This window comes from Trematomus bernacchii, unplaced genomic scaffold (genome assembly GCF_902827165.1).
Source record: "Trematomus bernacchii unplaced genomic scaffold, fTreBer1.1, whole genome shotgun sequence".
NCBI lineage: Eukaryota > Metazoa > Chordata > Actinopteri > Perciformes > Nototheniidae > Trematomus > Trematomus bernacchii.
Window position 1 is genome coordinate 10,197,723 of NW_022988043.1, and position 54,704 is coordinate 10,252,426.

Genomic DNA, 54,704 nt, shown 5'->3' on the forward strand with positions numbered 1-54,704 from the left:
ATGTTCATTCTTTTATTGAGAATCGTGGGAAACATGTTTTTCCTCTGCACTGTATATAAAGGGATGATAACATAAAAGTATCTCTCATCTATTATCTTTTAGTGGTTCAAAAGAGAAGGTTATCCATTATTTGAGTGTTACAGGAGTTGACATTTTTTAAGAACATGGCATTTGGTATTAAAAATGTGCCATGAGGAATAAACACACGTGAGGGGTTAAAGGGATTACTGAACTCAGAACCAAGAAGGCTCTTGCTCGAGTACATTTCCATTTACAATGTAGGAAAATCTACCTTACAGCACAAATAACTATAGTGTATAGGCATGGTAATGGAAGGTTATAGTGTTTTAATGAAATGCAAATTTGGATTATCAAAAACATATCAACAACCTTAAAGGGCACAGATTTATTATAGAAGCTGTAATACTAAATGTATTGGCCACTTGGTTTATCAGGAGTAAAGGACAAGCCCACATGAGTTGTTGTTGGCATGGGGCATTGTCAAACAAGGGGCTGGTGACTAACCAGTACACACAAAGGAGCAACATTAGAATGAATCTGATCTCTGGACTCATCATCAGACAAGATTAATCTGCAAGGGGGCCCAGCAGGGCGAAGGAAAAAACACGTAATGAACATTAGGTTTGAGAGCAGTGAGACTGAAGCAAATGGGAATTTCTAACAACATCCGAAAAATTATTAATATAACTTATTCACAAAAGTCTTTTTTCAAAGGGTTTGTGGCCTGGATTCACACTTTAGTCCTGTCAAATACGTCGGTGAAACCCATAGTATATGAACGCATTCTTTTAACTTTGATTATTTTAATTATTTGACACGTTTTTATTCTTGTCCATTTTTGTCTGCCATGTTTAAAGTGGACCTATCATGTTATATTATAATAATATCAGGGATGCAAACTCATCAGGTATGAAAAAGGTGACAAGGATCCGAGCCCCCCGACCCCACGGAATATCGGCTTTAAAATGAGGAATAACAGAGGATTTTAGCAGTCAGAACAACTAAAGCAGCAGTTAATAATAACAGAGTCACATCTAATAGAAATATATTTAAGCATTTATTTTAATTGTGTAGCAGTCAGTTTATAATTTTGGCAGGACTGTTGAGCATTTTGAAAATGTATTTTCATGCCGTGCAAGGCTGTCTTTCTATCTTTATAGCCAGTGGTGTAAAGTAACTAAGTTCATAAACTCAACAAGTACTATACTTGGGTACAATTTTGAGATACTTGTACTTTATTTAAGTATTTCAATGTTTTGCTACTTTGTTCTTCTTCTCCTCTACAGTTCAGAGGTAAATGGTGTACTTTTCCTCCACTACATATTTAATACCTTTAGTTACTTTACAGATGTGGATGAATGATGTGAAATATAATCAAGTGTTAAATCAGACTTTAGTTCCACCTGGAGTAAATTCACAAGCTACCCTGCAGTATACAAAGTCATTCAAACTAGCTGCACCTTTACCAGCTTTGAGAACACTTTCATGACCAATCATTATAAAACATATCATATATATTATTCTGAAATGGACCAATCTGCACAATGACTACTTTTGCTGTCGCTACTTTAACTATATTTTGATGAACATTTTGAATGCAGGACTTTTACTGTAACAGAGTATTCCTACACTCTGGTACTTCTACTTTTACTCAAGTACATGATCTGAGTACTTCTACTTTTACTCAAGAACAAGATCTGAGTACTTCTACTTGTACTCAAGTACAAGACCTGAGTACTTCAACTTTTACTCAAGTACAAGATCTGAGTGCTTCTACTTTTACTCAAGTACAAGATACTTATACCACCTCCGTTTATAGGCTATGAAAGAAACTATTTGAAGCTAACGTTAGCAGATAGTGACAATGTATGCTAGTTAGCTATCTCAACGATTCATTAAATAATATTGCGACAGAAACACTTTTCAGTGCACATCACGCTCTACCGCTCCGACAGGGGTGCTCTGCTCTGAACACCCCGTTCTAACCAGCGGTCCAGTCTGTGCCACAGTGACTCTGGACCGCACAGGCAGTACTCGAGTTGAGGGGGGATGAGGGGGGATGGCATCCCCCCTGAAATAAAAATGGTCAAAATCATCCCCCTTCTAAAACTGCCATCCCCCCTTTCCATCCCTTATGTTATTTTATCAATGAACGTGGCACTGGTATTACTGCTATTTCAACATTAATTTTGCGCATATTGAGTAAAATACTGTGGGCGAGGGAGCACGCACACATGCAATGACATTTTTACCAAGTCACTGACGCTATGCTATGCGAGTGCCGTGATGTGCCCGTTTGATTGATGCCAGAAGCTGCATAGCAGCACTAGCGCAGGTAACGGTCATCACAATGGCCAAGCGACCAGGAGGACAACGCAATCTGAGGGACTTCATATTTAAAAAGACTAAAAATAACATTTCAGGTAAGTCAAGAGTCAGTAATCTTAGTCATTACTCATTACTTTAGTCACCAAAGGTGGAATAACAACTTAGTTTGGAGTTTAGCTACGTTTTTCTCTCGTGTTAGCTAGCTGGTAAGACTCAAAACTGTTGATGAAATGATACCACCAGTACCAGAAGAGCTGAAACCCCTCCTTCAAGCAGTGAACACTCTGGTCATCTCCACAGCTGAGTGTGAACGTGGGTTTAGTCAGATGAACATGTTAACCACAACTAGAAGCTCCCTAGAGGTAAAAAGCATGTCAGCCTTGCTTTTCATCAAGTGTGTTGACCCTCCACTGAACAAGTTCAGACCAGATGTATATGTCAAGACTTGGCTTCAAAGCCATTGCTTATGGCGCATTTCCATTGCAGCGCGTAGCTCGCTTTAAGCGTGCCGTGTCGTGCCGTCCCCTTTTTTGGTTGTGCTTCCACTAGGCCTCGTTCCGGCGCGGCACGGCGCGGGGCCACTTTTTCCCCTCTTTTCTGGCCCTAGAAAATTGTGGTTCTATCGGGGCCAACAAACAGGACTGAGTCGGGCTGAGTATGCTAAACTAGAGAGAGGAGCGCTGGCAAGAGGGCTAGAACTACAACAAGATGGACATATTTGACCGTGATTTAATTGTAATACACGTTTCAAAATGATGCCGAAGTAACAACATACTGATACCGGTTAGTAAAAACCATGAATTAATGCTTTGTCAAGTCTGCAGACAGACGGCAGGCGAAAAACCTTTTAAAATTCGTGTTTTTCTAGATGGAGATTGGCTAAGCTAACGCAGTATATGCCCCGACCGTCCACACTCACAACAACGGCCTATACAGACATAAATAAGGCAGCGACTGTATTCACCATGACACAGGCAGTCTGTGGTGTGTACTTGTTTAACTTTTGTCGAGTTTCTGAACATATTTAAGGAGCTGTGAGCTCTGAGTGCTCACAGCTAACGGCTGTGTTGTGTTTCTGCATTTCTCATTGAAGATGACGTCACGGCTCCGCCTACACTGCGTTACTATAGTAACTACCCCAGTTCCTAAACTGTAATGGAAGCGCAGCATGAAGTGAGTCGGCCCTGTTAAGGCCCAACGCGGCCAAGCCGTACCGAGCCGTACCGAGTGTGGCCGAGGCCGACCGTGTAGTGGAAATGCGCCATTAGCTAACAATCCGAAAGCAAGAGCCAGAAAAATTGAGACCAAAAAGCATGATTATGAAAATCTTTGGAAACTTCTGAGATGGGGGAGAGTGGAGTAGGCAGCCATTGACACAATTGGTCCTATTTTGTATTATCTGTATAATCTTTTAATATATTTTCATATTTTGTAAACAATTTCAATTTGCACTTAATGCCCTGTTACCTGTTGTAACATTGGGAATGTTAACATAAAAGATTTGTATTTGAACTGCAAGAAAATGATGACGGATCAATTTTGTTCTAATTTCTTTCCTCAATTTTTTCATGAAGTGTTACATTTACATAATGATTTAATAAATCACGATACAAAATTAACCCTTTAGATACCAGTTTTGATCGTATACCAGTATCTGCTTTTTAAAAAAAATACACTATAATTCAATATTCTAAAAACAAATTTGACTTTATTATTAGTATCATCAGCTGATCCATCTGAATAATAAATGAGGGACTGTTAACCTACAAGATTTGTACCATAGACTTCCATTATAACCACATTTTTGTATCCCCTCCCCCCCTTTAAATTAAAGTGAAAAAAAGATTTTGCACTAATTGTCCTCTGCATTTGACCCTAAATGTTAGTGGTGCCATGGCAGCCCGGGGACCGACTCTAATTCTGAGGTGCCTTGGTCAAGAGCAATGTCAGGAGTATCTGAACATCCATAACATGCATGTTGTTTTAGGAGTATAATAATTATCTTTATGCTGGTTGGTCTCCCACCCTCTGCGGGTTATCAGCTAAAGTTATGTCCCCATATAAAATTCACCATCCCCCCTGATTTCTTTTTACAACTTGAGTACTGACCGTAGGTAATGTAGCTGCTGAAGCTAGACCCTCATCCCGGAGCAGCAGAGCCTTATTATACATCCATGAGCAGAGCTGACAGGCAGGAAGACTTGTGCTCGCACTTCATTATAATATATAAAAAAAGAACACCATGCGTGTCATGATGGCACATAACAGCTCGCGGCCGCAGATTACTCCGGGTCCCAGACCCCCCCCATACCCCAAAAATATTTTTATTGCAGATCTACATGAATCACACAAACGACCTATTTTGGAATCAAAACGGCGAATTTCGCCGAAAGGTGACAAGTTTGCATCCCTGAATATAGTGTAGGACCATACCTATATAAGGCATTTATACTTTTTTTTTTTCAAAATACCAAACAGATCATGCATTTTAGCCATGCCTCATTTAGCTCAATTTGGACTTTTTTTACCCGTTTTTGCAAGGGCTGATTCTGTGAGAACAGCACCACCTACAGGCCTGGCATATGTACTACAGCGTCTCCAGCGCTTTCGAACGGCAATGGCCGTGGCTGTCTCCTCCTGATTGGTGGAGTTGGCCCAATAGCCGTAGCGCCACTGTCCTGACGTCAGGACAGTGTTCAAATCTGGATCAGTTTTTATCAGATCCGTTGCAGCCCCTTTTTTCGAGATTTGGGTATGGAGGAAAATAGAGAGGGTTGTGTTTTCTGACACTTGGTGAGTTCCCTGGAACACCGGGGACACATATTCATGTATAAAAGACGTACAAAAGTGCATTTTGCATGATAGGTCCCCTAAAGGTGGGGTATGTAATTTTGGAGAAACCAGCTCGAGTGCCCTAGAATTTGAAAATACACAACCGGAAAAGATCTGCCACTTCCTTACAGAGCCCCTCCTACAACACACACCACACAAACGCGCACATGACCAATGAGGGCACGAGATAAGTTTGTGCACAGACGGAAGGCAGACAGGCAGGTAGGCCATCCAGTTATTTTAGCCGGGCCGGCTAAAATGATTGGTCGTGCTTTTTACAGTACTACGGCTTCCACAGATGACATTTTTTATGGATTTTTTGTCAAAGCACTTAATATATTCATTGCTATCGGGATGTTAAGAGCATTCCATGGAATATAACAAAAAGTGTATCTCGAGCCGCAGGGACGTGCACAGACATTTTGGGGGGCGGGTGCTCAAGTGAGAAAAAGGGCACTTCCCATAATCATTTATAAAAAAATGTTTTAAAACAAAAAGTTAAATATAGTTGCACATCTCTGACTTACTGACCAATTTATTTTTATTTTATTTTTACCCTCACACTTACGCAATTGTTTAATACTCAACAGAATTCTACAAAAATAATCAGCTAACACAGAGACAATGGTCTTCTTTAGTATTCACAATGCACAAGAGCAGACAACAAACTAGTCAAATTAATAGTTCAGCCAACAATCAAAATTATGAAGTTACTGTTTAAGGACATTACAGGCAAAAATATAGTTTTTTCATGTAGGCTACTTGTTATTTTGGTCTATGTCTGAATTAATCTATAGATTTAAAGCTAATCTGCATTTAAACATAACATTTCAGGGGAAAATACTGACTTGACATAAGTATGGGGAAGTTGTGAGGTGATATGTTTTTTAGTTTTATCCTAGCTTTTCACCTGCAATGCCTTGGTAACTGCATGCAAATTAGCGCATTTTAATTAGGCCTAGTTAACGCCCAATTTGCATATCAATGTGGCGATTGTGATGACGTTATTAGATACACATTTTACTGTATTCACTTTAAGTGTCTCCCCTTAAGTACAGTACATTAGCCTGTATGCCCATGATAAATTGTCTTAGCTAAACCTTGAGCTAACTTATCCATTAGCTAGTAGCCTACCTTAGTTAACTATATTTGTTATTGTCTTTTAGCTAATTAGCTGTAAACTCGAGGCACTGGCAGTTTAGTAATTTGTTCATCACCACTCACCTTCAAAATAAACCAAGAAAAGCCGGCATAACATGGGAGAGTAAAGTGGGAGGTGCTGCTACCTGTCTGTCTGAAGGGACTGCCGATGACTGTCCGCACCGCTGTACAGGAGACGTGGAGGGAGGGAGGGTAGAGAGAGCATCGGAGCTTCACAGTCTTATCTCCCGACCTGATATTTTAATCTTGTATTCAATCAATATATTTTTTGAAAGGGAAACTGCGCAAACAGCAGTAGATAAATATTCATTTATAAAAATTTTAAAAAAAGTGGGAAAAAAGGGCACTTTCTCTGGAGGAAGAAAAAGGGCAGGGACTCAAGCCCAATTTGATGTATATGTGTGCACGTGCCTGTCGAGGCGGTTTCTCAATCTAATCTACCCCACCTTTACAGTAAGTCAACAATACAAAGACATTCAACACAAAAGGAGCTGCAGCAGTACATTATGTTTTCACACGGGTATCACTTGAACTGTACACGTGCATGAATACTCACATTGTCTCACTTGCTCGCAAGCTTTTAAAAATCTTTCACAATCTCCTTCACAATGAAGACCTTACCAAGACAGGCAGCAGCATGCCAAGGGTTCAAAATACACAAATGCCCTTTTTAAAATGTCCATATGGGCATTTGAGATAGAAAACATTATAATGGTTAAGTGAATTTTTCATATTTTAGGTGTTGATCCTCCATGAAGATAAGGGACGTGGTGTAATTATAGTGAAAGTGACTCTGATATAATCTTTGATATTTAAATAGTGTTCTATTTTATACATTGGTTATGAAGCACCTCGTTGCTAGGAGTTTCAACAAAAACCTCACATAATAAACTGGTTAGTTTTTTTAGCATTCTGTAATGAGCTGTCATATCTCAACTTCTAGTCTTCAAGTCTATACAAATGCATTTACTTACATCAATCATCCATAGTTAGTCTGAAAAAGAAAATGTTTTAGATTTTGTTGGGCTGACAAATGAAAACAGCTTTTGGCCGGGGACTATAAGGGTTAATGTCAGTTTATTCATCACAATGTTTTACGCCTCGTCATCTGAATGCAGAAGAGAAATGTAGTAAAGAGAAGTCGCAGCTGTTGACAGTGTCTTTAATAAACCGACATCACAAAGGTCCTACTGTACTGAACATAATACTGTGGCACTTAAGAGTCAGCATGCTTGTAGATACTGAAAAAACAAGAGAGAGAAAGCCTTAATTCAGAGTAAGGAGAAACGTTTAACAGTCATTTTGTTTCTTCACTGTTTCATACAAACTCACATTTCCAATTTGACCAGCTAAACATAAACTTCCACAATAGAAAAAAGGAAAAATGTGTATAATCAGCGAAGAACTGCTTCTAAACAGAAATTCCTCAAATAAATATAACGTTCAGGTCCTGTTTTATCACCCGGTGCAGCACAGATGAGAACAATACAAGGTAGGATATATATCTATCTATAACTATTAACTATACATATATACATACACACCAGTGGTGTTTCAGGTGCAGGTATCTACAGTGTCTTTACTTCAGGCGCATATGATACATAGTCATAAAACTGTAGTGCAAGCTAATTCCACATCACATATTTGATGACAAACATGCTTTACATTATTTCTCTCTTTTTTTCTTGATTTATTTTTAACTTACTAGTTCACTTCATCTGGTGCTTAAAAACCTTTGAGGAAACAGCAGGTTTGTGTGTGTTTATGTGTGTTGGTGTGCGTGCGTGCGTGTGTGTGTGTGTGTGTGTGTGTGTGTGTGTGTGTGTGTGTGTGTGTGTGTGTGTGTGTGTGTGTGTGTGTGTGTGTGTGTGTGTGTGTGTGTGTGTGTGTGTGTGTGTGTGTGTGTGTGTGTGTGTGTGTGAGAGAGAGAGAGAGAGACAGATTAGTGCTTTTAGCTGCTAAATCTCGGGAAGATTTTCAGTTTTCTTCATTTAGGACACAAAGACACACTAGACAGATGGGGAATTTTTACCCAGGAAGCTCTTCTCTTCTTCTGTCCGTATCAGTCTTTTTAATCCAGAAGCAGTTTGCAGGATACAGCGAAAGGAGCGTAGCGAGACATAGAAAGAAAAAAAAGTCTAGTTCCTATGCCTTTAGAGTACCTACATTATGTGCCAGGGTGAGTTTGAGGTGGGCGTGCTTTGTTTTAGTGTTTTGTGCAGGGGGGTTCCCTTATATCACATTCTCAAACAGCTGCATGGAGTTCATGATGTTCTCGTCCTGGAAAATCAAGAAGAAAAACATCTGTCACCAAAAGTCTGAAGTAGAGAAGTTTCAGATTTACAATCTTAGACATTACACTTTTAATTGATGTGTAACTTTGATAAAGTTTAAGTCATCACCTTCTGACAGGTCTCAATGAACTCCTCAATGGTCACTACTCCATCTCGGTTTTTATCCATTTTCTGTTGGAGAAATACACAGACAGAGGACACATTGGAGAAAATCATTTAAAGGATATTTTTTTATTTTCAAAAAGAAGTGTTGTAGCAAAGTGTGTGTTTTGAATTGGTGTGCATTCAGGACCTGGAAGAACTTGTCCACGTGTTCAGAGGGCGCTTCATCTCGCACACAGGGGTAAGTGTACCTCCCCATCATGTCGTAGATAGACTGCATAATTGCCAGCATCTCCTGATGAGGAGAAGACAAAAGCAGAGAGAAGTCAGGAATAAACATCGGATCTCTCATGATAGATGCAGCTCAGTCAGAAAGCATTAAGTAATTAGGAGAAGCATGGATGTTATTGTAACATGCACAATTTCCTGGATTTTGTTAAAATTCTGGAGATGTCCCAAACAAACCTCTTTGGTGATGTAGCCGTCTTTATTAATGTCGTAAAGGTTGAAGGCCCAGTTGAGCTTCTCGGTGACTGATCCTCTGAGCAGCACCGACAGGCCGATGACAAAGTCCTCGAAGCGGATTGAACCGTTTCTGTCGATGTCAAATGCGTTGAAGAGGAAGTGAGCGTAGGTTGTGGCATCTGTGCGCAAAAAAAGTTGGATTTATGTCAGAGGGAAATATCTTATTTTCACTCGAGCACAGCTATTTGACAGCTCAAATTACTTATTGTAATCTTGATGCCTTACCAAATTATTTTAGTCCCCTTATTTTATAAAACTACACTACTTTTACGTCTGCCATTTCTTAAAATGTAGAAGTTTTACTTGTACAAAATGGATTAACTCTACTTTATCCACACACTAATGCTGTCAGTTAAACAGGAGATATCAGTGTCTTTTATACTATGTCAAATGACTTCCACTTCTGTTCCTGTCATAATTACTAGTTTGTATTTGTGTAGCAGGCCCCTTCTGAACTACATCTACATATAAGGCTGATAACCAATGAGCATATTGCCGTATCAAATAACTGTATTTTTACAGTAAATCTTATGAAGAGTTTGAGAGAAAATATTCTTTCCTAAATATTTCAGACCAAGACATAACACATAAACCTTCTCTTCCCCACATCCTCCGAAGTCATTTTCAAACAGTCCCTAAGAAGAAATGACAGAAAGGAGAGAGATTGTTTTAATGTCTAACCTCCTTGGGGAAAGAACTGAGAATAGATGGTCTTGAATGTCTCCTCATCAACCACCCCACTGGGACACTCCTGCTCAAAAGAGGAAGAAAAATAAGATATATGCAGAATAACCCAAGTCTATATCAAGCCTAGTAATGGTGGTAAAGCCATGAAGAGGACGTACGTTCTTGAAGCCTCGGTAGAGGGACTGCAGCTCCTTCCTGGTGAACTTGGTCTGAGCCTGCAGCTGGTCGAGACCCTCCGGCTGGTGACGCACCGTCGACAGCTCCAGGTCACTGTCGCTGCTGTCTGTGGGAGGAAGAGACAGACAAACAGGAAGAGATGGAGAGGGAGAAAGATGGAGAGAGAAAGAGGGGAGGATGGGGCAGACATTCAGCGTGTGGATGCAGGTCAACATTCGGGGAGGGGTGGGATCACACATTCAACAGAGAGGCATTTGTTAAAGAGCAGGTGGGGAAAACGTGCCAGTGTAAGAGAGAGTAAAAAGAGAAGAGGAGGTACTTTCTTTGTGGTGGAAATGTCACAAAACATTTTGATCTGTCTGCTTTAAAAAACGAGCCACTCAAATCAAATTGTTTACCGGTTTCCACACACTTAGAGAAAGTACTGCACGAGTGGGAAAAAGGGAACCATTCAAAAAAGGGGGGAGAGAAGTGTTCTCAAAGTTGGTGTTGTTACTATACTCACCATCTTTAGACCGAGAGAACAGAGGAGGAGGAGGAGGAGGAGGAGGAGGAGGGGTGTTGAAACCAAGATGGAGTGAAAGAGAGTAAATGGAGAACAGTGAGAGAGCGATAGTAAGAGGAAGAAAAAAGAAAAAAAGAAAACACGTCAGATCACGCTGAGCGGTCCAATGTAAAATACTGATCAAGTTATATTCTGATAAAACCTCCAGCAGAGCAGTGAGATACAATACTTGTGTGAAAAATGAAAACCACAGCAGAGGAAGTTTAAACATTTCTTTGATATTGGATCGTGTGGAGATCAGCGGGAAGCAGACAGCAGGAGACGACCTTCTGACCTCCACCTTCTGACCTCCTTCAAAAATCCAATGTACACACATGTACAATGTATACATTCAATGTTGGCCTTAAAATATCATCTTCAAACATGTAAAACTCTGTGAACCTTAAGTTAAGATTTGCGTAAAATGGGCCCTTGGTGTTGTCAATACTCACTAGACTAGAGCCCTAAAGATGTGTTCAATCCTATCTGGAAATAGTTCCCAATAAATGCACAATTTTGTTTGGGACGCTCCTGTTTGTTTAACATTTTAAACAACATACCTCTTAAAATAAGTATAGGGCTCAGATGAAGAAGTGGAAGGAGGATCTGATCATGGGATTTGCTGACAATAACAAATAGTCTATTATTATTATTATCATCCCTTTTAAGTCATATCGGTTTTTCCACAGTAGCCTTTTACATGATCCTAGATGATCAGAAAGCTTTATATGAACTCTTGTTGAATTTCACCAACTACTACGCTACGGTCATAGTTTACTCAGATTTGCATCAAAAACATTCACAAACATCTACTTCTAAGTGGATAAGAGTAAAACCAATGTAAGTCCAGCCTCCTCCTCCTCGCTCCCTTCTCCTCCTGTCCCGTCTCACCGGTCTCCGTGATGTCGATGAGGCCCAGCAGGTGCATCAGTTTGAGGAACATGATCACCAGGCAGACGATGCCCACAGTCTGGAGTCCCTCTGTCTCCCACCTCACAATCACCTTCCCCTCTCCTTCTGTCGGACCCTCCATGGTTATTCTCTTTCTATCCCTTTTTACTACATACTTGGACTTTCTAAAAGTCCATCCGTCTCTCGGCTCTCCTCCTCCTGTCTCTGAAACAATGTCACTCACTCATCACTCCTTTTCTGTCTCATTTTTTTCCCTGCAGTTTCTGTTGCTCCATTTAACTCTGCCTATTTTTAATTGACTGCCGTTTTCTTGCCCCTCGTGTTCTCTCCTACTCTTGTGGATCGTTCAGGATATTCTCCGCAGCTGAGAGCATGGTCTGAGCGCCCAACTCCTTTATAAGGCCAACAGATTACTGCTGTAAAAATATCTCTAAGAAAAGAGAGGGATAAAAAAATCCCTTCCAAAAATCTGGACTACATCGTTAATCCATGGGAAATCCAACGGGAAAGAGGAAGCTCAGACACACACATGCAGGTTGCTATGAACAAGTTGATTTGGGATCCCTCTGAAGAAGATACCTCCTCTAGTTGGTGACAAAGCTCTTAAATAAAAACAAAGCATCCAACATCCTCCACTGAGTGATTGAATGATGCTCTGCAGCTTCCTCCTCTTATCCCTCCCTCCATCTCACATCTTATTTTCTGCTAATTAACCTGTGAACACCCGGGGAATCAGCTGCATTTCTACATTTTCCATTCAACTAACTAATACATTACAGAAAGGCATAAACACCGACGCTTTAAATGGGCAAAACTAACAGAGATGATTGTTTTTTTTCTAAATGTGACACACGCAAAACAATTTGTTTTAAGAAACCGGAGAGTGCAGAGAGAAAAGATAACAGGTGTCCTGAATCCAATTTTCCCAGCCAGGCTGTGATCCACTTTCTAATTGTTCCCGTCTCTCCTGGGGTCCCTAACACAGATTCAATAGTGTCACACATTCACACTCATGTAATAAATACTCCCTCTAGTGGAGAGACCAATGAAACAACAGACACAGACACCTTGTAGTTTGAACAGGGAACCTCATTATAGAAAAACATGTATCACTTTCTCTATTCACCATTAAGGTCCTTTGCTCTGTGGATGTGATGTCCTAACGGTGACAGAATCACCCTTCACGCGAAAAACGTACCCAATTATAAACTGTACCAATAGAAAGACAGATACATTATAGACAGACAGATGGATTTAACTAAATGACTAGTTACATTTTTTAGAGAGCTGATGTGTTTTGATGAGGTGACATAGAGCATTACTTTGAGCATCTTTTAGGAGAATATCAACATAGATGCTCATCCTGTTTTTTTGCACTTTCAGAGGAGTAAACAGTATTTTTTTCAGCCCTAAGATTTACCTGCAGAATTCCTCTCAGGATGTATACAGCCCTAACACAATCCACTAATATGGGCTGGGGGACTCTGTGTGGTACAAAAAACGTGTATAAATCAGTTACTGCTGCTCCTTCAGCAGGCTGCTGTGATTGAAGATTGTAATAATCAATGCATCTACTGTATGTGTACATCACTTGTATGTTGTTGCTTGGGGCATATTTTATTTACTTTATATACCGCTAGGTTAGCCTATAACAATACTTTAATAGTTTATTAGTTGACTTACATTTTATGTTATTTATTTATTTATAGTAATAATTTCAAATCCTCAAGTCGAAGTCAACTCAAAAATAACAAAAGTAATGACCTGAAAAGTCCTGCATTCAAAATCAAATTCTGAAAAGAAATTCATCAAAATACACTTAAATGCACTTGTAGCTCACCAGTAAGAGTGGATTCGATATTTTGCTCACTTTGTTTACTGCAGGGCAGCTTGTGAATTTAAAAAAACGTTTTATTTTACCTGATGATTATACTTGGTTATTATATTATCAATCTTAATTTCAATCTTTGAGGTAATAAAGCTGTCAAATAAAAACTGTGAAATAAAATACTAGCCAGTGACGTGTATAGAAGCATAAAGTAGAACGAAATGGAATGGGATGGAATATTCCATGTACCGATCATGGAAAGAGCCACAAATAAATAATGAAACTACTCATTCCCTCCACGTCTCTTTATAGTATATCAATGTTACTCACTACTAAAATATCCTGCACGAGAGTCAAATGCGGGGTCAAAATACCAGATGTTGTTATCAGAGCACCTCAGGATACATCTCTACAGACGAGGCTACCGCTGGCATCACATTTCTTCCCAAAATAGGAGCGAGCTGGACTGATCCCAAAATCGACATCTGAGCAGACCTGACTGAGACAACAGCAACAGACCATTTAACTGGACATCAAACACGTGCACACACACCAAACACACACGTTTTTATCATCAACAATTTTTGTCTTGAGTGCTGACGATAAATAATGCACCATATCAGCTACCAGGCCTGATTGGGCTGTTGATGAATAAAAGACATCTAATGTGCCGATGTTTATGCTAAAAGTGGAAAATCTGAGAGCACAGAATCAAAGATTTCTTTCGGACATGCGTTATTACAAATAAAACTACTCTGCTAGAACAATTGTTGTTATTTTGAGAGGTGGGGCTATAACTGAGTTTGCCTCAATGGACAGTAAAGTACTTTTACTATCTTCCATTGTCTGCTTTTCTTTTTAGAAAGCTACACAAGCCGGCAATCATGTTGATCATCAGTTTATTCTTTGTGTATTTTTTCCCAGCAACTTTTGATTTCAGCTTGGTTGATGTGACACTTTGACCACTTTTCTTAGTTTGACATTATAAAATCAAAATATTTGGGTTTTATACCGTTCATTGATCTTCTACCCTTTTGCAAATGTAACAGTTTTTTTAAAGACTCAACAAGAAAGATTTGAAATGTACAGCAGACCCGAATCTGCACCACAGTGTGAGTCTCGATAACATTTCTATATTTATAGCAGGGCTGTGTTTAGAATCTAATTCTAACTAATTCCGGTAAACAAAGAGCTCAACATCTGGACTTGTGAATCCTGAACATCGTGAGGGTCCTACGAGTGACTTTTCCCTAATTTGAATGCAGGCAGCTGAACATTTGAGGGACAAAATATATCAAATATCTGCCGCCAAACAGTTAAAATGTTGATGAGAAGATGCTGAAGAGATAATGAAGATAGTAGATAACTCTCACTGGGAAAGGATGAAGTAATTAAAGGATTGAAGATGCATGTTGAGTATTTTGGAGGCTACTGCGTGATGGCCAGTGTCCTTCAGGATCCTGGAGGAGTACTCCAGGCTCCATATTTAGGCGGCCTCAGAGAGAGGCTGTTCGATACTGCATGTATAATTGATGTGAAGTAATGCTAAACCGGGGTGTGGGCCGTGCCACAGTGGGAGAAGGAGGAGGAGGAATGTAAAGTTGGAAGGATTGAGAAGAGTGATCAATTATGAAAGGACATTACTTGTGTTTTTGTTGAATTTATTACTTATGATGCAGAACTATACGAGAATCACTAATGTGCCGGCTGGAGCCTTCCTGCTGTAATTGTCTTGGCACAGCAGCTGCAGGGCACTCTGACTGGCTGGCCTTCAGCCCAAACCTCTAATCAAAGAGCGTAGCTTTCAAAAAGCATCTGATGTCTCTGGTACTGTCCCAAACGTACACTGTCAAGTGGCCCATCAAGGGTTTTTGGTATTTTTCTTTGTAGGAAAAATAAAACACTTAGCCATTAACCTTTTTCCACTCTGGTGCTTTTTCTGATAAAAACATAACTTTCATGCTTGAACATACTAAAAAAGTACGTACATGTTTCTGTAGTTATAATACTATATACATTTTTGTTTCTTTATGTTGACTTATTACATAGTAGAGAGCTGACAGATTAATGAGGGGACAGAGCACAGAGAGCTGTAAAAACATTGAGGTTACATCGTCAGCTTACTAGACACCTTGGAAACGATTCATTTATTTTTGTATTCATTTATTCTTGAAGATCGACTTTGAAACACACATTTTCAAATGTTGTCCCTGTTGGCCAGATGTTAAATTAGCCATTCAAACCGGCACGCCCAATCTTTGTTTAATGTATAACTCTCATATTGTACTTTATGACTCACTTTAGTGTGAAGCATCTTGTGATGTATGATCTAGACAGTGAAATATAAATAAACTTTATTTTTGCTACTACTGTAGTATGGAAGGCAAAGTGGAAAAATAGTGACTTGGTAGAAGCACTAGCTCTTTCCCAAAGATCTCTCCTAGGGTATATTTAAACAAGAATAAGTGCGTGTATGGGCTTTAAAAAGAAGGAATAATAAATGATAACATAAAACATATGCTACTTTCAGATAATCAAATGTTTTTTAGGAAGTGTATTATCTTAAGAAGTAATAGTAGGTCAACTTCATCTTGCAACAACATTATGTTATTTGTTTTACCAAAACTGTAGTATAAAAAAACAAAGCTGCAGGTTTAATAGATAAAACGAAAATGTTATAACTTTAATCTCACTCTAGCCCTGTATTTACCAATGGAAGGCAGTATATGAACTTGTAAATAAATAAATTGATTATAAAGACACTATATTGTAGTTATTAGCAGGTATATAAATACTGAATGACCACATACTTAAACCTTAAATTAAATCAGTTTTTATTAAGGATTGATATTATACATTTTATTTGATTTCAATACTGCACATCTTCCTCTTTGCATAAAAAATAAATTATAGTGTCTTATAAGCCTTCTATTAACTCCTATATAGTGTTTCTACAGTGAGTCATCATAGTGGGCTCAGGTGGGTCCTTACCTTCAAATGAGGACATGGGCTCCAAGATGCCAAACTGCTTGAGAACTGCCATGAAAAGGATGATGACCACGCCGATGGCAAACAGCTCCATGCCCTGGATCCCCATGACTTCCCGGGTGGGGGGGCCCACTCAGGGCCAAGCCTGCCTCAGAAGGCCTGGCCCCCGGAGAGAGAGGAGAGGGAGCCTGGGCCGGCACGAGCACTGCTAGACCAGGCCAGTCAACAACAAGTGTTTTCAACAGAGGGGGCCCACCAAGTGACAGGAATCAAGTCTGGTTGGGGAGTGACGGCATGGGTTTGTTTCCAGGCCCAGGAGAGCACATGAGAACGAGGCCAAGCAGGCTGGACGAAGGCTGCTCTAATGTCAACACTGATGCTGAAGTGGAAAATATGTGGAAGCCGACATATATGGAAAACTTCCCTCTCTAGACCCATGAGGGAAAACGGGGGTTGTGTCACAAGCCATTTATTACAGTGCATTAAAGGAGACGTTTAGACTCACTTTCCAGACTTTGCTCCTGCACGCAGTCTCAGGAGCAAAGTCAAAAACACAAGTTACTGCTCACCTCTTAATCCAAACAGCTATTATCAGTCCTCACGTCATAGTTTACTCTCCTGAATCACATATTGGTTTCAGTTTAAAACGTCTTTTGAGAAAAAGCTAAGAATTTGGTGCATACAACTGACTTGATGAAATACAGGACATGCAATACCAGAGTCTTCTCATCTTCCATGCCATAAACGCAATAACAACATAAGTCATTAATAATAATTCACCTCATTATTTGCACCAACCACGAGCAACAAACTAAACAAAACATACTGTAAATTCTCTCTATCTGCAGGGAACACTCTGACTCTGTGGTTTTAGCGACATCCGCTCAACAATATTCAGGATGAGATAATGTTTTAAAACTGACCTGTCAGGCAAGATACAAAAATCAGTTTTTCATGCAAAGTGAACAGTGCATAGAACAGCCTCTGTTGTCTAAAAAAAACAAAGTCATTGATTCAAATATTTACCAAAGCAGCCTAATAATGCTGATTCTGTCACTAATTATTTGGTCTACTTAAAACCTCAAAGGACAGACATGAATTGACCCCAAATACTTCAACGTTCAACGCAGCGGTCCCGTCTGATTGTGTCCACTTCACTGTTTGTCCAAATCCAGGTCCCGATATGGAAGAGTATGGCCCTGTAGAGAAGGCACTTAGAGCAGCAGCGTCCAGGGAGGGAAATCCTGATAAACTGAGAGGAGCTGTGGGGAATGAAACCTCCCACGGCGTCTACCTCCTCCACACATATGTTTCCATTTCTTCCCTCTCTCTGCTGCTTCCTGAATGTATCTGTTGCTGCTTCTTGTTGCAACTTTTCCTCCCTCGACTCACTATACGCTCACTCCGGCTGAGGTTTGAAACTGGAGTGCACTGTCCACCAAGAACCCATCCCGTCCTTCTTGTGGTCTCTCCTTACTCCACCGCACTCCTCCTTTTTCTCCGTCTTTCCATCTGATTCGCCTTTGCGCCTCCTCCTCCTCCTCCCTCCATCCCCCCTGTCATTCCATAACTTTGGCCAACCGCTGACTTTCTCCCCCCCTCTGCTTGACTCTCTGTTTCCTGCTCCACAGTGTCCCTCCTTCCTCCACCACATCCAGCTCTTCAGGGGCGGGTTGACAAATGTTTGGACGTAGGGCCGGACTACAGCACATTCATGAAACAAAAGCGAAACCGTGCTCAAATTTGATGCCTTGGTTCTGAGCAAAGAGGTACTGTGAGGAAATGGATGCCTAACAAACAATACATATGAAATAATATCAATTAAAAGCTATATGTAACTCCACATATTGACATAAGACAACATGGAAATAGACATATAAAAGGCCCGCCAGCCCTCATAGCAAGGCCCAAAGACTGAATTAGGCAGTTTTGCAAGACTTTGAAGTGCTTTGGCATCTCTTGGTTGTCATTTTGCAAGTATGTTTGATCTTTTAATTTCTGTGTAACCGTTTCATTTCTTTGTCGTTGTTTGGAATGCTTCCTGGGAGATTTTTGCCTCTTGATTTGTTAGTTTGCTTTTCATTTTGCATGTTGTGTTGCTTGTGATTTACATCTTTTGATAAGGCAATTCTGGTCCTATGCCTGATGTGTACACAGTAACCCTCTATGATACTAACAATACAACGTCCTACCCCCTTCTTTGATTTATGGTGTGGTGTGGCCAGACCTACAGACTGGCACACAGAGGTAAACTAGCAGGGACCTCCCACCTCCCCACACTTTAACTCCTCCATCTTTGCATAGAAGAACTCTGAGTATTATAAATGTATTATTAAGATTCCTGGAGCAACAGTTTGTCATAGATAACATGCAGAAGTATGATGAGTGTTTGTGAGCATTAGTGTGTATACATGTGGTGACTGTGTGTTTAGCGGGTCAGTAGAGGATAACTGATTACTCTGCACTCGCTAATGCATCAGGATAACATGGGGAATGGAGGGGTGTGTGTGTGTGTGTGTGTGTGTGTGTGTGTGTGTGTGTGTGTGTGTGTGTGTGTGTGTGTGTGTGTGTGTGTTTTCATGCATTGACTTGGTTGGAGCTGGAAGACGCAGACGGGAGGCCAGAGTGTGAGAGATCAATATATCTTTGTGGTGCGGTGCTGGTGGTGGAGCTTCCCCCTTTCTCTTCATCTGCTTCTTACACTTTACCAGAAAAATCAAAGCAAGCATCAATAATAAAATCACAAATCTATTTTCAGTCTCTACGGAAACCATTCTTTAATAAGTGAGCCTCTGCGGGGGTTAATTTGATAAAGGTCAAGTTTATATTTTAGTTACCACTTTGTTGAGGAGTGTGGATCAGGTGACATCCACACACAACACAACGCACCATGCATGTACAGCAGCTATTATGGGATGCATTAGGGGTTGTGCTTAAGTCTATTTATGTACAATTACGTTTGTTCTTTTGTATTTTGATGCTGGTGTAGTGAGTTTAGGGTCTAGTATATGTGTGAGCATGATGGTTCTTCTAAGCAGGCCATTAGGACACTAACAGGTTTTTAAAAGGTAGGCTTGCCGCTGCCTGCTGACACAATAGACTGCTTCCTCTCAGTCAGACACCTCAGCAAGATCAAGCTAAACAATACCATGCTATCATATATGCAGCTCAATGTTGTTTACACATGACATTTATCTTTCAGATCGTCCCAGTGGGCTGATAAGAATTGCATAGCAAAGCAAGGCTTTATCAAAATTCAATTAATAATGATAAATGAAAGATAAATTCTTGACTATTGCCATTTTAAGTAAAAGCAATTCCACCATATGACGTACTCAATTACAAGTAAAATGCCATTGCATTCGAGATCTACCTATACATAAGTACTTAGGGAGGAGACAAAATATGTAATTAAAGTGTCAAACGTTGAAGTACTCGATTACTGCCTCTGGCATTTTAAAAATTGATAGAGATAGTCGATAATCAGTAGATAAAAGTAAAACATTTGACATTTTGTTGTGTAAAGCCATATTAAACCTAAACAAATCTAATGTACTTACCTCCACTTTGCAGTAAATGTACTTTGTTAGTGTACTATTCAGGGAACTATAATGTAGAAATGGGTTTAATGTTCAGTTAGTGGGAATAGTCATGACTGAACCAAAACTAATTTAGACTACAGCGGAAACGATTTCACAGACCTGTTCAACTAAAGTATTTTCTTGGAAGTTTAGAGCGTAAACACCACAAAACTGTTTACTTATCAGCAGAGACCAATTCCAAAAGAATCAAGACAGCCTCTGGATTACTGCTTTTAGAAAGAGAAGTAAGAGTGAAAAAAAGAGACAATGTGAGAGAGTGAAGAAGTGAATGAAAGGTTGAATGAAGACAGATAATAGTTGGGGAAGTGAAACCATACGAGCGCCTACCTGAGCGATGGTACCTGGCTGCATTGTGGCCGCAGTGAGAGAGACGCCTCCTGGCCTCCACAGAGAGAGCGGCCATCATGGCTCCCATAATGCAACTGGAATAACACCACTAACAGGCTGCTCTGAAATACTGCTGTAGATCCTGGGATTAGAGCAAAGTCTAAAAAGACACGATCCAGACTAAAAAAGACTTTATCAGGCGTGAATCCGTTGATCAATGCTAACAAAGTGCTCACCTCTCTCATCTCAGGGCAAAGCTTGAAAGTCTGACTCTTATGTGCCTACACAGACAACTGCCTGGCACTGTGACAGGGGAGAGAATGTTTCACAGCGTGTGTCTGTGCACGTGGCCACATTTGTTAATCTGTTTGAGTTTGTGACACCACATCCCAGTGAGAAGAGAGAGATGAAAAAGAGGAAGGATCAAAGCTTATGACCTTTCACATCGCACACCTCCACGTTTCCTTTAGAAGAAGTCTGTCTGTCTCACTCCCTTCCTCTCGTCTGATCGTACTCCATAGAGAAGCCTGACAATAAAACTCCTACACACTGTTTCACCCTATCTGTTATACAAATATCTACAATCCAGCCTCTATCCTCTATCTCCCAATACGATGCTTTCACAATACTACGCTGCCGATTCAATTAATTTGAGATTTATGTAAAAGAAAAATCAGTAGACCATGGGGATAATACTAAATGGTACTGTTCTACTATGAGAGTATAGATGGAAAAAATGCTTTGAGATTTTACAATTTAGATACGCATAACCCACAAAGTATTGGTGAGGTTGATAATCTTCTTCATTTCTATTCTTTTGTCAAGATAAACTCACACTACTGAAAACAATGTATTTATGTGTCACTATACGCATGCCAGTTTCAAGTTATTTGAGTGTCTACACACACTTGATATGAACAGACTTTACAACCCTCAATCAGAACAGAACATAATAAATAAATATCTAAAAAAGAAGAATGGTTTGGTGCCATGTTGATACCCTATTGTATAAAGAAGAGGAACTGTTTGGTTAAAGTATTGAAACATCACAGCAAATACATTTTGTATGGAAGAATTTAAAGTCAAGGACTGCTGTTTCTAATATTAATGCTAAGCTAAGCTAACCAACTGCTAGCTGCAGCCTTGTTTTCAACAGACACATGTGAGAGTGGTATTGATCTTATCATCTAACTCTCAGGAAAAACGTTTCAATTAAGAAATCTGAGAGTGTATTGTACAGTACATTACTATTAATTATATTTTCTTTGATTGTGGTCACTGGGCGATTCATGCTCTGTAGAAACACTGCCATATGTTATGAAAGATTGAAGCTAATTGAGTCTGTCTTTATTTTCCACACATCCTGTTTGTAATTCAAATCAAATCAAATCAAATCAAGTTTTATTTATATAGCACATTTATAAACGATTTTTGGTCGAGCCAAAGTGCTGTACAAATAATAAAAATACCCTACAGTAAAGACATTTTACAGCAAATACAACAGCACAGTTTGTTCAGAATATCAGTATGAGAAAAAAAACGACACCCTCTATTACTACTGGTGGGTGGATTATATGTTTTCAACTATCCACAACTTGAATATACAGTAAATCTTTATGATGTATGGATTATTTATTTCTGGATTACACACTTTAAAAACCCTTATGTTACTGGTAGTGTAGTTTAGTACATGTTTTTCCATTTTGTAGCTGCATGACACACTGCAGAAAAGTATTATTCCTTGTATGTAAAATGTCAAATATAGCCTCATATAGACAAAACTTAATATAATTCTTCAGATTCGAAAGTAACACTTTTAAATTATTTGATCAAACAGTTTTGTCTAATTACATAAAATATTCAGTTTACCATCATAAAATACAAATAAAAACAGAAATCTACTCTTGAAAAGCTTGGACAAGCAAAGCTTTGCTATCTTTGCTTGAAGAATGAATTTATGCGAATGTGATTGCAGCTTTAGAACGTTGTCACATTGATGTTTTAGAACATGAATAGGCAACAGAAATATACAGTAGTACAGAAAAATTCAAGGAGAAATAAGTGGGTTTCAGTTCTCGAAAATTAATATTCTCTAGTTTTTTTAAATCTTTTATTATTTGAATTTGAATGTCCAAATCCAATTTTCAAAGAGATCACATTAGACCCTGGGCATGTGTAACTAGCAGTATTACCAATTTACTGAGGTTTTACAGATAATCATCAGTTTCTGCCGTCTGATGTACAATAACATAGATCCCCATCAGTCATTGAATATTTCCTCTGCCCACTAGAGGACGCTGGACACCATACCACACACAGCAGAGAAGAGAGAAAAGAGAAGGAAATGAAACATGAGCGAATGGATCAAATTATTCAGACTATTCCAAGATCGTGTAAGAGCTTACTCAGCTTCTGCTGGGACTTGTCACATCAACAGTTTCTACATTTTAAATGGTAATTATTAATTAGGACCAACCAATACATGGTTTCAACAAGCAGCCACAAAGAAATATAATATGAAAAGACTTCAGCATGAGCTCGCCTATTATTATTCTCTGAAAATCCATGCTACAGCATGTAGTCATGCATGTAACAGAATATCAGAGTGTATGTATTTTTTAATGTAATGCATGTACAGAGCCTGCAAGAGTCAAAAACTAATTATAAATAGCTGTTTACCCTCTATGCATTCTTAAGGCTTACGTCTTCCCTTAACAACCTACTCCAGGGACACATCATGAAAGAAATGTTCTTCACTCTCTCAAAACTCAGTAAACAACAGCAATTTCCCATCGGGGCCTCTCCACTTAAAACTTTCTACAAGAGCCGCAGAAATACAACATTGGTCATCAGAGGGAACAAAGGCATCTCTGCCCCTCAACTGTGTGATATGTTCCAATTAAAACCAAACCCAGTCTCACTTCCCTATGAGATTGTCCCCTTCTCATAAAACCACCTCAGCCCGGCAGGTTCAAAGCCAACCGTAGCTGTGTAATTAAAACCGGGGCTTCTTAATCAAAGCTTATTTTTCTCCTCTTCCTTCTTTTTTGTTGCTGCCTCATCCTCTCATTTCTTTTCAACCAACACCGTTATATCTCTCCTTCTCTCCCTCTTTGCGACCCAGAAGGTAGAATAAGGTTTAGGTAATGGATCGTTGGAGACCTGAACCCCGACCTCAGCAGGACTACGTCATGGAGATCAAGCTGTCTGGACGAGAGTATGATGAAGTGAAGCAAAAATGACTAGGGCTGAGCATTCATCATCAGGTCCTGTCTCTACAGAGGACGTGTAAACTTTCTGCACACATTTGAGGAGAATCAGGGACAGAGAAAACAGCAGGGGACAAAAGACAGAAAAGGAATGATGTTCCACATAAAAAAAAAGCTGTGATTGTGGATAAGGAGAAAACGGCGTGGATGAATGAGTGCAGATTCAGCCATCAGTGGCTTGATGAGCCGATGTGTTCGTTGGACAGAGGATAGACTTACATAGAATCGATGATGAACAGAAGGACATGCAGACTAACTCAAGAAGGATAGACTGGGGAAAAGATGACCAGGACAGTTATTAGGGTAAAAACCTTATCTTGAAAAAAGTTCCAAAAGTTTACTATTTTCAAACTGAAATAAAAAATAATATTTGATAAAAGGAGAAATGAGACTCAATATGAATCAGGAGGCGTAAACCTTTCTCTGACTTGGAATGAATTAAAGTAAAACAAAGGAAAAGTCAAAACTATCATAATTTTGCAGTAAACAGCCATTGAGTACAATTGAGGTGCATTATGTTTTTGGTGCTTTTATTTTGGGGTAATATTAGTTAGAATAGAAACATTAATAAACACTTCTCATATCGTAGATCATAATAAATGTAGCTGTTTGTTGGCCCTTATAGTTGGGGGTCCCAGGCAGTGCCTACCTGCCTAATGGTTACGTCTGCCATTTACGTTTTTACACAAACTTTGTCACAGATATTATGCAAACATAAACAAATTGATAACAAACAATACCGGCAATTGGAAACATCTTTCTGTATTTCATTAAAGGTTATATCAATAACAGCTTTTTCGATTTTGTTTCAAGAAGAAGAGAACAACCAGCTGTAGAATAAACGTTCAGAAGTACCTTGTACTAGCGTCCCAGAGATGAAGCCAAAGAAGCAGCGCAGCAGCTTAATGATCTCCTTTTCACACTCTGCTCTGCATGCATTCATCCTCTAAACTCGGACCACCCGGACCACCGGCACCAAAAAGTATAAAAAACTAACAAAAAACTGGTAAAATATGGGCGTCTTGCCAGATACAACCAGGCAAACTTCTATGTATTTAGATAACACTCTAAAGCGCCTTTTTCAACCACAGTTCCAGTTAGCTTACAGGTGATGTCCACACCCTCCTCCTCCTCTTCCTCCTCTTCTTCTTCTCTCCTCTTTCACTTGTTTGTCTCCTCTGCCCTCTTGTATCCTTGGGACGAGGTGAACTGAATCTCATGATTTGTCCTGAAGCTCCGGTCACTGTCGTTTCATATGACAGACTCTAAAGAACCACAACACGCAACACTGACACCCGTTGATGCTCCTCCTGTTTCAGCCTTCATTAGCGCTGCATGGTCACTACGACAAGTTCATGTCACTTTCTCCAATAAACTAAAGTCATACAGAGAGAAGCAGAAGCTGCTGTGGAAATATTTGACAGTTCAGTGATGAAACCTAATCTCACTTTACTCCCCCTTCTCCTTTGTCTCTCATCTAATCTGACTCATTTTACACTTTTCATATTACAGTCATTCATAATGCTCCTCTTCCGTCTCTGATTTCCCCCCCCCCATATTGTCTCATTATCCGACTCTTCTTCTATGGTGTGGGAGCTTTTCAGAGATTAAAGTTTGTGCCGAGTGAAATTTCTTACAATCAAATAAAAAACTACTCTATCTAGAACAGATAACACACGAGTGTGTTTGAAGGTTTCTGGGTTAGAAACAAATCATTAATTAATTAGTGCTGAACAATCAGTCGATTAAGGAAATCTTTTTTTTTTATTTGTTTGAACTCTCTTTACTCTAGGCAAGGCAAGGCAAGGCAAGGCAAGGCAAGGCAAGGCAAGGCAAGGCAAGGCAAGGCAAGGCAAGGCAAGGCAAGGCAAGGCAAGGCAAGGCAAGTTTATTTATATAGCGCCTTTCAACACAAGGCAATTCAAAGTGCTTTACAAAAATGGAAGACATTAAGAAAATGGCATTTAAAATCAGTCATTAAAAAGAAAAGATAATAAAATAAACATTAAAAGAAAAAATACATGGATAAAAGTTACAGTGCAGTTTAAGATATGAATAGTTCAATTAAAAGCAGCGGCAAAAAGAAAAGTCTTCAGCCTGGATTTAAAAGTAATAAGAGTTGCAGCGGACCTGCAGGTTTCTGGGAGTTTGTTCCAGATATTTGGAGCATAATAACTGAATGCTGCTTCTCCATGTTTAGTTCTGACTCTGGGGACAGAAAGCTGACCAGACCCTGAAGACCTGAGAGTTCTGGATGGTTCATAATTTAGCAGTAGGTCAGACATGTATTTTGGGCCTAAACCATTCAAAGCTTTATAAACCAGCAACAATATTTTGAAATCTATTCTTTGACACACAGGAAGCCAGTGTAAGGACTTCAGAACAGGGGTGATGTGATCCACTTTCTTAGTGTTAGTGAGGACTCGAGCAGCGGCGTTCTGAATTAGCTGCAGCTTTCTAATAGATATTTTAGTGAGACCTGTAAAGACACCATTACAGTAGTCGAGCCTACTGAAGATAAAAGCATGGACACGTTTTTCTAAATCCTGCTGTGACATTAGTCTTTTAATCCTGGATATATTCTTTAGGTGATAGTAGGCTGATTTAGTAACTGTTTTAATGTGACTGTTGAAACTCAGGTCAGAGTCCATGACTACACCTAGATTTCTGGCTTCATCTGTTGTTTTGAACATTGCAGACTGAAGCTCAGCGCTAACTTTTATACGTTCTGCCTTGGCTCCAAAAACCATTACCTCAGTTTTATCTTTGTTTAATTGGAGAAGGTTCTGACACATCCAGTCATTGATTTGTTCAATGCACTTACTCAGTGTTTGAATTGGAGCATAGTCTCCTGGTGAAATTGTTATGTACATTTGTGTGTCATCCGCATAGCTATGGTAACTTATTTTGTTGTTTTTCATTATCTGAGCCAGTGGTAGCATGTAGATGTTAAAGAGAAGAGGCCCCAAGATGGAGCCTTGAGGTACCCCACATGTCATATTTGTCAACTCAGATGTGTATTTACCTATAGAAACAACGTTTTTTCTGTCCTTTAAGTAGGACTCAAACCAATTTAGAACTGTTGCCGAAAGTCCCACCCAGTTTTCTAGTCGGTCCAGTAATATGTTGTGGTCAACAGTGTCAAACGCAGCACTGAGATCTAATAATACTAACACTGAAGTTCTGCCACTGTCTGTGTTTAAGTGGATGTAAACTCTAATGTGTTTACTGTTTATTTTTTCATGGATTGTGGTTCAGCCAATACAAATCTTCAAATCAAAAATGTTTGTTTATTGTTTAACAACTTCTAAAATGCAAAAGACTGACTTTCTTCTGTAAATGGAATATTTTGGGCTTTAAGATGTCACCTTGGGATATAAAATAATATAGAAAAATAATGACTATAAGATTTGCTGTATTTTGTAACATTTTATAGAACGAACATGTTATTTTCAATCTCTTCAGTTGCCAGAGGGTACGTGGAAAGATTGCGGAGGAGCAGAGTTAACTTTTTTTAATTAAGTTAAGATTTGCAGTGAGGTTCATCTTTGTAAATATATTTCATGTCATGGTAATTAAGTACCTACACTCAAAAAACTGACTTTTTGGTGTAGTAAAATATATTTAATTAACTGTCGTACTTTTTACATGGTAATATCAAGATTCACAAAGAACTAGAATTTCTTAAGTAACATTTTAAATGTATACACCTTTTATTCATGTAATACATTTACAGTGTGGGAGGAGTACGTTTTATTATATATTTACTCATACTATTTAAATGATTTATAGTCACTGCTCATAAACCTTAAAATACTAAGTAAATGTTAATCTAAAACCATAGTAGCTGTTTGAATCCGCGCATGCGTCTTGACAAGACAAGATACCCGCGTTTTTGGACGACGGTGCAGTTGGGTTTGCAGTTGCACATTTGAAGGCTGTTGGAGGAGCTGCATGGCTGGAAAAAGAAGTGTTGGTAAGTTATTGTCTCTCTGTTTAAGACTTATGATAATATATGTGTCTTTGTGCATAATAGCCTGATTCTTGTTTGCTTGAACCATGTTAACGTTTCTGTGCATTAGTTCACAAAGTTGAGAGATTATGTTTTAGATATGTTACGTGCTGTTAGCTAGCTAACCGTAACTGTAATTTACCAGATAATTTAAAAAAACACTCACATGCATCTAAAGAAGGTTCCACGTTTTATTTCACGTCTATAAAACTAAGGGCATAACAGTTGGAATAGCATTGTCAAAAGCAGACGAGAGGAAAAGTAATGTTAGCTGAGTTAGCGTTAGCCGCAGTTTTCCAAAATTTACAGTAAACACACACACGGCTTAAAATGTCTTATAATTATATTGTTGTTGTTTTTTTTACAGTAAGTTAAAGTATTTTTTCTGCAGTTTGAGACCTGTGAGTTAGTGCATCACTAATTATAATCCAGTGATATAATACATATTATTGTCAAATGAGCCATTCTGCATAATGAGTACTTTTTACTTTAAGTTTATTTTGATACTAATACTTTTGAATTTTTACTTAAGTAAGGTTGTGAATGCATGACTTTTACTTGTAACAGAGTAAATACTCTGTTATAAATATACACTGTGGTATTGCTACTTTTACTTTAGTAAAATATCCACATACTGTTTCCACCAATTGTTTAATTTTTTTTCTTCAAATATTCAATCAAGTCTAATTAAGTGGAAATGTTATATTCACGAAGTTCATCTGTCTTATTTACATATCTGTCTATCAACAGGAAGCATAGCAGTACAGCAGTGAGCCAGTGGAGTCTAATTGGAGTGATTGCTCAGGCAAGTAGAGGGATATATTATTACTGTTATTCTTCACTGCGAAATGTAATATAAAATTGTGGATAAATGTTTAAACCATTGTTTTAATATTACAAATTATGTCTGTTCATTTACAGAGTGGCCTTACTTTTAAGTGGAGCGGCTGGAGCCAGTTGAGGTCTAGGGAGGAAGACAGTTGACAGATTTCCAAGCTGGTCTCACCAGGGAGAACATGTAGGACTCTTTATATTATGAGATGGTCATGCAAACATTGCAACTTCACGACATCAAAACGTTTACAGCTCATAAAGCATTATAGATTGAATCATCTACACAGCGGTCAAGGCCGGTCAATACCATGCTTGTACTCAGATTGTCCTTGTTCATTTAAAAGTTGGAGTGCTCTTCACACACATTTGTCTAGATACCGTACACAAACTGAGCAATTAGGGCAAATTCTTTCATTTTCATGTCTTGTATGTAACTTTTTCTCGGACTGGATGGGATTAAGCTGACCCCAAAAGTACTGTCACGGCCCAAACTGTGTCCCTGTGTGTCCCTGTTTGTTCCCCTGTGTGTGTGGAGGGGGTGTGGTTTCCCTTGCAGGCAGCAGCCTGATTGCACTCACCTGGCCGACCGGCTCAGCTGTCCCTCATCAATCCAATCAAGACACAGCATATCTACTCCAGTCTCCCAGCAACTCACCGCCAGATTGTTTTCTACACCAGTGGTATTGCATCCTCCTGGCTGCTCAATTCAGTTATCCTGTCTGCGTGTTATTCTGTACTTTTTTGTAATTAGTTTCTCCTTGTGCTTCCAGTGCGATCCCTCAGCCCTCAGCCATCGGCCACCAGAGCTTCCAGCCAACCTGCCTGCTTCTTCCTTCACCATACCTGCCTGCCCTGTTCTCAGTCCAGCCTGAACTGCCTACCTCCACTCCGGACCTCCATAGTCTCCAAACCTGCCTGAGTCTCCGAACAATAAACCATTTAAACATCTTCAGTCATTGCCTGCGCCTGGGTCCTGTTTAAAACATAATCCTAACAAGTACAAGCTTTGAAGGTGAACCTGCTGCCTTAAAGACATGGAAAATGTGTTCTTCATATGTACCTTCCACTGTCCATGTTGCAATTGCTCAGTTTCAGGGAGCTGTATCAATCTCTGTCTCCCCCCTCTGCCATTTTTTTCTTTCTCCGTATAAACATTTCTCCCTCTTTCTCTCTCTCACACGGATTACAGTTGTTGCCGTCTATTCATATTCTGTTATATGTTTTTTCCCCCTCCTTAGGTAAAGAAACGTTTGTATTGAATGTTTAAAAAGCACCACTCCAAATCTATGATGGAGTAGATTTTGTATTTTTTGATAAGATAATGTTAATGTTGCATGCAGTTATTATAATGTTAATGTTGTCGGTTAATAGTGATTGAATTGTTGACAAAATAAAGTTGAATTGTATTGTATTTTAGTTGTGTGATTTGTGCTCAATGTATATTAAATGCATAGATTATTACATTTATTAGGTAACATTTTTCAAAAGTAAATGAGTAACAATTACGTAATTAAAGTGAGTAATATAACTTCAAACAAATGAGTAATTCAACATTTTAAACAGAAAAAATATGATAAAATCTACTTATTTACTTCATAACAGTAACTATTACAGATATATAATATTTACTTAATAATTTGATAACAGTGATGTTCCTGTCCATGAAGAAAATAATTAGACTTTACTTAATTAGTTCAAATAAATATAACGTGTACCTTCAACATTATTAAGTAAGATCCACTTATTTACTTCATAACAGTAACTATTACAGATATATAATATTTACTTAATAATTTGATAACAGTGATGTTCCTGTCCATGAAGAAAATAATTAGACTTTACTTAATTAGTTCAAATAAATATAACGTGTAACTTAAACATTATTAAGTAAGATTTACTTAATATTTTCACAAATGTTACGTCTGGTGATAAGTACATTTTACTTGATACTGGAAAGTAAGTTCTACTTGATATTACAGCAGTAAAATATACTTAGAAAAAGTAAGTGCAAATACTTGCTAAGATTTAATCAAGTAAATCCTACAAGTTGTTTCTTTGAGTGTACTCGCTGACTACAAAAATGCTTTCCACCAGCTTGAGTCAGTGGTTAAGCTACAAATATTTTACTGCAAACAGCAGTGAAACCATTTTTGCAAGAAAGCCGCAAGGTCAAAACAGATTGTAGTACTACTCGCACAAATGCAACCTAAACAAAACATTTGGGGGAAAAAATAAAATAGATTGAACTTCAAAAATTCTGACATCCTGAGTCCCCTTTCTCCCAACCAGCCCCATCTTCCTTTAGACTAGAGTATGATGAAATGTTATGAACAGCTACATTCCTATGTGAGTCCAACACTGGACTTCACTCTGCGCATTTCATTCCCCCTTTTTTCTCGCAGCATTCCCTTTAATCTCTCTCCTGTAACTGTCCAAAAATGCATGAAAGGCCAACAAAAACTATTGAGAAAACACTAAGGAACATTCAAAGATACTGACCCTAAATAATGTCGGAATCATCCTGAAAAATCCTTATGGTAACTGACTGATTACTTGATTTTGAGAATATGTATTTATGGCCTGACCCGCAGACCTGTTCTGTTATAATCACCCTGCCTATTTCATTCTCTATTAACCCTCAGCTGTATTGATTCATGTCCAGCAGTCAGTCACCATGTGCTCTAGCTGTCCACATCTGAACTGAACCACAGCCACAGCTTCACACTCCCCCCCACCCCTCTCTGCACGTATCTACAAATCTCCCTCTCCGTGCTGCTATTTTTAGCTGCTGCCCATTACCGAGGTGAGGGCTTGCCCACGATATAATACTGATTCTCTCTTCCCTCGGCACCGCTGAGATGAAATAGATCCCATCGCAGCCCCGCTTTTCTTTCTCCCTCTGTAACTGTTTCTTTTTTACTCACTGTGCTCCTGTTTCACACAAATAGCTCTTTCAATGCTTTTGCAACCAAAGACATAAAAAGACCTGAAGGATAATCTGAATCTGTTAAAGGCTGATTCTATGTGCTTTGAATACAGGAATTTGACTGTAGTGGAGTAGGTGTGGTTTTTCTACTTACAGTAAAAGGTGATACAGGTTTACAAGGAAATATGTGACATTCAAGAATTAAAATGTCCCCTTAAAGCTAAGTGATTGATTGAATTTGTCCAAAACATACCAGGAACAACAACGCCTGAACCTGCTGTTGAAGACAAGTATTCCTATACAAATCTAATGGAATCAGCTTGCAGTAGCATTTTCCGCTGGTTAGAAGTCCTTCAAACTATCAAAAACACTAACAGTGGTCTCTTGTTGCTGCTCAGGGGAAGCTAAAGTGTAAAGTTTCCTTGTAAAGCTGTAAGGAAAAACACAACAGCACTAAGTGAAGTGCTGCTCAATGGAGCCAAGGGAGAGGAAGAAGAGAGGAGACACCTACCTTATACTGAGTGCGTGTGCGTGTGCGTGTGTGTGTGCGTGTGTGTGTGTGTGTGTGTGTGTGTGTGTGTGTGTGTGTGTGTGTGTGTGTGTGTGTGTGTGTATGTGTGGTCAAGAGGATTGAGTGATAAAGGCAGGTCTTACAGGATCTCGCTCTCACATTTCAGTGACCTGCTAGAATACCATTACGTGGTACATGAGGCTGAGCTGGCCTCGGACCTTAAAGATGCCGCATAATCACACATCCATCTCATGTGATTTATTTAAAACTCTGCAGAGCCTGAGGTCATTTTATCCACCTGTATGGCCTTTAGTTAAATCATTAAAAATGTTTTTAGATCTTTTTCTGAACACAATATCAGCTTGAAGTAGGTCAAGAGGAGAATAGAGGGTCGGAGGAGGCAGGGATCAAAGCAAAAAGTAGTGATCTAAACAATGAGGTAGAGAGGGGAAAATAATTGGTTGATTATGAAGGAAAGGAAGAAGCAGGGAAGGGGAGGAAACACCAGGGGAGGAAACAAGGAGTTGGTGAAGGAGAAGAGGAGGCAAGGAAAAACAAGAAAAGTAGAAAGGATCAAGGAGGCACAGGAGGAGGAAGGAAAGGACTGCAGCACTTCTGAAGTGATGAAACAAGCTGACTCAACATCTTTCTTTGTATATGCCTTAATCACAACTAAAACTGTAAGCTCTTTTGTGTCATTAATACAAATATGAGAAGAGGATGATATCAAAGTCGGTGAAAACTGAGGGTTGAACTGAGACTTTTAACCAGCATGTAACAACGCTGAGAGCTTTATAGATAGATCCTGCTTTGGTTCAAAAACTCCTCACAGATCTCCCTTCAGGCAGGACATTAATAGTGCACAAATACAGCTGGACCACTGGGTGAAGCACTGAGACTCTATGTATAAACCATGGACTTGTATTCAGGAAGGTAAGGGAAACATTCAGGAAATTCATTTGTCTTCCTCTATGTTCCATGCCCAAAACTGTGTGCATGTATATTATATTACATTACATTAGTTAGACGCTTTTATTCAAAGCGACTTACATACTCAATACTGTGGACAATCCCCACAGGAGCAATTTGGGGTGAAGTGTCTTGCCCAGGGACACAACGACATGCTGACTGCAGTGGGACTTGAACTTGGTACCCCCTGATTCGAAGTCCAGCACTCTAGCCACTGAACCACATGCCATATGTGTGCATGTGAGAGGCAGAAATAGATAGGCAGGATAGAAGTGGCACAGAGGAGGAGGAAGGTGTAACCGAGGATCTCAGAATATTAATAGTGAACCGAAGTTGAAGCGACATTTGATAACTGAGCATCTGCGACTAAATGATCCCTGGGTACTTGACTCTGAGGTCACCTGCCCGGCACAATGAGTCAGTCAGCCCTACAGGGACCTGAGGGGGCCAGCTGATGTCCACGCAATCAATTAAACAATCAATTCAAATACTTGTTCATTCAGCACCATCGTCAGTACCGACATCACATCACTCCCCCTCTCGCTCACCTTTGTCCTGTCCTGGCTGTGTGCTGGCGATGATCCATTTAACCAGGCAGCACTTCATCAGAGCTTTTCGAGAGAAACGCGGCTTCTGCCACTTCCCAGAATCCTTCCCTCGGCCCGGCGCAGGCTCCACGCCATTGGCATCTCCCAGGAGGCTGCCGTCCACCACCTTGCCATCTGACTGCAGCACAAGGGGGAGGGGGGAGGGCGGAGGGGGGGGAGAGAGAGCGTTAGCCTCTGATCTGAGAATGTTTCAGGAACATCTTAAAGAGGTTCAAAAAGAGTTCAGTTCAGCACATCTTCAGCAGAAGTTTTTATTATCTGATGTTTGACAGTGTCCAAATGTACGGTCTGCTGTCGCTCCACTTTTTACATGTACTTCAGTGCTTTATTCAGTTGAACCTGTTGTTATATGATGACCCGGCAGCACAAAGAGAGAGAGACCAGGTAGGACAAGTTGAAATAACAAATCTTACACAAAATGATTTTTATTTGTTTGGATTAGTTGCTGAATAAGTTTAAAACTGTATTTACTTGGTTTTGGCCACTTGGCACACACTTTGGCAAAAAGGACACTATAAACGATATAAGTAGTGAATATAGTGAACTTTTTAGCCATGTTCTTTTTTTTAGCTTAGTAGTTATAGTTATTTAAACATCCGGCAGTAACTGAGCAACATTGGGCTATCGTTAATGCAGATTCATGTTCGTTTCCATTTATAACTCTTTAGTTTTGTATCTAAATCTGGTTCGTTAACTGGTAAATGCTCCACTATGTTTAACAGATAGTCACTAACTTTTGCTAATGAGATGATTTGAACCAGAAAAGTAAATGTGTGCACCTGAAAACCAAAACAATGAGCTGAAAGACACAAAAGCAGTCAAAAGCTGAAAAAGGCAAAGGGAACAGCAGAGATGTCCCTTCTGGGTTGTCTCAAAAAGGGCCCTCTTTCACGTTACTGCAGCCACTTGATAAGATCAACTTTAAGTGTTGTTTGTTTTGGACTGCATTTATATCACATCTAATGTATAGCTAACCCTAAAGGTGTATTAAATAACAATATTACAGATGATTTAATTGATGCAACTGAGAATAATTATTACATTGGATTATTCATTTTTTTACTGCTGGTGATGTGTGTGTGTAATATTACATGTCACTTGTTAGACGCTTTTATCCAAAGTGACTTACATACTCAATACTGTGGGCAATCCCCACAGGAGCAATTTGGGGTGAAGTGTCTTGCCCAGGGACACAACGACATGCTGACTGCAGTGGGGTTTGAACCTGTGACGCCCTGATCCCAACACCAAGGCTCTATCCACTGCGCCACACGCCTCCAATATATTACTCCTAATATTTAACTGATACTCATTCTTTCCATGTACATACAAAAATCTGCCATCCGTTTATCACTATTTAATTGACACACATTTTTAAATGAATGTTATCAGCCAACACTATTATAATGTGGTTTTTCAATTACTGTTTGGTCTTAAATTGTTTTAAGGAAAACCCTCAAATCAATCCACTTACACTGGGCTGCTACGGGAATAGAGTGAACATCTTTAGTTTACTTTTAGAAAGATATTATTAACAAAGTAATCAGTAAAACTTTTTTTTTGGGCAACCAAAATAATTAAACCTTGACAAGAAATCAAGGTGGAGGTGAGGTTACTTCTGGCAATATTTCTGAGACGGATACATCTTGAAATAACTTAGTTATTTCAGATGAAATGTGTGTTCCTGTTCATTTTCATATTCAGATCCAATTTATCAATGCGACTCTTACTATGCAGGACTTATCCCCCTGCAGCTCATTCATATTCACCGTCTATCCTCTCTCATCAGTGGAGATACACTTCAAGTTTTTTTGCTCCAATATATTTTTCAATTTTTTCAGCTTCATAATTTGGAATCCTGACAGTTTCATCTACAGACAACACTGATTGGATCTGATATGATCTGATTTACCGGGAATCTCTTTTCATAATTCTCAAGTAGCTTTATTAAGCTGCCTTGCTAAACACACTCAGAAAACACACACACACACAAATACATGTGTACACTGGAAGGAGTGTGGGGAGGAAGATGAAAGACGTGGAAAGAGAACAAACAGTAGCTCTGTTTACTTTGTGGCAAGGAGAAGGAAAGCAAAGGATGACATAGGGAGAAGAGGGGGAGAAAGGGAGTTAGATGAGAAGAGGGAGCGCACACCACATCAGACCAGCTAAAGCACAAATCTCTCTCTCTCTCTCTCTCTCTCTCTCTCACACCCACACACACACACACACACACACACACACACACACACACACACACACACACACACACACACACACACACACACACACACACACACACACACACACACACACACACACACACACACACACACACACACACACACACACACACACACACACACACACACAATTTTAAACGGCTATTTGATCCCATTGGAAAGAAAGAGCCAAAGAAATGTGGGCAGTTATTCTCCTGGAAGAACAAGTCACTTAGCATAATGAATACTGACCTATCTGAGAAAAAGAGCAAAGGGCGGCCAGAGGACGGAGGGATGGAGGATGGGAAGATGTAGATATGAAAGCACTTTGCTGGGGAATACATTTACATGGCTATTTCTGTGTGTCTCCCACATGAAGAGACGGATAAAACAGGGCTAAAGATGAAAGTGGAAGAGGTTGAGAAGAAGTAGGAAGACTACAGGGAGTGAATAGCTCCATAGATGCACACCAAGTCAAACTCATAACTGAAATGGAAAGAAGATGACGGAAACACTTTCCATCATCCCGACATCTATTTATTCTCAGATCAACAGCGGCACACAGGGAGGAGTAAAATGAAGAAAGGCTCAGCTGTGACTCGCTTCTTTGGAGGAGTAAATTAGATACATTGCATTGTTTTCAAATGTGGCTTTTCAAGGGAAGTCACAAATTAGAATAAGGAGGACGCGAGACAGACAGATGTAGACTGACACAGAGTAAACACAAGAAGACTCAGCGCTGATTATTAACGGTCCGCTGGACATACAGGCATATTCACAGTCGCTCACAAACACACACACATATACACACACATATACACACACATATACACACACACACACACACACTTTCAACTAGTACTTTTATCTTATGTTCCTTCTTAACGCTTCAGCTAGCTCTGTCCTGGGGCAGCACTTCCCTCTTGTAATGCCTGCACAACACACAGACACACACACACACACACACACACACACACACACACACACACACACACACACCACACACACACCCACAACACACACACACACACACACACACACACACACACACACACACACACACACACACACACACACACACACACACACTCTCACTCAGACACACATGCCCTATAGGGTAGTGCATATACCCATAACGCTCAAAACAAACACAGAGCAGCGATGCGTTGCACATCGCTTTGCTCTGCCATCAATTATTGAAAATCAGTCGCTGTATTGTTGGTTCAGTGAATGTTGGTTTACATAAAGTGTAAACTGGCCTCCTTACATCAAAGGTCTTCTCACTGCTGGTCCACTGTGGCCAACAGAGAGAGTATCAGAACCAATACAAATACAGTTCAAAAATAAACTATGTCAACCTCTAGCCATATACTACATGAACAAAGTAAAGTTTGATGACAGAGACAATTGGGATGTTTTGTTCAATGTAAGACATCTGAAAAGTATTAATACATGCAGCTTTAATTACTGTTTGCAATTATTGTTTTGCTCTCATTACACTTTTCTCATAATAATGTAAACTATTTCTTACTAGGGAATGGGATGGACAACGGGAACATATCATGTCCTTGTAACATCGATGGATGTTGAAAAGGAAGAGGAGGAGTGACGGAAAGGGAACAGAGAGCGAGAGATTGAGTCTGGTAATGTCACATTAGTGGATTTGAGTTCCCATTAATAAGTTATGTGTGATTAACATTCACCAGGCCACACAGCATCTTCGGCCATCATGTCCCAGCCCACACTAAAACTCAGCCAGCAGAGGTTCATTTGTTCTGCCTGACTGCTTCCTCAGGGTCAAAATGTGCTTTCAAACATGCCACTAGATGGGCGAATCCAGGAGAGAGCGAGGATGAATAAATGTTCCTCTGAACCAGTTACAATAACCTTTCTTTTGAGAGAAAACAAGTCACTTCCTATCAAGTCTGTCCACAATAAATCTACAACAGAGTTGGTGTCTTGTCTGGTTAATAGAGCTAAGTATTAAACATTTAAATTAAACAACAAAACGCCTCCTTTACACTGTTGACAGATCTGCTGTTTAAGTGGCCGTGACAGACCTCACGTACCTTACCTACCTCTATTAAGCTCAAATAAAAAAAATGCTAAATTGGCTTTAATTTGGTCTGATGGACAGGAAGTATTTCTCAATAATGTCTTACTAGACATATGAATCCAGACAGAACATCCTGAACTTTTGACCTATGCTCATTGTGCATTTCAGAATGTGCAGAGCATAACGTTTCCACCACAATTTTATGAAGGCCTTGTGGTTTTTGACACCTTGAGAGCGGTTACAACGGACGAAGACAATGCGCACAGGATGCAGGTGAACTGCAAAAAGACTTGAACAAACATCCTGGACCAACAAATCTTAGAGATAATAGAGACAGTTTTATTAAGTTTGTTTCTGTTAATACATTAAAGTATAAGTTTGCATGTTTTAAATTGAAGTTAAAATAAATTTAAATTCTAAACATGACATTGACAATGTGTTCTGCTTTCATGAAAAAATGTTCTTATTCACTTTTGTTAAAGTTGCACATCCTTACTATAGTCTTCATTTGTTTAATTTTAACTTTACATTTTAATTGTTCATTTAGTAAAAGCTGAAACTATGTAACCTCCTTCTTACTCAAAGATAGGAAAAGGGAAACCACCTGATGAAGAGAGGGAGGAGGGAAGAGACTATGAAAGATGATGACTGAGGAGAAACGGGAGAAGCTTTTGGAGGCTTTTGGCTCTTGCTCCCTGGGCTTTGGCTTTTTGAGAGGAGACTCTTTTGGGGGTTCTCTTGGGAGCCTATGCTTTTGTACTTTGACCTTGTGTCTTTGTAAAACGTTTGTATTTTTCTTTTGTAATTTTGGGATCTTGTAATCCTCTATTTTTGTCAAAAACCCAATAAAACCGGTTTGTACTTTGTACATTTCAACCCAATTCCTGGTCCCTCTGGTGGTCTCTGAAGGTATCTGCTTGGTCTTAGAGTGAGGTAAGAACACCCTTCCTTGAAAAAGGCTGACAGTAGTTGAAATGCTAAGGTTAAGCTGTAGTTCATATTGTTTACTGTGGTTGATGTGGTTTTGATTGATGCTGAAATATGACATGTGCTTTGCTTGTGTTGTAATACCACTGCTGTGGTATCAGTGTTCGACTCTGGCTATGCTTGATTTTACATTTACATTATTATAATAATTAGGGTTCAAAAGAGGGGGTTAGGGATTGTTGTTCCTGAAGCTGCTCTAAACCAGGGAGTCTCCCAACGACACAGGGTTTCTCCTCCAGGTGCAGTTTAGATACTGCTCTGGGGTCTTACCAGCCCACCAACACCTACTGCACTACACACTCCGTTTGATATCCAGGCGGTCGGACATCCAACGTTTTAGTGCCTGGAATAAGTGATACGACGGGCAGCTGGTGTTGTGTAGCTGCCCCCCCTAAGAAGATTACGGTGATCTTGCGTGTAGATCTTGGGGGAACAGCCGTGTTCCGGTGCCTTATCAGCAACGGAGCTCGGTATCGGAGACCACCTAGATATACGTGGTTATATCGAAGTTAGATTCCTTTTCAACACAAAGGAAGTGTTTCTTATCTGTCAATCCAGATCTTCACTTTAAAATATGGAACGCTTGCAGTGATTGTACACAGCTTTGTAAAACGTTTGATAATGTTTTGGCAGAATAATTACTTTAGGACGTGAGGAAAACATTATGGGATAAGCTTATGGATCTTGCATCATCATGGTTAAGATAATAATCAAATGATTAAATCAAATCAAATCAAATCAGGTTTTATTTATATAGCACATTTAAAAGCGATTTTTGGTCGAGCCAAAGTGCTGTACATGTAATAAAAACACATTACTACAAATCACAATAAACGACAATAAATTACAACAGATATATCTTAAAAAACAAAATAAAAATAAAACACAAGGAAAAGTCAGGAGTCGTGCTCCGCTCTAACTAGAAGGCCAGAGAGAAGAAGTGTGTTTTTAGTTTTGATTTAAAAACCCCTAGGGTCTGGGCCGACCTCACATGGAGGGGCAGAGTGTTCCAGAGCCTAGGGCCAGCTGCTGCGAAGGCTCGGTGCCCTTGGGTTTTTAGCCTGGTCTTGGGCACTACCAGCAGCAGCTGGTCAGCAGACCTTAAAGCTCTGGCTGGAGTGTAGCGCTGGAGGAGTTCAGCTATATAGGCCGGAGCCAGCCCATTTAGTGCTTTAAAAACAAATAAAAGGATTTTAAAATCAATTCTGAACCGAACTGGAAGCCAGTGTAGTGAGGCCAGAATAGGGGTGATGTGGTCGCGCTTTTTGTGGCCAGTCAGCAAACGTGCAGCAGCGTTTTGGACTAGCTGTAAGCGTTTGATTGAGGCCTGGTCCATACCCACATACAGAGCGTTACAATAGTCCAGTCTCGAGGTTACAAAGGCGTTAATAACCCTTTCTAAGTCATTAAAAGATAAATACGACTTGGTTTTGGCCAATAGTCTTATTTAAAAAAAGCAGGATTTTACTACGGTGCTGACCTGCTTGTCGAATTTAAAAGTGCTGGTGAAGGTCACTCCAAGGTTCATGACCGAGGGGAGGATGTTTTTTTTGATAGAGCCCAGAATATCAACCGGAGAGGCTGGAGGTTAAAGGAAGGGAACGATTGTGGTGATTATTTAGAAACGGGATAAAAAAGCGTCTTGTCGCAGCAGTCAAAAGTTTTGCTAACCTATCCATTAACCTCGACCTCTTTCTCAGCAGACTTTGTGCCTTTATTAACAACACAACATAACAACATAACACTCTTTGTCCTTTGCTTCAGACTGACGATTAGTCATGATGCTCAATGATTGGTGCCGTCTCATCTCTTGGGAAGACAGTCTTTATTACATGTTTCCTTGATACTGACAATTAAGTGTCATTAACACAGAGTATGGCCCAATAATTGTAACAAAAACTGACACTGTGTATTTGGTCGGATTGTTTTACACGTTTTCAATCCTTGACCAGATAGCTTAGTATTTAATGGACATTTTTGCAAATTATAAAATGTTTAACTACGTAATTAATATTTGTTAAGTAAGAAATTGCGAGTTTTATAATTGGTACCAAAACTCAAGCATTGTGTTTTAAGATTGGATAAGACAGACATCCAAATAACTATTAAGTCAGGTTTTGCTTGATATATAACATGTTTTGCTATTTAGCTAAATGACAGCATTAATGTTTTCTCCTCATGAAGACATCTGAAGAGCAGAAATACAAAAGAATGGTAAGACCACACAGCATACACATCATGAGAACTCACAGCAGACACATAAAAGCAGAAGCGCACAGACTATAAATACACTGAGTCCCGGATGAACACACAGAAACTCATAGAAACACTCTTTCCTTTACATCTGTCACACATAGAACAGCCTCCCACATACCCATGCTGCAGCTCAGTGATAGCGCATGCAGAAGTTCAAAAGCAACTCAGAACTGGCAACCAAACAGATCCAACCACCCCCGGTTCAATTAGGTGCAAAATTGATCGTTCCTAAACCCCTACCCTGGACATTGACTGTCCAATCAAAGCTTAGCAACCATCATTAGGCACAGCAGATGTTTTGAGCTCTGGGTTTCTTCACCTGTTAAAGCCGTTTGCATGTGGCTGATATTTAGCCATGCAACCACTTCTTACATGTAAGATTTGATTGGGATAACAATTCATCTGGATTCTGCGAGAAAGATATTGAGACTGTAGAACATATTTTCTTCCAGTGTCAGCCGGTACAAGAATTTTGGCTCATGTTCCAGAGCTGGCTTCAATCTAAAGGTATATTAGAACACCCTATAAATGTGATGTCGGTTAAAGCTGGAGTACTTGTGAAGGATAAAAACGTGGACTTTCTGGTAAGCAACTTGATTTTCCAATCCAATCCAATCCATTTTATTTCTATAGCACATTTAAAAACAACAGAGTTGAACAAAGTGCTGTACATCAACAACTGTATAAAAACAGAGCATAAATACATAAAAAACAGACAGGACATGAAACAAATGTAAAACACGAGACAATGAAACCAGATCAGAAGCCACAAAAAAACTCTCCTACATGACGTAAAAACATTACAAAAGCACAAGTGTCATACCTGGCCTGTAAATGCCAGGGAAAAGAAGTGGGTTTTTAAACGAGATTTAAAAACAGGTAGAGTTGGAGCAAGTCTAACCTGGAGGGGCAATTCGTTCCATAATTTTGGAGCTGCATGCAACAGCAAAGGCTCTGTCTCCTCGCTGCTTTAGCCTTGATTTTGGGACTACCAGAAGTAATCTGATTTTGTTGAGTAAACATTTTATTCATAAGTGTAAATATTTCAAAGCTAAACCTCATATCAACGTATGGAAGAATGAACTCAAAGTTTTTGCAAAATCGCTCCAATACATGACGGACAAAAACGCCCAGAAACTTTTCGCATTATTGGACTTATTTATGTTGCTTGAATGGGACCCGGACATTTTCGTAAAGCAAAAATATTTTATTTTTTTGTTTGCTTTTGTTTGTATTTTTGCACTGTATCAACACCAAGTTACACTCTTGACTGTTACAATGAGCCTTGATGGTTTGTAAAATAATTGTCAATAAAATAAATACAAAAAAAAGCGACTTATTTCTAAAGAGGTAGAGGAGGGCGGTGTCTTTTTTTAGCAGTTTCAATAACACAACAACAGAAGTGTGACATTGTGATGTCTGCTTTAAAGAGAGAGTGTGTAGGATTTGGCAGAACCTAGCTTTGCAGTTGCAGATTGCAAAAAACGGATAACTCCTCCACTTAACTCCCGTTATAAGACATCTTCAACAGGTCCCTGCTGCAGTCTGTAGTCCCCACATGTTTGAAACACTCCACCATCGTTCCTGTCCCCAAAAAGACAAAAATCACCAGCCTCAACGACTACCGCCCAGTAGCACTCACTTTCATCATAATGAAGTGCTTTGAGTGGTTAGTCAAAACCTTCATCACCTCCTCCCTCCCTGACTCTCTGGACCCCCTGCAGTTTGCCTACAGAGCAAACAGGTCCACAGACGACGCCATAGCCCTCACCATCCACACTGCCCTCTCACACCTGGACCAGAGGAACACATATGTGAGAATGCTGTTCATTGACTACAGTTAAGCCTTCAATACCATTGTGCCCTCCAAGCTGGTCATCAAGCTCAGAGACCTCGGGCTCAACAGCGCCCTCTGTGACTGGATCCTGAACTTCCTGACGGCAGACCCCAGGCAGTGCGGGTGGGAAACATCACATCCTCCACCCTGATCCTCAACACCGGAGCCCCTCAAGGCTGCGTGCTCAGCCCTCTCCTCTACTCCCTGTTAACACACGACTGCGTGGCCACACACAGCTCCAACACCATCGTGAAGTTTGCTGACGACACGACCGTCATCGGCCAGATCACCGACGGCGACGAGACGGCGTACAGAGAGGAGGTCGAAAACCTGATATCTTGGTGCCAGGATAACAAACCTCCATCTCAACGTCAGCAAAACCAAGGAGCTGATTGTGGATTACAGGAAGCAGCAGAGAGAGGGACACGCCCCCATCACCATCAATGGGACTACGGTGGAGAGAGTCAGCAGCTTCAGGTTCCTTGGGGTCCACATCACTGAGGACCTGACATGGACTCTTCACACTACCACCATCACCAAGAAAGCTTGACAGCGGCTCTTCTTCCTCCGCAGGATGAGGAGGTTCAACATGGACTCCAGGATACTCTGCAACTTCTACAGGTGCACCATAGAGAGCATCCTGACTGGCTGCATCACGGCCTGGTACGGCAGTTGCACCGCCCTAAATCGTAAGGCTTTACAGAGGGTGGTGAAAACTGCACAGAACATCACGAGGACGGAGCTGCCATCCATGGAGGACCTTTACTCCCAGTGCCTCAGGAAGAAATCCCTCCGGATTATAAAAGACCCCCATCACCCCAGCCACAAACTGTTCTGTCTGCTGCCGTCTGGCAGGCGCTACCGCAGCATCCGGACTAAAACCACCAGACTCAGGGACAGTTTCATCCCACAGGCAATAAGACTGCTAAACACCTGAACAGCTGAAGCTAAATCTGTTAAACACCTGAACTGTTGAAACAACATCCAAAATATTAATCTGGTTGATACTTTAAAATTATTTAACTACTTAGAAATTATTTATCTATTTACCTAATATATAATATTCCAATAACTTGCATGTAGACTCTTATTGCACTATTTCACTTTTTTAAACTATTTTTCTTTTTGTATTTACTATTTACTATTTAATTGCACTATATTTTTCTGTTTATCTGTGTTTTGTGTTGCACTGTTGGAGAAGCCTGTGACCTAAGAATTTCATCGGCATAACTACACTGTAGCTATGTTCGTATGACTAAATAAAGAATCTTGAACCTTGTGGTTACTAGTCGCCAGGTGAGGGAGTTGTGGTACCTTGAAGGACCCTCTCAGAGGATTCTTACCACAACACTCATTTAGGAGCAACAACGTTTAGCGGGCATTAACGTCAGTTTTAAAAGCTTGTCAGACAACAAACGTGGCCTTCAGGTAACATAAAACGTAAAGCCCCTCTCTTGACCCAGCGTTTGGTTTGTTTGATCTGATTTACTGCAGAAACATGGCAGTGCACCATTGCACTCTGTAGGTCCCTATGCATATAAGAAGGGCTCTTTTCTAAGGTAGCAAGAGACAACAATTCTTAGTTTATACACTAAACACAGAGTTATGAATATTATATTATATTTCTGCTAAAAGAAAATAGGATCACCGAAATGCATCACCATTGTTAACTATTAAAGCAAGCTAAATAGTTATTTATGAATACACATTTCGTGCTTTTTTATTAAACATCTTTCTGGAACATGTCCCAAGGTACACAGACTGCGAGGTAGAGATGCTGCTAAGTGTCACCCATCAAAACATTACAGGTATCCTACCATTGTTGTTGTTGTTTCTGGTGCATGCTCTTACACAAAGCAACAATAGGCATGAATTAATTAAGGGGATGATGTAATTGTTTTGTCAAATGCTCAGCTTACTGCTAAGTGATCTTAAACTCAGTTTGCATGTGGAAGAGAGGCCAAAACTCCATTCTTTAAGATAAATGTCTATAGTTGCTAGGTTTCAGGACCAACTGTGTTATTAGCTGATGGTTACAAAATGTGTATGTTTGCTCCCTGTAACCCCTTATTTTTCAATGTCTATTTATCGTTTAACACTCTTCCAATAAAACCTAATAAACTATCATTTATTTAGCCGTTCATATGAACAGTTATTGTCTCCCTTCAACCTGAATATTGCCTCATCCCGTCTACATCTCCTCATTACTTCCAATTTATCTCACAGTCACCCTCCTTTCCCTCCACAATGTCACCTGTCACCATGCTACTCTTAAGGTGGAGCAGAAATACCAACTGGGATTTAAACATAGGGGGAGGTAGAGTCAGCCTGTGTGATTGTGAGGAAGAGTGTGTGTTTCTGTGTGCACAGGCTATGTAGAGAAATGATATGAGCATGTGGGAGGAGAAGGAGGAGGAGGAGTGCGTTGACAAGGACTGACAGCACAAAGGGAGAGAGATACAGTAAAATCTCGCACACAAACCCCACCACTCGGGATTTCCTGCAGAGGAACCCAGAGCCAGATAGTCTAAAATCTCTAAGCGACGCGAGAACGATGCAGGAATCACTGGGAGCTGGCTCATTTTGTTGGCATTTGGTGCTGACATACAGTATAACTTGAATAAGATTAGTTTTAAGGTACGATGGAATACCTACAGATATAAAATGATTGGCAGCACACACAAAAAAACACTGCATTCTTCTGTGTGTCTGTGAATTCCTCTATACACAAATAGATAGACTGGTCATTTCAAGGCTTCTTGTGCATGATGTTCAAATTGTTAATGATGGTCCCTTATTAAGACAAGCGTACTCGTCAAAATACTTTGTGATTGACAGGTTGCTATCACAGTGTTATGCAGTTTGAGTATTATTTTGGTCACCTACAAATATAATAATAGACAATAGTGTGTGAATATGGCACAGCAGACCACTGTGTCAATGTTGTGTTCTTGAAACCATGTTCATGTATCCTTCATCTTAACCAAGAAGCTTTTTCTAACCCAAAATATGATCCTATTTTAGAATTTTATTTTAGACAACACCTAAACAAACACTAACTCAAGCAAAGGTAGATCTCTTTCTATTTAATTGTCTGTCTCTTGGTAACTTAACAACTGTTACACAAGGAAAACACTATCTGTTTTGCATTGCCATTTGTCTTAATAAATAAAAAACAACTTAACGAAAACAGAAAAACAGAGTGCAACTAAGTCAAATAACAATTTGAGTCACTCGACAACAGAAAAATAGCTTCACAGATGGTAGTTAGAGTGCCAAGCTAATGAACTTTTGAAAATGTGACACCTTCTGTTTTCAGTTTGTCACATAAAATAGAATACAGTATCATGCACTGAGAGTTTAAAAAAAGCCTACATTTCACTGCATGTTCTCATGATGTGGTTATGCAGTGTGTCTCTTTACATGAAGCCTGCTGCAAGAAAATATGCAAGGTTCATGCTGATGGCTGAGAGCTGATACTATTTTTGTCCTGACTGCTTGAGCCTCTCAGTATGGCTGTCAGTGTGAATCAGTGTGACTGTGGGAGGACGGCACATCCATATGGGCCGCATGCTGTTTGTATGTGTGTGTGTGTGTGTGTGTGTGTGTGTGTGTGTGTGTGTGTGTGTGTGTGGTGTGTGTGTGTGTGTGTGTGTGTGTGTGTGTGTGTGTGTGTGTGTGTGTGTGTGTGTACGAACAAGTATTATATCGATGTGTGAGCCTTCACATAGAGAAAGAATGAATACTCTAGGGAGGCTTTGAGCAATAGAGGAGCCATGTTCAATTATCAGCTCCTTTCCTCCTCATCCCTTAAAATACACACACACACAAACACACACACACACCAAAGCGCTTTCCTCTTATTCCTCTTTGTGTAGGTCAATAAATACAATATAGACACCGTGTATGACCATAACAATACTAATTGATCAGTGATTGATATTTTACAGCATCATCTTTTCACCTCACCACATTTTCCGCCTCTAGGTCGATAATAATTTGCCTGGCTCAGTGCAATCGTGTCGACCAGACTGTATTGTTTCTGCCTGTGATTCTTCATGCGCAACAAGTTACATATCTGAAGAAAAAACATTGTTAATGTGGACCAATTCACCATATCATAGCTTATTTATGATGATAAATATGCACTTTTTTTAACACCCAGAGTCTAAGAAAGTGAAACTCGGGTTAGAAGAATGTTTCAGGAAACAATGGCACTGTTACACTCTCAAAACGCGTTCCTCTTAGTTTGGTGTTTGAAGTGTGTGGTGCACATCCCTGTTACTGGACCAGAACAGGTGGGGCCCTCGGACACTATATCAGGTACAGCTAGGGTTGCAAAATTCCGGGAATTTTCAAAGATGGAAACTTTCCATGGGAATTAACGGGAATTTATGGGAATGAACTGGGAATTTTCAAAATTGAAGGTTGGCTCTTCATAGGGAACTTAAATATAGTTGGGGAAAGTATATTTTAGCATAATCTTGACTAAAACAAACAGATGCCATTCAAGTACACTTGAATATCCATGCCATAGCACACTGCTTACTGCATGGCTATAGAGTGGCGAAGTCCCTCCCCTTCCGGTTGAGCCCCATGGGACCTTATTCGGAAAAGTTATGCATTGAAGTCAATGGAGAGAGAAAGATTATCTTTCGATCCCGTTTGAATTGTGCCACGAATTACACATATGATGTTTGTCAATTTAAAAGATAATTTTGCAAGTCAAAAAAATTAAAATGTGTCGTAAAACTGTGAAGTAACACATTTGTTTGTGTGAAAGGCTCAATGAACTACATCTCTGGTCAACCACACACGTCACCAAGATGGCCGTCACTACTGTCTTGTCAACAAACGATTGACTATCACCACAATGAAACACGTCCTGAAGAATGTCATGCAAAGCCTGCCTTCCTTTGATTCTCTCTGAACTGCCTGGTCGTTTTAATGTTTAATGTCAACCATTTGTGCAGATAGCATGAAGTAGAAAAGATCGCCGATGCTAACGTTAGCGTTAGCATTTCTCCCCCGGAATTAAATGGTGTATTATAGAATGATCACACCGGTGACAGTACTATTCAAAGGGTTCACGAAATATGACTACTACTCTTACTGTTTAACATTTTGGGTTACTTAATGTTACTTCATGTTAAGGCTAATAAAAATGACAAGGCTGTAATGCTAACTAACGTGCTAGCTACTAGCTATGTAGCTAACTTGATCAAGCCACTCCTGGTCCTTTCATCAGACGGGAAGCAAAAGAACGAGCAAGACCCATTGCTGGTATAATAACAACCTGGTACTAAGCACACAGGCATCTTGTTAAAGTTATCTTATCTTAGCCAGCGCCATATAGATAGATTATATCTATATTGCGCTGATCTTAGGTATCTGAATGGTGGAGGTAAACAATTGTGACATCACTTACGCGACTCTGGGATTTGTAGTCTTTCTAGTTACGTATTTTTCATAGTCTTATATTTCAACAGTTTTACGACAAACTGTGACTTTTTTGACATGGAAATGATTTTTTAAGATTGACAAACATCATATGTGTAATTCATGGCACAATTCAAACGGGATCGAAAGATAAGTTTTCTCTCCCCATTGACTTCAATGCATAACTTTTCCGGAATAAGGTCCCATACCCCGGAAGTAAGTGGGAGGGACTTCGCCACTCTATAGAGACCACACCCCCTACTACAGGCACTGTGCATTCCTCCATCACATGCACAGATGAGTAATATTTAACTCAACATTCCTGTTTTCGTTCTTCAATGAAACAATTAATTGTTCAATAAAATAATTAAAACTTGTTCTCTTCTACTTAAAAAAATAAATAATTATCTATTGAAATGTCATGTTTTTTGTTTAATTTTGCATCGAATAATTCCAAAATTCCCCAGCTTAACTTCCCATGGAAACTTTACCGGAAATGTTCCACCCCCTTGCAACCCTAGGTACAGCACAATGCACTGAATGGGTGTGTGTGTGTGTGTGTGTGTGTGTGTGTGTGTGTGTGTGTGTGTGTGTGTGTGTGTGTGTGTGTGTGTGTGTGTGTGTGTGTGTGTGTGTGTGTGTGTGTGTGTGTGTGACTGGATGTGTGTGAGTGTAGCCGTCAGCCTGTCTGGTGTACTGTCACTGATCTGTTGCAGCCTGACTGTGTGACTGCTTTGACTGACAACCCGCGTTGTGGAGAAATGCAACGTCAGGCTCTTAGAGAGGTCCTCCATGAAATACTTATTATGTCACAGTGTTAAAGTTAAAGCACCATCTATCGTAAATATGAGAGTGATTTGAATTCAATGCTTCAAGTTAAGCTGTGTGCTGGACAGAATCTAATCTCTTATAGTAGAACCAATAACTAACTATAAAGGACCATGTGAGACTTCATACCAAAATAAATTCTCTGTATAGGATAACATATATCAGATTTGATAAATGGAGAATATTCTAGGATGTAAGATCTCTGATCTCACAAAAAAAATGACAGAATTGACATTTTGAACAAACAGTAATTATTTTGCATAAAATAAACTATGAGTCACAAACTAAAACCTCAGGGACCCAGACTCCTCACAGCGTGATTCAACTCAAACTCCTGCAAGTCAATATTAAGAGAAAGGGAGGGGAAAGAGAAATAAATAACTGTTGAAAAAAAGGTGCTGCATTCAACTGCTTATACAAACAGGTATTATAAGCAGGGGTGCACACAACTTTCTCAGTGAGTCAGTGCTTGGTACTCCAACTTCTGGCGATTGTCAACGGGGGGGAGGTGGTAGTGGAGTACAGCGCTTCGCGGTGATCAGCTGTTTTAACGCAGGGCTGCTGTACAGACCGACATTAACAGCAGCCCTGTCTGTGCACACGGAGACCGACTCTGTCGTCCGGTGATCTAACCGCCTTCTGGAAAAGCTTCACAAGTACGTCGGTACGCAAATGCGCTTTGTGACACAAGTTACGGTACGCATTTCAGAGTGTTGCCGCGCATGCGTACCTGCGTACCAGTTATGTGCACCCCTGATTATAAGCATTTTTCACCATGTTCTGACATTTAAAAAGGTCAGGATAACAAATGAATTTATATTAAAAAAAAAAAAAGATTAAGTTGATTAATCAGTCGGCACAAAATGTACCTGCAACTGACTCTTTTTTAATCTCAATATCTAAATATCAAAACAATACATTTTAAAATGTTTTAAAATGAATTGGACATTTAACAATAATGAAGATGTATTATACAGTGAAAACAGCCCGTAGATTAAATGTAAAAAACATTACTTTGAAGCCATTACAAGGCACCACAAGTAACATGATGAATAAAAGATGTCAAAAACATGCACATGCATGCAAACAACGCACGTACTGAAGCCTGCGGACCTCAGCTCTCCACCTGATCATGTTGATTGATCGACCGATTTACTACAGGGTGACTGATTGATGATGAGCCTCGCCACTCAGGGAAGCTCTGCATCCAAATATCTCACCACTGTGTGTGTGTGTGTGTGTGTGAGACCATTTGTTCCTGTCTGACATTATCATACATTTACCTTTTTCTTCTGTCAGTGATCTAATGTTTTGCATCTGTGCACTAAAGTAGGATTTAAGGTCACAAGGACGAGCCATCCCTCATTTAGAAAATAAACAAAACTTAATTTGCATCTGCAGTAACAGCTTTTCCTTGTTTTCAAGCCCTCCAGAGAAACATAAACCAGCAATATATCATTCATAGAGCTTTATTGAGCTTTGCAAGGGTTGGAAGTCCCTGCAGGATGGCTGGGTTTTCACTTTACAGTCTATTATCTCGGATTTAAACTCAGAGGCTGCTTGTTGCTGAGGATCTGCTATAGATTGTTTATTTAGCCAGGAGACTAGCAGAGGCAGAATTACAACAATCATCTCCCCTTTCTTCCTAGAACTGGGGATTTAAGGCAGATTGCGCGCATTTTAAGCCAGATTCAATCAGACGAGGATTCTCCTTATGGCAAACTCAAAAATATATATCACACGTGCTAAAATTTAGGGAGTGAGATGGAGGATAAGTGGTGGAAAAGACGTGATGCTGAGTGACACTCGCTGGAAGCCGTCTGCAAGAAGATCTCCTTCTCAGCTTCCAGCGAGGATACATTACATAACTTCACTCCCAAACTCAGCTTTCGGGAGCGAAAGTGGGAACAAATGAGCCGCAGAGCCTCAAAAACAAGATGTTAATATCAATTTCGCCAACAGGTAGCTTGTCAAGCTTATCCATTTAAGTTAAGATGCGGTTTGGTTTGCCACATTAAAAAAAAGGAGATCAGTATTTTAACCTGTCGCGCTATTAACATGTCAGATATTACCAAGGCATTGTGTGTGTTTCTTACCTGCATGTTGTCCTGTGTGGTAAAGGCGACAATGATGGCTGATTTCTGCCCGAGTGTGTGTCCTCTCTGCGCCGACCCTCAGCCTCAGACTGCCGCTCGGCTGGATTCGAAGGAATGCACACACACTGTCACACACACACGTGGAGGGTGGGGGGAGAGAGGGGTGCAGCACAGAGGAAACGAGCGGACCTTCATTATTTGACAGCCTGATATGATGTAACGGCAGAGTCAACAGGCTGGCAGCGGATTAAAGCTTTTAATGTATCATCCTAAAATATGACCTGCAGGAGGTGAACACGTGGGTTAATGATGGGAAAAACTGCATAATGACGGTACAAATCATACATAGCCTACTTAAGTGATCTTTAATTCAGACTCAAGATGTAATGATTTCATTTAATCATCTGGAATGCTTCACTGCAGGATGTTTCATACAATCCTGTTGCTCTGTTAACATATCAGTCACGACTTTATGTGATGAATTCATACTTAATAGATCATCGATTAAAGTAAGCTAATACTTCATACATACATACATGTTCATTTCAAAACCATTTGCAGAAAAGCAGGCCTACTGATTCTCATGCATTAAATTATTTGTTATAAGTGTTAATATGATTTATTTTTTTTACATATAAATAACATTTATTAATTAATAAGTTATCAAGTTTATTGATAACTTATTCATTATATCATTACAGGTGATTTTCTTATCTCTGCTGTTGGTTTATTGAAAGAGGAGAAACCTGAGGATGAGGACCTAAAAAAGTGAAAGCTATAGTGTCACGATGAAGGACAGTCACTACACATACAACCCAAAATCTTAAAGTTTTTAAACTTCAGATTTGGTTAAAATGTTGTCTTTGACACTATTATTAGTAGGGTTACATTGTTACTTATTGTGCTGAAATGTACAAAAGTCATGAAGGCAGCATCTTAAAAAGAGACAATTTCCTCACTGTTTTCACTTTGTTCAGTCATCGTTTCAGTCACATGTTCCGTGTGTGTGTGTGTGTGTGTGTGTGTGTGTGTGTGTGTGTGTGTGTGTGTGTTGCATTAGATTACAGTGAGTGTCATTAGAGTGATTGGTACAGAAATGCAATTAAAGCCCTGCTGGAAAACCCGTGTGAGGTCGGTGTGGAACTGAATCAATGTATGCGACCTTGGCTCTCTGTGAAGCTGACCAGAGCAGAGACAGAAGGTTACACAGAAGGAGAGAAAGAAAGAGAGAGAGAGATGCAGACAGAGACAGAGACACACACACACACCCACACACACACACACACACACACACACACACACACACAGACACACACACACACACACACACACCACACACACACACACACACACACACACACACACACACACACACACACCACACACACACACACACACACACCACAGAAGAGAGATAGAGAGATAGTAAGATGATAGAGAGAGAGATATAGATATATAGATATATAGAGAGAGATAGATAGATAGAGATAGAGAGAGAGATAGATAGATGGAGAAAAGAGAGACTGTAGCAAGTATCAAGCCAGGTCAAGCATCCTCACACATCATGTTGATTGCATAATGAAGAGCCGGGAAATAGCCTGCAGGATGAATGAGGAAAAGCCATCTGTCTAATACAATTCTTGCTATTAGCTAAGCTGAAGACACGTTTCTATATGTTTCCAAAGAACACAGATGTCAGTTAGAGCAAATAGACATTCACACAGAGTTTCGTTTCAGAGCTGGCCAACAGAACAGTATGTCCACAAGTGGAGAGAATATTGAACCTGCTGTTGATGCTGGTTGTGATAAACAGGAAAGCAGGAAATTATCACCCGGGGCTGATGACACACTGCATGCACAAAAATAACTGCAATTTTCCCTAATATACACAGATCTATGTTATCCTCACATCATTTCTGCTGTAGCCCAACTTCCCTTATTGGGAGTTTTCTCATTTACATAACGTTGGATAATACATTTGATTTACCATTTAAAACCATACATTTCACAGATTATTAATATACATTTAGGGGCACCCATGTTGAGATGAATTAGTATATCAGGTATAAATTACCATAAGCACTGTATAACCTATACAACTTGTACATTTGACAAGTTAATCCATCAATAGTAATGTTCCAAACATATACAGTATACATATACTGACTATGAAATGTACGACTTTTACATTTTAACGATTGATGCACAAGAACACCAGGGTAGCATGATATTAATATTTGGGTTAAGGTTACACTGTTCAATTTATTACAATAGTATTGATTAAAGGTTGTATCACATGGTCAAAAAAATACATGAATACTTTAAATAAACATCCAATCATAAAAGATCACTAGAGCTTTAAGTACAACATCCGAGGCATGAAATACTGCAGATTTTTTATGCAGGTTTGAGAGAAAGTTGCTGATTGTATATATTTTGATAAAATATGCAACACAATACAACTGGAGTCCGGCTCTAAGGAGAGGTCAGGAGAAGATTATAACGCTCTTTCAGGAAGGTCTTATCTCTAAAGGGACTTTTGCTAAAGTGGATATTTTTTGCTAATCTCAAATCTGTCAGCATCCTCGTCCTTGTCTCACACGTTATCTCCCTCTCTGCATCTCTCTCTCCTCTTGTTTTCCACTTTATCCCTTCCCTGCCCTGGTCGATTTGCTACTCACACAAATGACACAAATAATTGCTTCATCTCTCATTGGATGGGCATCATTTAGAGGCCAATGAAGGAGGGCCGTGTATTGACTGGTGAAGGGAGTGAACATTCAAGAGGGGCACACACACACACACACACACACACACACACACACACACACACACACACACACACACACACACACACACACACACACACACACACACACACACACACACACACACACACACACACACAAGGTGTAACATAGAGAAATAAATATATATTTTTTGACCTTTCTGTTTCTCTTCTCTCTTTTCTGTCTTTGTTTTACTAAACCATCACACACACACACACACACACACACACACACACACACACACACACACACACACACACACACACACACACACACACACACACACACACACACACACACACACACACACACACACACACACACACACACACACACACACACACACGAAGGCTAACAGTTATCAGAGAGAATGGCTCAGTGGGACAAACAATGGGTCAGCTCCATCTGAACTCACACACACAATAAACATGACTGAAGATGGTTGAAGATCGGAGCGGCTCTGTGGGGGGGGGTATATCTGTTTGTTGAGTTAGGACACTGCTCCTCCCTCCGCTACACCAGGACGTCCACAGTGTATTCAGAAGAGGAAAGATAACATCAGACGGAAGGACACCAGTAAGAGTTGATTTGTTCTTACAGGAAGATAGCAATACAATACCACGATATACTCATAGGTTTAACCTCTTATTCTACAGGTTACAGAAGGATCAACTTCAGTGGTTCCCAAACTCGACTTTTGTCACCTAAAACCAACCGATGCAAACTTGGGACTCTTC

The 54,704-nt window shown here is 39.8% G+C and overlaps 1 protein-coding gene across 4 annotated transcripts; it reads right to left on the reverse strand.

Annotated features, from left to right (window-relative positions):
- Nucleotides 1–7,490: 7,490 nt before the first annotated feature.
- On the reverse strand, nt 7,491–51,289 carry kcnip3b (Kv channel interacting protein 3b, calsenilin). Of its 4 annotated transcripts, none has more exons than XM_034118172.1 (10): nt 51,179–51,289; nt 33,398–33,575; nt 10,633–10,635; nt 10,109–10,233; nt 9,945–10,014; nt 9,204–9,382; nt 8,929–9,033; nt 8,745–8,807; nt 8,509–8,622; nt 7,491–7,583 (listed from the first exon to the last, which is right to left on the reverse strand). In XM_034118172.1, exons 1-9 carry the CDS (start codon nt 51,182–51,184, stop codon nt 8,575–8,577), a joined length of 777 nt encoding a protein of 258 aa, XP_033974063.1. In that variant the 5' UTR covers nt 51,185–51,289; the 3' UTR covers nt 7,491–7,583; nt 8,509–8,574. The 4 variants fall into 4 exon arrangements, with proteins under 4 accessions (XP_033974063.1, XP_033974062.1, XP_033974065.1 ...); XM_034118171.1 differs by having other exon boundaries at nt 8,375–8,622; XM_034118174.1 differs by lacking the exons at nt 7,491–7,583; nt 33,398–33,575; nt 51,179–51,289 and adding an exon at nt 16,403–17,858 and having other exon boundaries at nt 8,414–8,622.
- Nucleotides 51,290–54,704: the final 3,415 nt, after the last annotated feature.

What these genes read in the sequence shown, in the direction of transcription:
- kcnip3b (XM_034118172.1), bottom strand. An exon ending in TCTACCGAGGCTTCAAGAAC is followed by an intron (nt 10,015 to 10,108) that starts GTACGTCCTCTT and finishes TCTTTTGAGCAG; the next exon opens with GAGTGTCCCAGTGGGGTGGT. An exon ending in ACGTGGACAAGTTCTTCCAG is followed by an intron (nt 8,808 to 8,928) that starts GTCCTGAATGCA and finishes TTTCTCCAACAG; the next exon opens with AAAATGGATAAAAACCGAGA.